Source organism: Podarcis raffonei, chromosome 10 (assembly GCF_027172205.1).
Source record: "Podarcis raffonei isolate rPodRaf1 chromosome 10, rPodRaf1.pri, whole genome shotgun sequence".
Lineage (NCBI taxonomy): Eukaryota > Metazoa > Chordata > Lepidosauria > Squamata > Lacertidae > Podarcis > Podarcis raffonei.
In genome coordinates this window covers 4,676,701-4,748,789 of record NC_070611.1, presented here as the reverse complement: position 1 = coordinate 4,748,789, position 72,089 = coordinate 4,676,701, and the positions used below count along the sequence as shown (strand labels likewise).

At 42.8% G+C, this 72,089-nt stretch overlaps 2 protein-coding genes across 2 annotated transcripts; both read right to left on the bottom strand.

Annotated features, from left to right (window-relative positions):
* Window positions 1-32,319: 32,319 nt before the first annotated feature.
* Window positions 32,320-59,373, bottom strand: LOC128422566 (cadherin-related family member 4-like). Its single transcript, XM_053406701.1, has 8 exons — window positions 59,234-59,373; window positions 47,589-47,730; window positions 46,523-46,776; window positions 39,719-39,849; window positions 38,196-38,288; window positions 36,710-36,779; window positions 35,241-35,277; window positions 32,320-32,668 (listed from the first exon to the last, which is right to left on the bottom strand). Exons 1-8 carry the CDS (start codon window positions 59,357-59,359, stop codon window positions 32,592-32,594), a joined length of 930 nt encoding a protein of 309 aa, XP_053262676.1. The 5' UTR covers window positions 59,360-59,373; the 3' UTR covers window positions 32,320-32,591.
* A 1,037-nt stretch (window positions 59,374-60,410) lies between these two features.
* Window positions 60,411-70,735, bottom strand: LOC128422467 (cadherin-related family member 3-like). The gene is made up of 6 exons (XM_053406528.1): window positions 70,716-70,735; window positions 69,336-69,481; window positions 67,022-67,202; window positions 63,641-63,791; window positions 62,585-62,690; window positions 60,411-60,812 (listed from the first exon to the last, which is right to left on the bottom strand). The coding sequence occupies exons 1-6, from the start codon at window positions 70,733-70,735 to the stop codon at window positions 60,553-60,555; spliced, it is 864 nt and encodes a 287-aa protein (XP_053262503.1). The 3' UTR covers window positions 60,411-60,552.
* Between the last annotated feature and the right edge of the window lie 1,354 nt (window positions 70,736-72,089).

The window sequence follows — 72,089 nt, the reverse complement described above, 5'->3', positions numbered from 1 at the left end:
AGGGAACAAAACTGCAAAGTCCTCAAGACACACCAGTGCAATATGTGCATGTATGATTAAAAAACACTTCTGGAAGAATAAAAGAGCAGTGAAAGGGGGGTTCCAATTAAGTGCAGCTTTTAAAATAAAATAAAATAAAAAGCACTTCTGGTTATCAGGCATAAACCTCACTGGGCCTCAGTGCTCTGAAGTAGGCAACTAAGAGAGAACTCAGGGCCACCTTTAGTATTAGGCAGCATGAAGCAACCACTCCAGGTGGCAGATTCTGGGGGCAGTAGCAGCAGCAGCAGCACCTTGACTGTATTATTCTTTTGGGGGACAGAGTTGTGTGTCGTGGGGCCTGCAACGCCATAAGTACCTGCTGCTGTCAGATCCAGCAAAGGGCACTACCATATCACCAACATTAAAATAAGATCCAGCTGCCATTCTGGTCAGCTTCTGCACCATGACTGGGGCTCCTTTTTGTCCTTCACCACACATGGAGTCACAACCCAAAGTTGTTGTGACCTTCAGTGAGAAAGAAGCTATGTACATTACCATATGTTCCTTGTAGGAAAGGCACAAAGACAAACAATTATACATTATGACATGCTTCATGCCACCTGTTCAATACATTAGGCATACAAATTCATTAAAAACATTTCCAGCCCATGCAGACTTTTGCCTTCTATGGATTTTCCAGCTGATGACTTCTTGAGGACGGGGGAAACAAATGGAAATGCTCATCTAACTTTAACAGTCTTGAGATGTTTAGCAATTGCTGGCAAAGTGATTTCCAAAATTGAAGGATTGCTATGTATGTACAACACCCCTTCAGCTTATGCTTTCCAACCATGCGGCTACAAGCTCAATTACAACTACAGTAGTAAAACACTGAGGAGGAAAACAGTGTCAATTAGCTAAGGCTTGTAACCACCAGGTCATGCATAATGTAGTTTTTTGGATGCATCAGATGAGAACAAAACCATGCAAGTGCACCCACTTGTGGCAAATCTCATTAAACCGAAAGATGGCTGGAATGAAGTTGCCATTGCCTAGGAAGTCCAACATATTTATTAATTCCTCCCCCTGCGCATAAGCGATGCTGGCATCTCATGACCCTGTAATGACTTAAGTGAGTCTTGCGTTTCTATCACTTTTTAATTCTTATCCAGGAATGCTTCTGATATTGCTTTTGGGCTGTTACAAAGCATTTGCCATTTGTGACTGGGTGGATTAATTTGTCTTTGTGCTTCCTTTGTTGCAGCTCTCCTTTCTCATTTTGAGGTATATCCTGCACTTGGGGAAGTTAGGATCCTTGCCCCAGAAGCATAAGAACAGGAGTAATGCCTTCCTGAAGCAACCTAGAGACCAGAGGTGGATATAGGGCAGTGTGACTGGTTCCTTGGTGCTGAGCTGAAGGAGGAGAGGGCAGTGGTGAGCAGCCAGCCCTCCTGCTTGCCCCGGGCTCTCCTGCACTGACTGGACCCTCCCCCAGAAAATACCTTTTTTTGGGGACATTTTGGATTGCTGAGCAGCAGATGGCACAGAGCATGCACCCCAATTTGCTTGCACCAATCAGCTTGTTCTGCCATCATTGGAGAAGGAGGCTGCCAGATTTTGCCTTGCCTATATTACCTAAGTCTGCCCCTGTAGGCACCATCTAGTCCAGCATTCTACTGGGTTGCCAGCTACCTCTGAGCTAGGACAAGCAAGGCATGAAGATGGTGAGAAGGAAGCTGGTTTGTACGAAAAAGACCATTGAACCACCCAGCCTACACTAGGAGGAGACAAAATGGTGCTCTCCAGATGAGACTGGATGTCAGCTCCCACCAGCACCAGCTAGCATGGCCAATGGGCAGGGATGTTGGGGGTTGTGGCCTGACACATCAGAGAGCACATCAGAGAGCAACCATGTTGGTGACCCCTGGTCTCTGCTGACTGACAACAGCTGTCTGAGGTTCCAGAAAGGGATTTCTCTCAATGCTACCTAGACATTAATTGGTTTTATTACAATTGTTACAAGAGAAGGCCACCTCTTAGGGCTCTCCCTCCCAAGGTGGAATCCAACATATAAATTCACAATATAAAAATCAACAACAAATCTAAAACTATATTTTATTTTATTTTTAATTTTTTTTATTCAAAATTATAACAAGACATATTATCCAAAAACATATCATCCTTGCCCCCCCATTTTTCCTCCCTCCCCCCCACAAAACCCACCCCCCGACTTCCCTCAGTTCCAGTCTTTGGTTTCTCTAAGAATGCTGTTTTCTGCATGTTACAAAGTTGTATAGATCCTCAAACTATTTAGCTGATTATTATCAATAAAAAGTTTGTGAATGTTTATTCAAAACCAGCCAAGGAGTCCAGTTCGCTTTGTTGCATCTTCAGATACTTTGTAAAGGGTTCCCATTCATCCTTAAAGTCACAGTTATCCTTCTCCCGTAGCTTATATGTCAGTTTTGCCAGTTCTGCATAGTCCATCAATTTTTCTTGCCATGATTCTTTAGCTGGGGTTTCTTCAGTCTTCCATCCTTGTGCTACCAGAACTCTTGCAGCCATTGTCGCATACGTGAAGATGTTTTTCAACTATTTTGGCAGGTCTAAATCTAAAACTATAAACCACCGTAAGGATACAATTCATGGACAAGAATCAGCAACGGCACTGATCACAGTCAACCCAGTAAGAACATTAAAACCAAATAAATAACTATAAACTACCTCAGCACTGCATTTACACAGCCACCCAATAAAATCCTGATTTAGGAAGATGCCCTTGTAAACAAATGGGTCTTTAGGGTCCACTTAAAGGCCTGCAATGATGGGGTCAGGCATATTTCAAAGAAAATCACCCCTGCCCATAAGTTGTGATTTGACAAGGGAGGGAGGGAAGCCGCTGTTGGCACCAGGAATTGCTGCTGCTGCTTTACTGCACAAACACACACACAATTTAAATGACAAAAAAATAATAAATGTTAAATGTATATACAGGCATTCAGTATATTATCTACTTTGCCTATATACATAAACTTTGCAGTATGATGGTGCTGAAATATTAAGATTAATTAGGTAATTAATACCCTCCTGGTAGCTCTTCTTTTTCACCATTGTTCTTGCTCCCTGAAGCTTTTCTTTAGTGCTGGGGTTGGGAATTCACTGGACTACGGCTTCCATCATCCCTGAACATTGTCTATGCAGACTGGGGCTGATGGGAGTTGGAGTCAAACAATACCTGCATTGGAGCTGGGTAAATATATTGCAGTGCTGTGCAAAGTGAAATAGTCTGGTGCAGTGGTGGCCAAACTCGGCCCTGCAGATGTTTTGGGACTACAATTCCCATCATCCCTGACCACTGGTTCTGTTAGCTAGGGATGGTGGGAGTTGCAGTCTCAAAGCATCTGGAGTTTGGCCACCACTGGTCTGGTGAGACTGCTGGTTGAAGGGATAAAGAAAACTTAAGATTTATTATTCATGGCAAACAAAGCCATTCTGAATAAATGTTTTGCAAGATGGAGTCAAGAAGTTAACAACACCACATGCTAACTCATACTGACTCTGGCTCAGCTTGGAGAAGCAGCAGGAAGGAAGTAAAGCCTGAAATGGCATGATTGACTTTACCACCGAGCAGTTACTTATCAGTGAGGATGAAGAACAGGTTGCTTTTCTATCTGTAGCCCCCTACTGGCTCAGGTAAAGGTAAAGAGACCCCTGACCATTAGGTCCAGTTGTGACCGACTCTGGGGTTGCGGTGCTCATCTCACTTTATTGGCTGAGGGAGCCGGCGTACAGCTTCCGGATCATGTGACCAGCATGACTAAGCCACTTTTGGCGAACCAGAGCAGCGCACGGAAAAGCTGTTTACCTTCCTGCTGGAGTACCTATTTAGCTACTTGTGCTTTGACGTGCTTTCGAACTGCTAGGAGCAAAAGGATCTCACCCCGTCGTAGGGATCCGAACCACTGACCTTCTGATCGGCAAGTCCTAGGCTCTGTGGTTTAACCCACAGTGCCACCCGCGTCCCACCAGTTTAGGTAGCTTATTGCAAACATTGCTGCTGTACTCCCAACTATCTGGAGGGCCACGGGTTCCCTACCCCAGCTTTAGTCCTTTGCTTCCCGCATGACCTGCCTAAGATTACAAGCTTAGCGCATTCACTCAAAATGCATGCCTTCCTTGAATTTTTGTCCAATCAGAACTAGTTTCTCAGAGCTGCAGGTAGCTAGTATTGAATTGTGGGGAAGGGGGATCTACAAGGTGGTTTGGACAATCCATTTCGGATGAATCAAGCTGTGTCAACTAATTTGAATGTTCTTGATGAGAAACATTCAAGCTGGCAGTTTAAAAAGATTCTGGCAGACCATTTCAAAAGGTCTTTGGGCGAGCAAAAAACTCTTTTCATGCAGCAGTAACAGGAATCTATCATCTTGGAACTGTGTAAGGTATTTCCCCTGAGGAAAGGAGTCTAAATTATCTACAGAGAGGGAGTGTTTCACTTTCAAAAATTATAGCCAAATGGGAAAGTTGACCAAGTTCAAGTAAAACATGGGAGAGGGTCTTGTTTCATCATGTTATCTTGCTTTGTAAAGGTAATGAAAGTTTGCTTGAAATATTTCGCATGCCTAATAGTTAACATGAAACAGAAAGACTGTCAGTTTTTGCTCTTTAAAAAACAACAACCTGCTTTGAAGAACAAGTTTCAAGCATTGGATTCCACCTTACAGGGTTCTCATCATCGGTTTGTGGTGTCACCAAAATCATTTAAAAAGTTTTCACTTTGAAAGCACAGGTGCCATTACTCTAACAAAATGGCTGTTAACTAAGGAACGGATGGACCCACCTGTTTCTGTTCCATATCAGTTGTGCATGCATTCAAATACGGCCTGTTCCATCCCATTTTGTAGATTTACAAGAGCAGTACACACATGGGTTTTTCTAGTGTACAAAATAAGTGTTAACGGGTTGGGGTGTATGGGGTGTTAGGGGGGCACGTTATGCTCCTTCTGGGGTAGTTTGTCCTTTTCTGGTTCCATCCTGCACTCAATTCTCATCTGTGACTCCTAGAAGCTGGGTGAATCTGTTAATTTCAGCTTCTTTCAATTTCACATTTTGCCAATCCTGTTTCCTGATCATCTTTTGGGTCCTAAAGCATACCCAATCCTTCTCTGGCTTTTCCCTCCTCCTGAGTAGTAAAATCCTCTAGCTATCAAGTCAACACATTTCTTTGGCTCTGGACGTCTTGCCAGGCTTAGCCCCACCTCCAGAGGAGCGTCTGGTGGATTCTCAATGTGGGGTAATCAGAGGTGCCATACAAGGTGTGTTTGGGGCTGGATACTTTGTGCTGTTTGACTATGACAGAGGGCTTCTCAGGGTCCACAGTAGCAATGGAGATCTCTGTGGAGTCCTACAGATGAGGTTCCCCTGGAGTTATGGTTGGGTTTGACTCTTGCATAGACTGAGGAGCAAAGTCCAGAGTCAGAAGTTTTATAAGACCGAACAGAATCCTCTTGGTCCTTTATGTCCCATGATCCCTACTGAACTGGTAGCTGCAGTACCACCTTCTCACCATCTGCAGAGGTGGCACTGAAGCATCACAGAGAGAAGGCCATGTGTTCTTCCTTCCCACAAGCTGTTCAATAAGCATCCCTCAGCTAGGCTCACCAGCTTAAGACCTGCTGCTACCCAAAAGGGGGCTTAACATATCTTTCTATTTTTCATCATTTGTATTTTAATTATCAGGATTTGCTGAACATATAAGCATGACTTTCTAATCAGCTATGTCTCCCCTCTTTGCCTCTATTTGTCATACATAGGTACTTCATTTCGCTACTCACTGAGCTCATTTCTTAGCCCCTACTTGTATACTAAGGCTTAACTTGAACTTTAGAACCTTAGGAGTATTTATTAGCTTTAAGAAGCCATATGTTTTATAACCCCTTCTTGTTAGGTCATACTTTTCCCCCTTAGTACAGATTCTGAGCTGGCCCTCAGGTTTAAGATTCCTTACAGCTATCAGATTGCACCCAGAGTGGAAAAAGCCATGCAATTATTGGGTGTTACTCATTAATGGGAATTCAAATGGCGACTGTTAACAGTCTATAACACCAGGAAGTAGGGTGTGTGTTTTTCCATGAGTCATAAAAAGAAAGAGTCTCAGTTACCACACGACTTTCCTTTCACTTCCAGTGTGACAGTTTATGTCTGGGTCAGTTTATTATTGCAAGGAGAATCTGCATACTAGCTGCAAAGTGCTTGACCAAGAGGATTTAGGAAAGGAGAGAAAAAATAAACACTTGCAATTAAAAGATTCAGACCCATTAAAGAAGTCATACTGCATTATGCATTTAAACAAACAAGCAAAAAAGGTTTAAAAGCACTTCAGGGCAAGATTGTGTCCAGTGAAGGCTCTTAGTTCCATTTAAAATGACAGAACACACATGGATTAGTCCAGCATATAAAATCAGTGTTAATGGGTTGACTACAGGGAACTTGTTCTTTAGCTATTTTAGCCTCCTAAAATGAATGACTTGTTGGGTGTCCTTGTCCTCCCCCCCCCCCGCCCCCCCCCAATGAATGAAAGCACCATTATAGGTTTCTCTAACGGTTTTCATCAAAAAGCATCACAAAGTGTGGCACATGTACCATGCTATGGAGCTCATTATTCCTACAGCATATTTACCAGATGCTTCACAAACTTTACCTAGGGATGCATGAATCTGTAGATTTTGGCTTCTCTCAGTTTCTCATTTGGTCCATTCTTCAGTTCTCCAAATTTTTACAGGTTGTTCATTTTAACTATATTTAAAATGATTCATGAAAAGTCATCAACCTTTTATGCATATTTTTGTATTTGCTTTTGCCTGATATACACATTTTCTGCAAATCAGTTTTCCTAATAAAGTGCAGTTTTGTATGTTATGTATTTTTATGTGTGCTTAACCCCCCTTGTGTTTGCATTTTTGTATACCTTACTTGGCTGGAGAACTGCACTGCAAAGTCCAGAGAACTGTGGGTTTTGAAAAATGGCTGTATTTTGGTTTGTGAAAGTGCAAACTTGGCAGGCTTGTCTTTAAAGGCAAACAAATTTCTCCCCCACACCTCTCCTTACCTCACAATCATGTGAAATAGAATAGAATAGAATAGAATAGACTTTATTTGCGTAGCCAACAGGCCATAGCATCAAAGGACAAACACCGACAAAAATGCATTACGAATATAGTTACCATAAAATCTTATGACCTATTAAAACCCAAGGTAGAAGCTGGATTATCATTCATCCATGACCCTCTGTCCCATCAGCGGCGGCCTTTTCTCTGGTAGATTGTTGCAGGTCGGTTAAGTGAATAGACCAGCCAAATTGAAAGATTATAAATATATATAATAAATATAAATATAACCTCGGAGGGATGGTCAGGACAGGGAGAAAGATAATAATAACCAGATGCAGATAAATTAATAATCTCAGTACTTAAAACTTGGCAGAGGTAATAAAATAATAATAATAAAACCTAATGATAATAATAATAAGATCCTAGGCGAGGAATCCTGGTGACGACACTGATGTCATTCAGATAGCAGCTCTCAGTCTCATTGCTCTCTCGATAAATTTGGCAACCTTCTCTGTTGTCGAGCTGTTCTGGTCGGCTAGGAGTGAGTAAAAGCTATGGTTTTCCCAGTAGTGATGTATGGAAGTGAGAGCTGGACCATAAAGAAGGCTGATTGCCGAAGAATTGATGCTTTTGAATTATGGTGCTGGAGGAGACTCTTGAGAGTCCCATGGACTGCAAGAAGATCAAACCTATCGATTCTGAAGGAAATCAGACCTGAGTGCTCACTGGAAGGACAGATCCTGAAGCTGAGGCTCCAATACTTTGGCCACCTCATGAGAAGAGAAGACTCCCTGGAAAAGACCCTGATGTTGGGAAAGATGGAGGGCACAAGGAGAAGGGGACGACAGAGGATGAGATGGTTGGATGGTGTTCTTGAAGCTACCAGCATGAATTTGATCAAACTGCAGGAGGCAGTGGAGGACAGAAGTGCCTGGCGTGCTCTGGTCCATGGGGTCACGAAGAGTCGGACACGACTAAACAACTAAACAACAACAAGGAGTGAGAACAATTTGGCTTCACAAGAGCGGCCCGGGATGGCAGATAGGAGCGGCGTGATGGTCTCGTCCCTGAGATCTTTATATAGGGAGCAAGACAAGAGAACGTGTGACACAGTCTGTACGTAACCAGCTCCACAGGGGCAGAGCCGGTTCTTGAATGAAATTTTTTGATATCTACCTTCTTCAAGAACAGCTGAGGGTAACATATTTAGTCTGGCCAGTGTAAAGGCCCGTCTGAGTTTTGGAATGGTTAAGGTAGCCCAAAAATTGATTAAGGTGCCCGAAAATCAAAGTGGGAGGGGGGCAGATAAGCGTACCAAGCACTAAATTTCTTAATATAGGCCAGATTATTCTGCTGCTCGATATCCTTCATGCGCTGGTCAATAAAGGTTTTTGCCTTGGGGAGACCCATTTTCAGGAGATGTTGTGCTTGGAGGCCACATGTAAGTAGTTTTTGATGCACTACTTTGGACCACCGACTTCTATGAGCATCTCGTGCTACTAGAGGTAGTAGTCCGGATGGGTTTAAATTTAAGCGAAGCCAATAGTTGAATGTTCTTATCCAGGTCCGGGTTTTGACCAGTCTCCAGCCGTAGGTGCGCATGGTGGAACGGCTAGAATCTGTCTTAAAAATTTAGACTGGACCGTTTCAAGTGCAGCAATGATTTCCCGTCCAGATTTGGGCCCCGTAGAGTAATTGCGCCAAGGGTTTTGCTTGAAAGACCTCCAGAGCTGCTGGGATATGTCTGCCCCCCTTCGTAAAATAAAAGCGAGACAGTATTTTGGCGCTTTGAGATGCTTTTTCCCTAGCATATTTATGATGGGCCTCCCATGCCCCTGTTGACTGGAAAACTACTCCGAGGTATTTGAAAATTTTGACCTGTTCTATTGGCTGATTGTCCATCTCCCATCTGTGATGTCTGTGTCTCCTAACGAAGACCATGACTTTGGTTTTTTTGGTGATTAACCACCAGTTGATCTCTCCTGCAGTAGGCTGAGAATTCTCTTAGTTTCCTTTTGAGGCCTACTTTAGCTCGTGATAAGAGAACCGCGTCGTCCGCATAGAGGAGCGCTGAAATTGATTTTTCGGCCAATTTGGGGGCATGAAACTCCGGGAATGTTAGGTATTTGACCATGTCATTTATATATAAGTTGAATAAGGCCGGGGCTAAAATACAGCACTGCTTGACTCCTTTGGTGGCTGGTATAGGGCCAATTAGTTGCCCATTTACTGAGGTTCTTACATATAACTTGGAGTCTTTATATAGGCTTTTTATCAAGAATAGTAATCTTTTGTCAATGTTGGTAGCATTGAGTTTAGCCCATAGTTTGACTCGTGAGATCGAGTCAAAGGCCGCCTTCAGGTCAATAAATGCTGCGTATAGAATCCCACGTGTTTTATTGACGTATTTGTCAATGAGGTGTGCTAATACGAAGCAATGGTCTATTGTTGTTCTGCCCTGTCTGAAGCCGGCTTGCTCCTCTGCCAGAACTGCCTCAGTTTCCATCCAGTCAATTAGTTTGATGTGGAGGTGTTTGGCATACAGTGTGCTGGGGATAGTAAGGAGGCGAATGGGTCTATAGCTCGCTAATCATGTGAAATAGGTAGCTGAAAATTCCATTTTAAAGACTGGACTTGCTCACATCATTTGATCATGGTGACTGGCAAGAATCAGCCAGTCATCACACAGACATAACATATCAGAGATAAAACTTTCACATGAAGTATGCCAGTTTTTTCACTTCTGACCCGCCCCCCCCCCCAAAAAAAACCTGCTTTGAGAAACAAGCTGCAATCATTAGAACCCACCATTTAGGGATCTCATCATCAATTTATGGTGCCACCAAAATCATTTTAAAGCAGTGGCAAAACTATGGAGATTTAGCTGGAAATTTTGCCCCCGATGAAGCATCCAGTGGGTGCCATTGAAACTCTGAGCTTCCCAGCCAACCTGGGATGAGCCTGGACTGCCCGGCCATGCTGCTCCGTAGCTCCAAAGCAATTTGCTCTTGACTTTCTCAGCTCCCTCATGTGCCTCCTTGGCTGCAGGTAGCTCCCTCTGTCCCTCCAGGGCTCTTTACCTGGGGCAGCTATTTCTATCCCTGCACCCCAGAATTGGCACTACTTCAGACTAGTGACATGAATGTGCTAGCCTACTTTCATGGTGGATTAGACCAGGGGTAGGCAACCTAAGGCCTGGGGTCGCATTCTGAATCCGGCCCACGGACGGACTGGGAATCAGCATGTTTTTACATGAGTAGAATGTGTCCTTTTATTTAAAATGCATCTCTGGGTTATTTGTGGGGCATAGGAATTCGTTCACCCCCCCCAAAAAAAATAGTCTGGCCCACCACATGGTCTGAGGGACGGTGAACCGGCCCACGACTGAAAAAGGTTGCTGACCCCTGGATTAGACTATTGATCACTGCTACAGTTGGTTTCATATTATCAGGAAAGGACTTAGGGATATGCTTAAATGGACTAGTGAATTGAGATCCTTTGGAGGAGAAGTCCTGATTTAACTGCTGCATAAATGAGGAAAGAACAAAATATGGTCTCCAAGAATCCGCAAAGTTAGCCACAATATGTAATCTGTTTAGGAAAACCTGTAAATGGGCCCTGGTAAATCCCTTCCAAAGTATAACCAAACTCTTCTGAGCGCAATGGAGAGTGGGAAAATGTGTCGGACTTTTTCAGCTTTGCCAAAGAAACATTTAGAACCACTTTAGAGTGTATTTACAAGCTAAGGCCAATAGCAAAACTTCCCCACTCTGCAGTGTATACAGACAGCATCATCTGGGCTGAGTTTATGTGTCCAGACAAGTGATGACAGATTGTTACAATTAAACACAAATGGTAGTTAGATGGAGGAGAAAGAAGAGAAAATAGTTGGCCAAATTCTGTAGAAGCAAGTAACTCCGCACGAGGGTGGTGGGTGTTGACACAATCACCCCTTGCTAGGATTCAGCTCTGCTTTCTATTGGTTTCCCTTTTCATATCCACATTCTTTCATATCCACCTCTTTGATTTGTAAGTGCTGAGGGCTGCATTTACTTCTCAGCAACCTTCTAGGGAACACAAACCAATAATGGGCAGGACCAGATGGGAACATGGGTAAAGCAGCACATGTGAATTCTACCTTTGTACAGTAGACTAGATTCAACACTCTCTCGGTCCTCCATCCAGGGAAGCAAGCAGCATTCGCAGAATTCAGGGACACTTTCCAACCAGGCAAAACCACTCAAAGAGGAGGCAACTGGAAAGGGGATGCAACCCAGGAGACTCTCAGGTGCCACAGAGAGAGGTTCCCCACATCTTTTAAAAACACACACACACCAAACGAATGCAAATCAGTCATCAATCCAGGACTATACACTGCACCAATTTCCTATTATTGTAAGCCAGGGGTTGGCAACCTAAGGCCCATATGCCACAAACGACCCACGGGGGTCGTTTAACCGGCCCCTGAACTGCCCCCGAACTGAGCTGCCCACTTGGCAAGTCCCCGCACGCTGCGCTAAACCAGCACAGCGCGGTGCGGGGACTCGCGTCTGCGGTGCCAGAAATCGCATCTGCGCAGACTACGGAAATCCAGCCCATGGAGGAATCTCCGCTGGAGTGACTCGGCCCAGGCGAGGAAACCTTGCTGACCCCTGTTGTAAGCTGTTGATCATATCAGAAAGACTGTGAATTTGAGGAAGTCTAGAAAGATAAAAGGCAGGAAAAGAAGATTTTTTTTTTTTCCAAGGGACTGATCAAAGAGAGAAGATGATGTTTAAGACCTCACTACTGTGGAATGAAAACTTACAGCTACAAACAGAATGAAATGTTGTTAAAACTGATGCTCAATCCACTGGGATTCAAATCAGAGGAAATCAATTGCTTTTTGTCAACTGCTATTCTCTTAACTATTGATTTCAGTCAGTTTTCCCATGTACCACACAACTGAGTGTGATTTCACCATTCAAATTAAATGACTTTAAGTGCACCTAAGGGTTGGGACTTAAATTTTTTTTGCATATTGAACCAGAACCCACAGAAATATTAGCATGCACGGCATAAATATTACACCTTTGTATACTGTTCAGGTATGAATGTACCTGCTTTTCATCAGAAACTCCATTATAAACCAAGGGCTATGTTCACAGTTGGCCAACCTTCTTCTGCCCCATGCTCTCCTATGCACATGCAAATGCACAGAAAGAGGCAGGCAGACCCTTCTCTCTGGTTGGATCATTACCCTCTCTCACCCCTGCCTACTCTATTTATTTGTTTTGCTGCCACTGGAAGAATCAATAGGGTCTTGCAGTGGGTGGTGGTGGTTTCAGGGGTATAATAATAATAATAATAATAATAATAATAATAATAATAATAATAATAATATTTATATCCCTCCCTCCCCAGCCAAAGCCGGGTTCAGAGCAGCTAACAACAGTAAAAATAGCACAGTTTACATAAAATCACAGTCAATTAATTGAAATACATTCTAAAATCAATTCAGAATCAAATTAATGGCAACCATTGGGGTAGAGTTCTATGAGGATTACAGAAGGAGGGGGTCAGACTGTGCCTTGGACAGAAGCATGGTGGAACAGCTCTGTCTTGCAGGCCCTGCAGAAAGATGTCAAGTCCTGCAGGGCCCTAGTCTCTTGTGACAGAATGTTCCACCAGATCAGGGCCATGGCTCTGGTTGAGGCCAGCCTAACCACCCTGTGGCCTGGGACCTTCAGGATGTTTTTGTTTGAAGACTGCAAGGTCCTCTGTGGGACATACCAGGAGAGGTGGTCCCGTAGGTACAAGGGTCCTAGGCCGCATAGGGCTTTAAAGGTTAAAACCAGCACCTTAAACCTGATCCTGTACTCCACCGGGAGCCAGTGCAGCTGGTAAAGCACCAGGTGAATGTGGTATATAAAGCCACTCTTGTTGCAAACAGTCATTCCACTTTTTCCACTGCATTGTTTCTCATATAATTAGCACACCATTGCTCTCCCTCTCATCTGGATGGCCCAGATGAACTTCATGGCTGAATCCAGATCACATTGGTATGGAGCTAGGCTAGAGGGAAAGTGCCTGAAGCAGTAGATTATGAGGAGGGGAGGTGTGGGATTATTCAGATCAGCTCACTTGTGCGCTCCTTTTGATATTAAAACCAATCCCCGCTTTATATCTGAACTAGACAAATTGTGTCTAGTTTTACCCTTAGCTATACTTTCAGAATTGGTCATGCTGGGAAATGATCTCAGTTATTCAAGGGCCCACTTGGACAGAGTGCTGAAGACAGATCTCATTTCCTCCACCAACAGCTGCCAGTTGACTTACTCTAAACATTCTGACCTGGAAACACTGTGGGCAACAAACCATAGAGACAGCAAGTGCAGATCTCACACAAATCATGATCAAAGTGGAGGACTACATAATTTCTGGTTCTTGTTTACGCTACATGGTGAATGCAGCATGCAAGATATTACGCTTCCTTGCCTGAAAATGCAATATTGGTAGAAGAGCAGTAACCCATCTTAAAGCTGACAGGATCTTTTCCCACAGAGGATCACAGGGGTTAAACTGCAACACACATGACTTTGTAGTGGGAAATGATGCTGGCCTTTCTACTGTGAAGAACATGACCTTTAAAGGTGTTTCAACATATTTGAAATAAAGAAATAATACTAAAAAGCAATATAATGGCATTTAAATAAACAATAAAATAAACTGTAATCCATTTTAATTTACACAAATTTTAATATAAATTAAATAATATGCTATGGGTAGCATTCAGCTAATAGACACATTGAAATGAATAGATATGACTTAGCTGCATTGATTTCAGTATATGAAATCAGTTGAATACCGCCCTAAAATTCCCTTGCCAAGTCACTAAATATGGAAATCATATTCAGCAAAGGCTTCTGAGATTTCCCTGAGCATTGCCCTCCCTCTTTCAAGGATATGCTTCCAGCCATAAGAAATAGAAGCATGTTGAGTTCAAAACTGTGTCCCTGAGCAGCTAAGTTCTGCACCTCCTGTGACTCCATCTGTGCTTCTATAAAGTCATGGTATACTGGACACATTGTGCTGCCTAAAGATGCAATACAATAAAGTAGCCTTCATATGATTCCTTGTGGAAGATAGCTACTGGAATAGCATTCATGCTGGCTTGCAATAGTTCCACAACAGGACAACTCCATAGAATTAAGGCCTTCTGTTTAGGCCCTTTTCCAAGGAAACTTTTTTTTACACTTCTATTCATATAAAGCGGCAATTCCACACATTTTTTTTTCCTTTCCCAATCCTTCCCAGGCCCTCTTCCAAATGATTTCTTCCACCCAACCCTTCCCACTTCTATAATCAATGCAAAAAAAGTTTCTTTGACTCAACAGGCTTAATCAATTCCTGAAATGAATTTCAAATAGGCAGGAAGGATCATAGTTCAGCAATGCATTATGAACACTGAGCATTGTAGTCTGACACTGTCTCCCTTGCTTCTCCACTTGAAGGGCCCAGTGGCAAGCTAACCATCTATTTATAAAGAAGAATGCTTTGATATATTTGAACAGCTCAAGTTTTAACACAGTTTTGGCCCATATTCCCCATTAATATGAAATATACTTAGAAAATCTATCCTGACATTTTTATGAATGGAGCCCTTTGTTGAGTTTCAGCTCTGAGACATTATTTATGGATTTTGCTTAACGTTTCTGGGAAGCTGATTGAGCCAGGTATCATTTATTTTTTTATATTTTTTTAAAAAAGCATTCCTTGTGACCAGCAAGATTCCTGGAATGTGACAGTTTATAAATTACTTTCAGCTTTGTAGAACAAATGACATCTTAATTGGAAACAACACTTTTTATCCCAATATATTGTGCCGGAATCCTATACATGTCTACTCATAAGTAATTGGATCTAAGTGCTTTAGGATTTAGGATTTCAGCTTCAGTCTCTCTAAGTTTTCTGTTTAAATGTTAGACAATGGAAAATGGCCACGTTGTGCCATTGAAAATACTAGATTATTCCCCTAACCCCAAGAAAGAGATACGCTGCCCCAAGAGAGGTTTAACAGCAGTGATCAGAAGATTTCATCTGTTTCTCTTTAACCCCACTACATATCTGAAGTCATAACCAAACTGAAAGGGATATGAAGTAGGAAGCAATCTAAGCCTCACACTCCATGCATACTGCTATGATCGGGAGGCCTATTGTTCTATTGTTTTTCAATTCTCCCTCCCATTGTGTGTGTGATTTTAATTTAAAGGCTTCACTAAAAGGGCATTGGGGTCACCTAGATCCCCCCCATTAAAGTGAATTAGGGGGTGCAACGACAATGAACCCTGCACATTCAACTGTAATTTAATTCCACAAGAAGTACTTTCTGTGAGTGAAGGAAGTCAAAATACGGATGTGTTAATGATTGTTGCTGTAATTTTTAAAAATGCCTTGAGGTGTTTTTCTAGGGGGGGGATTGTGGGTAAATATCAAGGTATATAAGACCCCCTAGGAATGAACATTAATAATGCTGATTCCAACAGGCAGCCCTTCAAAGATGGGAGAGACAAAACTCATAAACTGATGAGAGAATCCTCTTAGGCTGCGTCCGAACTTTTTGGATATTTAATGCAAAGCGGAAATGGTAGCACTGTGGGCTCTTTCCTGGTCTTGGACCCCTAGCAAACACCCATCCTTTCTACCTTCTGACTGTCATGATTACATATCCCAGATACCATTTCTGCATAGTTGTAACCTGTGCTACAAAAATATACCATTATAAAACTTCTTATTTAAAAATGAAAGATTAAATGGAGCTTTTGTCAAGTACACCTCATCCAAATTACATTTCTTAAAACTTTAATTAAGGTCAGATTGGTTAAATTTGATTACAGTCAGATTGGCAAAATGCTTTTTTAAAAGGAAGTTTAGAAGGCTTAAGATCTTGCATGTCATTAAATATAGTTGTCAAGACAGTAGCCACCAAATGGTCTTGTCCTAATCTTGAAAAGTAGTCCACAGGGCAGCACCATGGAGAGTTCCAAGTGAGCCGTTCACTCCCATTAATCCTAAAACTGAATTGAAGCACTGTATGCTTCCAGGGCCAGATCTCCCTTTTCAGGCTTAGCCCTTCCTCAAGTGATGGAAATCTAAAGGGACAGGACTCTGCCTTGGAGTCTATAACCCTTTGAACTCTTGGACAAGTCTCTCAAACACTTGTTGCCTGTGCTGACAAATGGCAACAGTTCCTTGGAAAGTGCAGGCTCTGAGGGCATGGACTTCTGAGGGTTCCAGTTCAAGAGTTCCTGGGTCAAGGGTACATGATCCAAAAGGCTCGGGTTCTGGTTCATACCTGGTCATGGCGCTGGGGTCTGGGTTGGTTTTCAGAATCTCTGGCTCTTGTGAGGCTGGTGTCTCTGCCCATTTGAGACAAATCCCGAATTTTTGCTCAGGGTGGTGACACAAATAAAGGAAAATGTGGAATTCATACACATGGGTTTCTCTACACTTTTCTGAATCTAGCCCATTGTTCTCACCAGCTGAGCATATGATATGTACTATTGCTGATGTTCCCACTGGTGTTATGGATGCTCAACTCAAGCTGCTGGGTTGGCAGGCAGAAAGTGAATGCAAGGCACCCATCTGAACACTCAGTTTGTGTTGCAGCTAGAGATAATGATGATGTCAGTTTCAGTTCTCTTGGTTTCTAATTTTCCAATCTTAGGTTCTGTTCTCCACAATTCAACTTCAGTTTGCAATTTTTTTAAAAAGGCGCCGTGAAAATTAATCAGCATTTTGGTGCAAATATATCTTAATATAAACATTTATGCATGCAATTTTGCCTAACATATGCACTTTTGCAAAGCAATTTCCTGTAATGTAATGCATTTGTGTATGTCATTATCACTAATACATGCATTTAAATGCACACTTTATTGTAGCAGATGCTTTTTGTGCACATTACTTCATTGGAGAAATGCACTGCAGAATTCAGAGAAGTGTGAATTTTGACGGATGGCTGTATTTCACTTCACATTGCTGCAGAAAATATAAATTTGATAAAATTGCCTTTAAATGTGAACTGGATCAAATTTCTCCACCACCCCTACTTACAGCTTGGAATATGTGTTTGGAAGCCAGCTTATTGGGGCATGGTGAGGTTGCCCGTCTGCAGTGCTGGAATAAACATTAGCTCAGTTGGCGTGAGATTCTTAATCTCAGGGTTGTGGGTTCAAGGTCCACATTGGGCAAAAGATTCCTGCATTGCAGAGGGTTGGACTAGATGACCATTGGGATCCCTTCCAGCTCTATAATTATATTATTCTAATACTCCCTGGGGTTGGAGAAAGATACTGAGTCAGGAAACATAAATGGCCATTAGTCCAGCAAACCAGCTTGGGCAACTCTTGACTATGGACTATGAAACTGACATTTTGGAGGAAATTAAATACATCCCTGTTCACCAAGGCTGAAATATATTGTTCCTGGCAACACTGAACTTATTAGTTACAATATAAAAATAATAATAATATTTTTTGTTTGTTTGTATGTATGTATGTATGTATGTGTGTGTGTGTGTGTGTGTGTGTGTTTTATAAAAAAAAATGTATAGTTTGGCTTGTTTATTGTTTTCCAGCCTGCACTTCCTTGGGAAGACTGGTGGGATATAACACTAACAAATAAATAAATACTTCTTGGAATAAGCTGTGTTTAATTTTTTTAGGGTGAATTTAGTTGGGTGTGCATGAAAGGGGCTCAGAGTCAATCTGAAATGTCGGAGGGGGAGACACTCAGAATATCAAATTTGCTGCAATAAGATAACCTCGCTGTACAGCCTTGCGAAAATATTTTTTCTAATTCTGGCATTTACCCTTCAATCAGTCTATCTCTGCACATATTTTTATTTAATTATCCCCAGCTGGAAGATTGGCTGTTGCTCCTTGCCTTTCCCCTGCCTCTGCCATTCTCCCCCCGACAAAGACTTTCCTCATACAGTTTGTTATTTCAGTTTAAAATGGCAAGACGTTTATCTTACAGTTAAGCACTTAGGGCCCATGTTCTGTTGACTTCCCTCCCCATGTGAGTTGCTCCATGGCTGTGATGTACAGGAACCTCCTAGGACTGGTCTCAGAGAACAGTAAGTGCTGAGGTTCAAGCCAGTCCTGTGGGGCTTTTGTTTTCTAGAAGTAAAGGTAAAGGACCCTTGGATGTTTAAGTCCAGTCAAAGGCAACTATGGGGTTTCAGCGCTCATCTTGCTTCAGGCTGAGGGAGCCAGGAAAGCACCACCTTCCGGGCCGTTCAAATCCGCATGATGGTGGTGAGCTCCCATCGCTCTGCCCCAACTTACCTTACCTGTGACGGGAAGGTAAATGGCATTTCCATGCACTCTGGTTTCCATCACGGTGTCCCATTGCACCAGAAGCAGTTTAGTTAGTTATGCTGGCCACATGACATGGAAAGCTTCTGTGGACAAACGCCGGCTCCCTCAGCCTGAAAGTGAGATGAGCACCGCATCCCCATAGTTTCGTTTGACTGGACTTAACCGCCCAGGGGTCCTTTACCTTTATCTTTTTTACCTACGCTTGTGAAACATGGACCAAGACCATAAACACCATCTCCAACTCCTCGAAAGATTCCATCAATGTTGTCTCCGAAAAATTCTACATATCACCTGGAAAGACAGGAGAACGAATGTCAGTGTACTGGAAGAAGCACAGATCATGAGTGTTGAAGCAATGATTCTTCAACATCAACCTCGTTGGACTGGTCATGTTGTTCAGATGCCTGATTATCGTCTTCCAAAGCAGCTACTCTATTCCAAACTTAAAAATGGAAAGCGTAATGCTGGTGGTCAACAAAAGAGGTTTAAAGACTCTCTCAAGGCAAATCTTTAAAAATGTAGTATAAACACAGACAATTGGGAAACACTGGCCTGCAAGCACTCCAACTGGAGAACAGCCATTACCAAAGATGTCATGGGCTTCGAAGACACTCGAACTCAGGACAAAAGGGATAAACATGCTAAGAGGAAGGCATGCTTGGCAAACCCTCACCATGATCAACTCCTGCCCGGAAACCTATGTCGCCACTGTAGAAGGATGTGTGGATCCAGAATTGGCCTCCACAGTCACTTACAGACTCACAATATAAATGGACAACCCCCAATACACAATTCAACTACCACACACAAATTATTGTAGCTTTTCTACAACTAGGAATGAAAATAAGGATGCTTGTACATTCTTTTTTCTGTTAAAGCTCCCCAAACAAAGGTGTAAATTGCCTTGGGAGGTGAGATTGTCTCTTATCAAACTTATTTCTAAACCTATTGAAAGGCTCAGAGGTCAACATCACTCATCCAGAGAACAGAAAAGACTTTCAACTTTAATGTAGAACAACATTGCTGTTAAAAAATAATGGGGTGAACCCAAAGGGTGCATGCATTTCTGGAACTAAGAGGTTCAGGAAGAAAAATAATTTGATGCTGTTAGCATCAAAGAAGCAGAGAAACAAAAATGTAACTAAATCATTCAGCAATCTGAATTTCATTGCCACAATGGGAGCATATAAAGATTCTTTAATGATTCCCATTACCTTTTCTCTTCCCAATATACTACTGTTATTTCTCTAGGAATTATAGTAGCTGCTCAGATCTGACAGTACTAATAGATCTCAAGATAGAAAGCCTGTTTGCCTATGAGATTTGGGAGCCAAGCTCTGAAAGAAGTTTGGCAGTACTTTTCCGATTGACACAGTCTGGGGCTGGTTACAGCACACGTACCGAAAAACAGCATTTAGCCGACAGCTACCACATTCTCCACTGAGTGCAACAATAAGGGAGCCAACTTGAACACTGTGACTGCAACCCGCGAAAACCAATACAGAGATTTCTTTCTCTGTGTGCTTCCACCCCCTGCAACACATGTGGCATGGATGAGATCACCTGCTGCTCGGGAGTGGGAGGTCTCTGCAGGAAACACAAGTCCAGTTGCCTTGTTTGTTTTCCCAGAGAAAGTCATCCTTTGGAATTACAACAAAGCCAGCACAGCGTGGCTTTTACAGCATGCGCCGCACGACACAATAAAAATGCCTGGGAATGTGATCTGCGGGAATAGGCTTGGAGCAGCTTGCGAAAAGCAGTTCAGAGCAGCTAGGCCAAGGGTTGCATTAACAACCATGAAATGCCAACTTGGGAGGAAGAAAGTTGGAATGCATGCAAGAATGTTTATTCCCACGTTGTCATATCTTGGCAATGAAGAGCGGCGAGGGTCATTTCGTATCTCCTTTGCCCATCTGGCATTTTAGCACACTGCTGTGTGGCTTGGAACCTCAGTCACCAGCAATCGCTTCATATGTTTGGTAGATTCTGTTAAATACTTCTCGGATGCTCAAGCCCAACCTATACACTCTGGGAGAAGTGTAGTGGAGCCCCTGCTCCAAACCACATCTCCTTGTGAGAGAAAATGTATGATACGTGACATCACCACAGTCATCATTTTCCCATCCCATGGCGAGCGGCAGGCAATGAAGCTGTGTGGGAGATGTGATGGAGTCTTTTCACACATCTTCTTCCGGTAGCTGAGGTGGAAGTGATTTATAACAGAATTGTCAAGTCCTGGCTTGTTTTTCATGCATGTTTTTAGATGCAGGTACACGAAACGGAAGATTTCCTAAGGACAATGTACAGTATTCTAGAATCATAGAATCGTAGAACTGTAGAGTTGGAAGGGACCCCAAGGATCATCTAGTCCAACCCCCTGCAATGCAGGAATCTCAGCTAAAGCAAGTAGTTTGGCGTTTGCCAACCTGGTGCCCTCCATCAGCTCCAATCAGCCCCAGCCCAAAATATCTGGGTAAAAGCAGGTTGGGTGAAAGCACAAGGGATTTGGGACTTGCTTTCATTGCTGGTCAGCTAAGGAGTGCTGACTGCAGACCTCATTTGTCAGGGTGCTATGAGGAGCATGCCTTAAGGCTCCCAATTGCTTCTTTGCAGCCATGTTGTTTGGATGCCTGATTATTGTCTTCCAAAGCAACTACTCTATTCCCAAATCAAGAATGGAAAGCGAAATACCAGTGGACAACAAAGGAGGTTTAAAGATGACCTCAAATCTAAAAAGATGTAACATAAGCACTGATAAAAGGGAAACACTGGCCTGTGAGTGCTCCAGTTGGTGAACAGCCTCTGCCAAAGGTGTCATGGACTTTGAAGAAGCACAAACTCAGCACGAAAGGGAGAAATGTGCTAAGAGGAAGGCACGTTTGACAAACCCTCACCATGATCAACTCCCGCCCGGAAATCTATGTCCCCACTGTGGAAGGATGTGTGGATCCAGAATTGGCCTCCACAGTCACTTATGGACTCACTGTTAAGATTGTGCTCATGGAAGACAATCTTACTCGGCTATGAGTGATCACCAAAGAAGAAGAACCCCTATGTGTATGTGCAAAAGAAGAACCAGGATGCAGTCATGCATACGCTGACATCAAGATTGGAATTTTTTTAATGCATGTATGAGCAAAGGTAATGTGGAAAGGGGAAAAGATGAAAAAACTGAAAGCTGCATTACAGTGGTGCCCCGCAAGACGAGTGCCTCGCAAGACGGAAAACCCGCTAGACGAAAGGGTTTTCCGTTTTGGAGGTGCTTCGCAAAACGAATTTCCTATGGGCTTGCTTCGCAAGACGAAAATGTCTTGCGAGTTCCTGCGGGGTTTTTTTCCTCCCCCCCCTTTTCCCAAGCCGCTAAGCCGCTTATCACCTGATCCGCTAAGCCGATAAGCCGCTTAACAGCTGATCCGCTAAGCCGCTAAGCCGCTTATCAGCTAAGCCGCTAAGCCGCTTATCAGCTGATCCGCTATGCCGCTAAGCCGCTTATCAGCTGATCCGCTAAGCCCGCTAAGCCGCTAATAGCGCTAATCCGCTAAGCCGCTAATGGGCCTGTTTCGCAAGACGAAAAACTGCAAGACGAAGAGACTCGCGGAACGGATTCTTTTTGTCTTGCGAGGCACCACTGTACAACACTCAGAAATAAATACATAAATGTGTAAATACATAGATGAAGATAAACAGCAGCAGAACACTAGAGAATTTGAATGAATCACTTCCACTGAGAACAAGACAAAGTATATCAGTATTCCCAACTCTGGAGAGAATAACTGGGCAATGAGGACAGAAAGTAAAGGTCCAACTGCCCTTCTAGCCAGTCTCCTGCTACGAATGTATTTAAACAGTATTTTCTTCCTGATATTGGTTTTAAACAATGCCCTCTTTAAAAAAAACAAACTTTTTTTCTTCCTGGTGGAGTATAAGGTCAGGTTTAAGGTGCTGCTTTTGTCCTTTAAAGCCCTATGCAGCCTAGGACCCTCGTACTTATGGGACCACCTCTCCTGGTATGTCCCACAGAGGACCCTAAGGTCCATGAATAATAATAGCTTAAAGGTCCCGGGCCCTAAGGAAGCCAGACTATCCTCCACCAGGGCCAGGGCTTTTTCAGTGATGGCTCCGACCTGGTGGAATGCTCTGTCCCACGAGACCAGGGCCCTGCAGGACTTGATCTCCTTCTGCAGGGCCTGTAAGACAGAGCTATTCCGCCTGGCCTTCAGTTTGAATTAGCCTGATCCTCTATTCCCTTTTCCCTTTTCTATGAAGGAACCCTTTCTAGGACCCCACATTTAAATTCTTATTCACACACCTCCTTGCTGGCCCTAGTAGGACCAACTTGGCCAGTTAGCCCTGGTGATCATTCGATGTCTACTGACTGGGTTGTGTCCCCCCCCCAAAAAAAAATGACCCCTGAATTTTTTAATTTTATTGATATTGATGCTGCATTTTATGTTGTATTCTATGCTGTTTTATGCTGTCTTTAAGTTGCATTTTAATCAATGTTTTATATTTCCTGTTAGCTGCCCTGAGCCCGGTTTTTAAACCGGGAAGGGCGGAGTATAAATAAAAATGTACTATCATCATCATCATCATCATCTTGCATTTCTTTGGTCAACATTTGTGGGGGGTTTTCTTCTCAGTTGGACAAGACTTCCATCCATGCACAAGAGACTCGGGGAACCCCCAAGGTCAAAGAAGCACAAGAAGTCTTTAGAAAAGCACAAAGTGAAAGGGAGACCCTCCAAACAGCCAGCGGAGGGGAAAGGGGTGATGGACTTTGCTGAATAGCAGCACTTCACACTGGAATATTATGTTGTACTTGTTTTAATAGTTACAGTCCACTCTAATCCGAAACCTATCATTTCTCTTTTTAACATTTTAAATATTTCAAAACTGGCTTTACAAATTCACCACATCTGTTTTCCATCTGAGAAGAATCCATTATCCAAAGCACAGTAGTCTGATTTTTATGATGGTTTGTGGAAACTCTTAGCTAAGCTAATTTACTTTTCTATTTCATTTTCTACATTCCTATCCAACCATCTTCCAGTCCCCCCCATCTCTTAATATTGGTCCCCCACCCTCATCTGCTGTCCATTTACATCAGCAAATCTCACAGTTCAGAAAGATAATTGCATTTTTATCTGAAAGTCTTTGTCAGTCAAATATTTAAAAGTATTTTAAGATTACATGGGCACTATACCATTCTTTCGCATTTAGGAATAGAACAAGAATAGGAATAGAAATAATAGAAATAGAAATAATAGAAATAGAAACAGAAATAGAAAGAAATAGAATTAGAAATAACTACTGTTAACTCACAGTTCTGTGATGTTTACTATATTATTGCTGTCTGCAGTAAACTGCACTACAGTAGAAAAAAATGAGAGGGGGCAGAACTCTTTTTGTTAAAAAGTTACAAGATTTTAGTAGGTAGACATGGAACATGCCTTGCTTGGAAATTAAGCAGTATGTCTGTCCTGAAACTTTGAGCACTGCAAACAGCACAGGAAGTGGGATCATGCATAACCACCTTGATGTCATCATGAGCACAAATAATCATGGATGAACAATACAAAGAGAGTCTGGAAGGGCCCTCTGCGCTCATGAAGAGCTCCTGCAAATGCCAACATTTGTGGGAAGAACGTACAGTATGTGGGAGGAATATTGCCCTGATGCCATCATAAGCAGAAACCCTCAGGCATGCACATTGAAAAGGACATCTGGAGAGGCCCTAGCTTCTGCTGGTGAAAAATTGAAACCTCTCAAGTTATTTTAAGGGGGAGGAGGAAGAGGGGAGAAATGAACAATCTGAAGCTTGTGAATTCTTCTACACAATAAGCAAGAGAAGTTGTCTCTTGCAATATTATTGTAACCTTATATATTTGTCTCCTGGAATTTTACCCTCCACAGCACTTCTCACTTTTTCAAAAAGGGAAATAGTAAACTCAGTAAGCGAGTGTTATTCTGGTAAGAGCTTGGCTTCTTCGGATGGGTTACTAGAGGGTGAATATACTGCAGATTTTCTATCTTTAGCATATACGGGACAAAGCAGGGACTGAATTTCTATCCAGGATAAACCAATAGTAGTTTTTCAATGTGCTACAGATTTTAATTCCATCTATCATTTACAATTCGAGGAACATGAAACCAGGAAAGCTTTAACATATATATTCCCGTGTAATTGCTAGGTTAATGAGATGTAATGCTGAATTTGAATGGTAATGGCATATCTGCTGATGTGTTTGTTCTTCCTTTTTATTGGCTGGTCATTCCACATTAGATTATTGCATCACTGCAGGAGGACCCTGGCAAAGTTCTCCATGCTTGGGATTTGTTTAAAACTTGCCTCAAAGGAGATGTGAGTTTTACAAGCCTTTAAATTATGTTCCAGCTCAGATGCAAATCTGACAAGAAATTTGGCCTTGCCTCCTTATGGATCCTCTCTGATACCCCAAACACCCCTCTTTTCCAGAAAGCTTTCTATTGTGGGTAGCGGACTTTATCCAATGAGAGGGGAAAGGGCATTCTGTGCCATCCTCCCGTCCCCCATTGCTGCCCTGCTGTGCTCTGATGCGCAACCTGGTAGCCCATGAGAGTTGTATTATAGTGGCATCATTGCAGCTTTCAGTAAGAGAGCCAATAAGCCTGCAATATCCAGTGCCCTGTCCCTGCAGTCAAAGAAGACGGCAGAAAAGCAGTTCATTGGTGGGCAAAATTACATGTGACATTAATCACATGGTTTGTCCTTGAGGCATTTGTCTTGTAAGAATAAGCTGTGGGGGGGGGGTGGATGAAGTGGGAATGAAGACCCCCCCTCTCTGATCCCAATCTAGATCATTTGTTTTAGTTAATTTATATATTTCCATAATTCATAATTACAGAGCTGCTATCAATACAAGACAGTTTCAGATTTTAGAGCAAAGAATTTTTGTCATGGACAGCCGTCAGCTCAAAATGACCCTGAGGCTGAGCACCTGGTCCTTTAGGCGCACAGTTACCCTATGGAGAACCAGGAAGTCCCCCACATTTGCCCTCCCCCAGAAACAGTCCTTTTGTTTTGTCAGGATTCAACCTCAATCTGTTGGCCTCCATCCATGATCCTTAAATATATTTGGCATCAAATCTGGAATTAAGTTGGATAATTCTTCAACATCTCCAAAATCAGTCAGCTCTGCTTAATTTTCAAGTAGGTAAGCAAAAAAATTTTAAAAAGTGAGACAACAGTCACATCTGAACTTTGTGATGGGAAAACAGAAGCTCTCAGTCAAAATAGCACAAATCGCCTCTGAATTCACAAACTCTTTTGTGAATAGTAATGCTTATCCTATTCCTATGTAGACACAAGGAGAGAGGAACCTGTTGAATTAGAACTGCCACAATCTCTGGCTGTAATTGGTGAGAACTGCATTCCAGATGTTGCTATCTGCTAGAGAGAGAGAAAGGGAGATCCAGTATTCACTTAGGTTCCCAGAAAATTAATCAGCAAGCCTGAGCAATTGCTGTTAAGATATTAAGATGTTAAGATCAATATTTTAAATGTACTGAGAAAAAGCACCAGCTCAGCATTTTCACAATCAACTCATACCACATACTCAGTTGGTGTCACTCACAGGTCTGGCTACTTTTAGAATTGTTATTCTTTCAAATGCCAGAGGTCAGATTGAATTCTGGAAGCATGGGGACTTGGTCATTGACAGGCATTTCTCCCAGAAAGCTAGAAATGCAAGGCAGGGCAAAGACAGGTTGAATCCCCTTGAGGATCATACCATAGCAACTGCAGCTCAGAAGCACTGGGAGAGGTCAGTCAGAATCACACAACCTCTTCAGACATACTGTTGTCCAATCCTCTTTGCTTCTCTGCCTCATTTTACTTGTGCTCGGTGCAATACACAGGCCAGAGGCTGCCTCAAGCCACAAATTTTCAATGCGAGCAGCATCTAGTTCTAAGAGGTTTTATGTGCCGTTTTTATGGAAACCACCATTTGCATTCCATAGAAAAATCCTAGAAAAAACATATATGGAATAGAAGCTAAAGTGTGTGTACATACATGCTAATGTGATGAAATATTCAGCATTACTTTAATGAAAAATAAAATGTCTCAATCCTGAATATCATGAAATAATGAAGGAAGCTGGTTAATGTTCTACAAAAGTGGCTTATTATGGCATCTCCTGAAAGAGAGAAATACTGCGAACATGTTATTAATATGGTCAATTATGTATTGTTGATACACGGATCACATCCAACCTTTGTGGGATTTGTGGGGATTTATGTGGCTTAAGCAACTGCACATTCTTTTTGATAACTGTAATAAAATTCAGGCACTGCATGAAACTCACGTTTGGTTTACTGGGGTTTCATATGATGGTTTGATAGATTCACTGCCTAAAGAAAACAGCATGCTCATTACTTTGCTTATATAAAACAAAGGTATTTGAATAACAGCAGGACTTTGTCTTCTAAATATTATCTTTATAAAGAGGAGTTTTAAAAAGGCCCTAAGAAATGCACACATCATTTCCACCCAAAATTCCACGGCTGGAAAAGTTGTTTTTGGAAGCGTCCTTACAACTCCCCAGTAAAACCTATGGGAGTTGCATACTTCTGTTTGAAAACAGAATGTGGCTGCTTCACTATCAGTTGTACAAAATGATCAAGGACAGATAGAATTTGCTCAAAATATGCACAGTAATGTAGGTCGGTGGGGGGACGGGACTTAACCACGCTGACCTCTCTCCATACCTGATATCCAAGAAAAACCTCCCCCTGCCTCCAATTGCAAAATAGCTCATTCTTGGTAACGTAAGAGAATTACAGTAGATACTTAAAATAAAACCAGAATTCCTTCCAAAAGGAATAATAACCATGCATTTCAATTGTGTGTTCATAGAAACGGATCCAAAACAAGCTAGCAAACCTCTTAGCAGGGAGCAGTTTGAACTAGAGTTCACCACAAAACCTAGTTTCAGTATTGCGACTCCGGCTTGGAGATGCAGAACAGTAGTAAGGGCAGTAGGTAAGCCCATAAAAGTTACCAAAATACCAAAAAAAGAGCTCCAATACCCTTATTGCTTACATTTAGATTATTACTACAATTATTATTACAGTTATTGTTTCCATTAATTCAGTGGCATAGCATGGGCAGGGCCAGGGGGAACGTTGCCCTGGGCACATGCTTATTTTATTTTTTGAGGGCACATTTTGCTTCTCGTGCTGCCCTTGCCAGCCCTGCTCTGCTTTGTGAGTCTGATCCCATATCTCAGGCTCGTGAAGCCGCGTGGGGCTGGCAGGGCGCCAGGAGGAGGCAAAAGCTGATTGCAAGGGGGCCTGCCTGCCTTGCTGTGTCCTTTTCACATTGCCCTCCCAGCCCACACTGGCAGAGCAATGGCCATGTGCCCTTTGATCCCAGCCTCACAAAGCCAGTCCATGACAATAAATAAACCGAGGGAGCTACTGCCAGCGTAAATCATGTGGAATGAAATCCGCTGGGAACAGTCCAATACCACATTCCTTGTTTTGCTAGAGTGGACATGCAAGGGGATGTTTGGTCCAGCAAGTTGAACCTTCCTGTTCCTCCTGGCCTGGAGCATCCATCCTTGCATGTGACTAGTGGGTGGGCGTGACCTTGCCAGATCTGGTAAAAGGCCAAGGCAGGCTGCCACACGCTCTCTTTTCTTCCTGTGAACTGCTGGACTGCTAGCCAGCAGTCACTAGGTAAATCTCCCTTATGGGGTAAACCTGTTTGTATATGTTTGAAACTTCAAGCCTAAAGCCTGTCTTCAGGGATCACATTGTGTTTGTTACTTTTGAATAAGACTGTGGCGTCTTTATTCTTTCAGGAGGGATTCAAGGGGTCTTACCAGGAAAATATTAGAACACATTTCAATCTGGACAAGCCAGATTGAATTGCGTACAGTTGTACCTCAGGTTAAGTACTCTATTTGTTCCGGAGGTCCGTTCTTAACCTGAAACTGTTCTTAACCTGAGTTACCACTTTAGCTAATGGGACCTCCCGCTGCCGTGCAATTTCTGTTCTCATCCTGAAGCAAAGTTCTTAACCCAAGATACTATTTCTGGGTTAGCGGAGTCTGTAACCTGAAGCATATGTAACCCGAGGTACCACTGTATTGTCTTAAGAAACTCAAACGAGTTTTTAACTAGTTTTCTGCTGTGTAAAGGGGAATGCACTCTGCTAAGTAAAGGAACTTGCTAGCGCAAGTTAGGAAGGATATTAATAAACAATATATCCTCTCCTGCCACCCTGAAGATTCCCACAAATCAGGGGTGAGGAGTCTCAGGCCATGGGGCCAAATGAGGCCCTCCAGGCCCCTCTGTCTGGACCAAAGGACTCTCCCCAGGGGGTGTCCTCCTCCACAGCACCCCCACCTCCTCCTCTGCATCCTCTTTGGGTGTTTCTGCCTATTTGGAATTTTGCCTCTTGCTTGGCCACTTGCTTTTCCTGTTATTTGAATGTCACCGTTGCTTGTCCTAATATTTCAGAGCAAGTGAGAGACAAAAGAAAGATAAAGATTTTGGAGTGTTTGGCTCCCAGTAGAACACCCACTGTCATTCATCAAAATCATGCTGGTAAAATAATAATCTTTTGACAGGAATTTTCAAACTCATGAAATTAGAATTGGGGGCCAAGAACATCAGATAAATGTACAAACAGATGCTTGCTATTTCTGAGGTATTAATATCATGCATTTCTTCATTTTCAAAAAAGAGAATTCACTCAAAGACAAACAGTATCAAACACTATTTCTTGGAAATATCACATCCTTTCTTTCTTAAGATTCAGCAACATGATAAATGATGTGTTGGATTAACCGAAGGTATGAAAATATATCCATAGCCAATGCAGATAGAGACAATTAACTATGCCAAGAAGCACACAGAAAAACTTTCATTGACCTTGAGTAACAGCAACATCTGTAGATATGCATCTCTCAGATATTTGCAGACACCCACTGGGTAAGATGTGGTGCCATACCTTCCGTCTAGCACAGGGTGGTATACTGGAAGCAATGGGGAAGGGAGGTCTGGTTGTGGTCTATAAGCCACCAGCTGGCTTGATTAATTGAGAGCATGAAAGATATGAAATTGGGAAGAGAAACATAATTGTTTTAATGCGGCTTTTTACCAAACGAGTTGGGTGGTTTGAAGGCACATGATGCTCCACCTTGCTGAAGCTAAGCGGGTCAGTGTCTGGTTCAGAGATCATCTACAAAACCCCAGGGTAAGGTGCCTTGAGTGCTGTGATGTGCTAAATAAATCTCAACCTAGCAGAAGCCCCAGGGGCCACAATGTAATTTCCACAATGTCCATTCCATCTCAGTTTGATGAACATCCTTCAAAAGACACTGGGGAAGGAGAGAAACAAGCCATTGAAAGAGGATCTACTTCCTGATCTCTGTCTGTAGCAACGCAGAACTAGCCTTCAGTCTTTTAAGTGTCTTTGCTCATCTCCTCCATTTTGCACAATCCCACTTTTTTATCTCTGTTCTTGGCCAAGTGCTAATAAATGCATTTAAAATGACAAAATAGCATTTTCCTTAAATCTCTGATATGTTGAGACACCCCACACCCCAATCCCAACCTTCTATCACATTTCAAAGAAGCAGTCGGCCTTTCCAAACAGAGAGGGGGTATTAAAACATTGTCATCCTGAACCCAAGTAGGGCTCAAATTCCTGGCCCCACACAAATCTGTTGGACTTGTATCTCTGACATCAGGGAAGCCAGGTTTTTCCACATGTGCCTTTAACTACAAGCTCTGGGAACTTCGCTTTTTCCATTATTTTCACCAGATGAATTAAGTCATCATGTCCAATTCCATTAGTCACACTGTAGAATAACAACACACACACACATAACCAAATGAACAGCTGTGGACAAACATATTAATGGATGAGGGCAGGAATTTAAAACCTTAGGGTACTTTTGTGAGATTTTTTTTTGGGTGGGGGGCTGTATGCCTGAGTCCTTTCTGATTCCTGGATCCAATGGATGATTCAATTGTTGGAACAGGCCAGGCCAGCTTCTTGGCAATGGCCCTAAGTATAATAAAGGAAGCTGCTCTGTGCCAGAGGGCAAATGGGTGCCCCCCTCTCTCACCCGGCTGGTGGTGAGAAGACAAAGGTCAGAGGCGTGAGAGAGAGCTAGCCTAGAGGCAGAAGCCTGAGAGGGGCTGTGCCTAGGGGAGAAGCAAGGCCTGCTGGGGTGTTGATGCTGTGATGCCTCCATCATGCCTCCATCATAGGCTCAGGTTGCATAGCTGTGTAAATAAGCCATAAAGAGGCTGCAGTCTCCGCTGTCCCTCTTTCCAAGGAAACCAAACCCTGGGTAAGTGCCCAAAAGATTGGAGTGGCTGCAACAATACTGGCTGTACCCTATTCCTGTGACGGTCATTTATTTTAATTGTCCTGGAACCTGCTGGTTAAGGGCAAGTCATAAATTATGTTGTTGTTGTGAATTATTGTTCACGATTTCTTTCTTTTAGTATGAACCAATTGAAAACTGACCTGCTGAATCCTGCATTTGGGCCTTATTCATTTCTCCTTTCTGAAACATTTCCCAGGCAGTTGGGAAAAGTTTCCTACCATAATACATCATAGGAATGTGCAGGGGAAATGACAGGTAGGTCTTTTTCAATTAATTCGATAGATTGAAAAGCTGCAAATAAACAGAATGACATCTTTATAAAATATACAACCGGGTTGTGTTATGACATCGCCAGAAAGAAAAAGGCACCAGATCAGATAATAGAAAAAAGGCCAGAGCTTACCCCCTTAATCAGGCTTGTTCTTTTGCAGACCAGAATGTAAACAAGTCATGGAAGTGTGTGTTAGTGATATATGTTTATTATCATATCCTCTCAACCCAAGAACTATTTTGCATCTATAATAATGGATGGCTTGGTTGATTGCTTAAAAACAAAATCCCAACTGCACTCAAGTGTGCAAACATCACTCAACAATATTAAAAAGTTGTGCCCAGTTGATTTATCTTATTGTTTGTCTAAGCATTGTGACCTTTGGTCCATGGGCAGCATGTCATTAAAGGCAAAGCTCTGATTTCACTGGTGAGTAAATTATTATGGCATTTTAAATATATGCTCCATTGGTCTCTATTTACCAGGACTGTCCCTGCTTTCTGGTACTTGCCCCTAGTAAATCACCATACGTCTAGTGTCCCAATTTTTGCTTGGGAGAGCCTTTTTTGAAAGTATGTTAGTGAGAGTGACTGAAGTTACCATTCTCTTCTGTTTTCAGCCATCTCCTGAATCTTCTAGAAGTTAAATATCAGGGGGGTTAAACATATCCCCGCCTCCAACAAGACCCCTTTGGCATGATGATACTTATTTCCTAGCATCACTCCCATTGGGCCACTCTGTGGCAAATAAAAGATGGCGGCAGGCTGGTCTGCCATTGCAAACAGCCTTTGAACACGCCACCACCTGCTTCCCCAAAATTCCCAGTATTGACCATAATGCCCCCACCTCCTGGCTGGTGAAGGGCTATGCCCTGGTGGTGGTGATTGGGATGAGCAGTGAAAAAGGTGGGATATAAATGGCAATAAATAAATGGAAAAGGGGAGCTACAACAACACAGGCTTGTTCCCAGTTCACCTGCATCCTATTAGGATGCAGGGGGATGAACAGCTGTGTTAAATGTTATGAAAATTAGTGATTTAATTTTTAGAGGTTTGGAGAAATAAAGAAGAAAAGCAAATAATAATAATAATAATAATAATAATAATAATAATAATAATAATGCCCCCCAATCCTATCAAAAGCACCAATGTTATTCTGGCCTTGGCAATTTATTGAACAAATCAAGGGAAAAAACACTTCCAAAAAATCAAGGAAATAAATGAATTTGTATTTGGCAACAAAGCACAAGTATAACAACCACATAAGCCAGGTAAATAATTCTATGGAAACATTCAAAATGAGAACATTACTTTCAATGCCCAAATTCCATGACTTCATTATTGACTATTAGATGGTCAGATAGTTTGATCAATAACTTCCCACTTCCAGGTGAATTGTTTGAAAGCCATTTTGTCCATACATATGGGGCTGTCAGACAGAAGAGATGTGAAAAGTGTTGGTATTAGCAGGAAGTAACCGTTACATAGTAGAGGTCTCCTGGTTTAGCCACTGCACTTCACCCGTTTTACTGTTAAAGAGGTACTGCAGTCCTGTTGCTAGAGAAGGGAAAAATGGCTTGGTCTTAGTATTATTTTTACCCGTTGAAAAAGTAAATAGCACTTTTTCAGCACATCCAAGTGTTCCAAGTATGTCCTATACATTATCTTCTTGTAACCTTTATAACACTATTGCAAAGCAAAGCAGTTTTCCCATACAGTCATACCGTGGAAGTCAAACGGACTCTGTTCCGGAAGTCCGTTCGACTTCCAAAGCGTTTGGAAACCAAAGTGTGGCTTCTGATTGGCTGCAGGAAACTCCTGCAGCCAACTGGAAGCTGCAGCAGCCCCGTCAGATGTTCAGCTTCCAAAAATAGTTTGTGAATCGAAACAGTCACTTCTGGGTTTTGATCATTTGGGAGCCGATTTGTTCAGGAGCCAAGGCATTTGAGATCCAAGTTATGACTGTACTGCATCACCTGTGATTCAGAATGCACTTTCCTTTTCGCAGAATTATAGAATTGGAAAGTTGGAAGACATGCTGAGAGTCCATGACAAATGGCCATCCAACCTATGCTTAAAAACCTCCAGGGAAGGAGAGTCCAGCAGCTTCCAAGGGAGTCTGTTCCACTGCCAAACATCTCTTGCTGTTAGAAGGATCTTCCTTCCCCATTCTTTGGAACTGTTACAACCTTGTAGACAGGGACTATAGCTGAATATAGTGGAATTATCGTGGAATCTAGCACAAGGTTAGCACTTATTTCCATATTATTTCCAAACATTTTTCTTTTCTGGAAGGAAATAAGATGAAAAAGAGCACCAAACATGCAACATATTCCACTATAGTTCCAGAAGTGGCTTCTACATTGCATGAATGCAGAATTTAACAATTAGGGGAAAGTCATGGAAATTGAATAATCTGCTGTGCATGGATGCAGCCCAAATCGTATGAGAAGTGTTGGAAAAAGATGGGCATGATTAGCCTGGAGAAGAAGAGATCAAAGAGAGACATAAGGACCATCACACAGAAGATGGAGCAGACTTGTTCATTGTAGGTCCAGGGGCAGGAGGAGAACAACTGCGTAAGAACCTTCACGGATGCAAATGCTGGCCAGGCTTTAGAAGAACCTTTTTAACAGTGAGAACTCTTCAAAAAACGGGAACAGTCTGTACACTGGGTGATTCATGGTACACTAGCGACACCATGTGGACAGGCTTAAAAGCTCTACTGTTTGGATTTGAGCAGTTTTCTCTCATTCTTATGGCTTCTCTCAATCAATATTCCGTTTTGTGCTTCCCATCACAAGAGCTGGAACCTTGATAGACCGATTGCTTTGGGAAACTGTTAAATTTATTAAACAAAATGAATGTACATAGAATCTGAATTCCAAAATACACAGTGGAACGAAACCTTTATTGGAAGGAAGTGTTCAGAGTTTCCCAAAATGCCAAGTTAACAATATTACTTAACCAACATGAAGCTGATTCGATTTACAGATAAAGGTAAAGGGGCCCCTGACCATTAGGTCCAGTCGTGACCAACTCTGGGGTTAAGTCACGGACGACTCTGGGGTTGCGGCGCTCATCTCGCTTTATTGGCCGAGGGAGCCGGCGTACAGCTTCCGGGTCATGTGGCCAGCATGACTAAGCCGCTTCTGGCGAACCAGAGCAGCGCACAGAAACACTGTTCACCTTCCCGCTGGAGTAGTACCTATTTCTCTACTTGCGCTTTGACATGCTTTCGAACTGCTAGGTTAGCAGGAGCAGGGACCAAGCAACGGGAGCTCACCCCGTTGCGGGGATTCGAACCGCCGACCTTCTGATCGGCAAGTCCTAGGCTCTGTGGTTTAACCCACAGCATCACCTGCATCCCCAGTTTACAGATACCAGGAAACAAAACCCCTGGTGTTGGAATCAGTAGTTCAGGAACCCCTGAAGCAGCCTTAAAACAATTGGTTAGTTTGTTTCTTTAAAATTGCCAATAATGTGCACTTTTGTGAAGGAATAGGTGAGTGAGGAAATCTGAATTCTCTCCTAGGGAAAAACTGATGTGTCAGAATTTTAGTGTTCAACTTTGTAGAGTCAACGTTGTAGACTCTCCGTCATCACCTCCATAATTAGGCAGATATTTTGTGGGCACCAGCTGAAGATGCATTTCTTCCTTTGGGCTTTGGGGATCAATATGTTTTTGAAGTTGAAAAACTGAGGATTTCTGCCTGCTGGGTTTTACTACTTTGCTTTTAGATATATAGTTTTAAATATTTTAATCAGGGTTTTTTGGAGAGTCGCTGAATTTAACAGGTTGTCAACCTGCCAGGGCTCTTTTGGGAGGAAAGACAATATATTAACACAGGAGATCATTGCCATCAGTACCACCACCATAGGGAGGGACAGATCCAGAAGAGGCTTGCTGGGGGGGGGGCAGAGCTGCCATGCTAGCCTCTGGCATGTGGGTCAGTGTTGCTTACTAGGGGAGGGACGGCATGGTGCAAACACACCAATAGGCACACTTGATAGTTTCCCTCATGCGACCTTTGAGAGCTTAAGCCAAATTGATCTCAAGGTGCATATTCTGTGAGATTCAACAAAAGTAAACTTGCAAGTGTACTTTAAAACCCATATTGATATTTACCTGGATCCATTGCACAACCGTCATAAATGATAGAGGGCTGAAAGGCAACATAAATCACTGTCATTAGCACACCTGTACTCTCAATGCTTCTGGTCACCATTGTCTTGAACTAACAGAAGGTATTTTTGTTTATTTTATAGATTTATATGCTGCTTTGCAGCTTGGGGCCATGAAAGCAGTCTACAACAATAGAATTATTATTTTCTAAACAAATTCTAAAAGCACTAAAAGCATTTATATGACATTCTAAAAACAATGAAACAATTCCTACAGGTGTACAATTAATATTCCATAAAATGACTGATTCACACTTCAGGGAAAGCTTTCTTAAACAAAAGCATTTTAGGTAGTGACTTAAACATCAAAATCCTAGCTACCTGTCTAACTTCAGCTGGTAATTGACTCCAGAGGGCTGGAGCTGCAAGACTAAAAGGCTGGTTTCTAGCACAAACTAAACCCCTGTTCTGACCACTATACCTTCACAATCTTTTCCACAGATATAGGCACACCTCAGCCAGTGCGGCACAGTGGTTAGAACAGGGGTGGGAACCCTTTTTTATTTTGAGGGCCAGAGCCCCTTCTGGGCATCCTTGGGGGGGGGCGGATGCCAGTGGTGGGTGGGACAAGAGGCAAAAGTGGGCAGGGCAATAAATGTGAATGCTCATAGACTCATAGAATGGTAGAGTTGGAAGGAACCACGAGGGTCAACTAGTCCATTGCATGAATCTTTTGCCCAACAGGGGGCTTGAACCCACAATCCTGAGATGAAGAGTCTCCTTCTCTACTGACTGAGCTATCCCAGCTGAACAAGAGACTTCAAAACTGCCAGAACTCTCTCCGGGACCTTGAAAAAAACCAGACCTTTCTCTACACTCAGACATCCCTTTCTACCCTTTGCCCAGACAAGCAGGAAGCATTGCCAGAGTTCAAGGGCACATTCCAGCCAGGCAAAGGAACAGAAGGGGGGTGCAATGCAAGGCTGGCAAAGGGCTTCAGGAGGGCGTGTTGCTTGAGGAGAGTCTGAAGAGCCAGACAGAATTGCCTGGAGGGCCACATTTGGCCTCTGAGACCCCCAATCTCTGGCTTAGAGTATCAGGCCAGGGTGGCAGAGACCCTGGTTCAGATTCCCAGTCAGTCATGCAGCACACTGGGTGACCAGTTGCTATCTGCCAGCATGACCTACTTCACAGGGCTGTTGTGAGGATAAAATGGGGGCAGACCATATACACTGACTCAAGCTCCTTAGAAGGAGGATGGGAAATAAATGTAAAGAAAGAAAGAAAGGTCCTTGCCCAGTCCAATGAAAAAGGGGTGAGAGAGGTTCTCTCTCTTGAAACGCAGCTACGTTCATGGCTGGCAGACAAAACGTGCAGCCTAAAACTTCTTCCCACACCCACATGGGATTTTGATTGGCAGCACAATGAGCAGGGGTGTTTCCACTTGCAAATAGCAAGTGCAACTCCACTTACTTCGGAGCTCACAGACAGTTTTCTGAATGTCGCATCTGATTGCAGTAGATTCACAGTTGGATTCATTTTGCTGGTAGAGAGAAACAGGAAAAGCAGCATTAGACAAGTGTTTCCCGCAGGGTGTGCAGGGGAGCGACTTGCGAAGGAGGATCAGGCCAGCTGCTAAGAAGCAGATCTGCTCCTGTGCGGTGCCAGATGCTGCTCCTTTGTGACTCTCTTTGAAATACCTCCTAAATCCCTGTCTTGCACAAGTGGGATCCACTGGGATCTTTCAAAGTGTATGAGCAAAGTGAGTATTGGCCTCACCAGGCCACCAGCATAGCACTGGTCTCCTGGCCACCTCCCCCTCCCTCCTCTTCTGCTGCTGACAGGAGGCCAGATGTGTAGCATCCCCTCTCTCTGCCTGTCACTCCTGAGTGCAGCATCTGTGCTGCCATTTATGCACCATCATTTGGCATTATTCCAGAATGTGGAGAGTTATGGCACAAGTTTCACAGAATCTTAGATGATAATATTCATATCTGAGTGGATGCCATCATCTTCTGTGTTCTAAAACAATAATAATCTATTGTCATAAGGCTCAGAAGAACTCATGATTGTGGATGCAGTACTGCCTGTAACATCAGAAATCCCTTCACAGGAATATTGTCCCTGTAGGTGTTCTACCAGGGATGTGGTTGGCGCTGTGGGTTAAACCACAGAGCCTAGGACTTGCCGATCAGAAGGTCGTGGTTCGAATCCCTGCGATGGGGTGAGCTTGGTCCCTGCTCCTGCCAACCTAGCAGTTCGAAAGCACGTCAAAGTGCAAGTAGGTACCGCTCTGGCGGGAAGGTAAACAGCGTTTCCGTGTGCTGCTCTGGTTCACCAGAAGCAGCTTATTAATCCTTGCCACATGACCCGGAAGCTGTGCGCCAGCTCCCTCAGCCAATAAAGCGAGATGAGCACCGCAACCCCAGAGTCAGTCACAACTTGACCTAATGGTCAGGGGTCCCTTTACCTTTACCTTAGGTGTTCTACCAGGAGGCCTTACAAACAGCAGGGAAGAGAAGGCAAGCAAAATGCAAGGGAGATAGTGAAAGATACAGGAAATTGAATGCAGATTTCCAAAGAATAGCAAGGAGAGACAAGAGGGCCTTCTTCAACAAGCAATGCAAAGAAATAGAGGAAAACAATAGAATGGGAAAAACCAGAGATCTGTTCAAGAAAATTGGAGATATGAAAGGAACATTTCGTGAGGTGGCAAGAATACACAGACAACCAACATAAAGAGGTACAAAGCAGCCTTGAATTCATGCCTCTTAAAACATATGCTGCAAGAGATAAATGAAAATCTTGGAGGTTTCTGACAACTCTCTGTGACTCCAAACCACATGGAAGAAATGAGTGTCATTTATATTTTCTGGCAATATTCCTAAAGTGGCTACACAATTTGTGCTAAAGTAGCCCAATGAGACACAATGCACACGAGACAGAAAAGGACCCTTACCCTGGAGAACTGGCATGTTTTTCAGCGTTCAGGACTGGAGGTTGGTTTTGGTCGATACAGCACTGTGGAAAGAATCTTCCACATTTGGGAACACTGTTGAGGGTAAAAATGCTATCTACATTAGAATCACGGGGTGTGTATTGGGGAGCAACACATGGAGAGGTGGAAGTTTATTGGAAAGGGCTGGCACAAAATGTATTGTCCGTAATCTTTTGAGGTTGGGGCAAGGGAGATTGTGGGCAGAAGAACCTCCTCTCCTAGCCGTCTTGTCCTGGCCAGGGAAAATGGTGTGCAGGAGGCAGCAGCAGCAGAAATATGCACTCCAGGCGCAGGTTGCGCATTCAGCCCCCTCCCCAATCCCAGGGATATATGGGGGAAAGATGAGGGCTTTGGATCCAGATCCTGCAATCTGCACCCCCTTTTGGGTCACTCTCATCAGTGGAGTAGTAAGGTTAGGAGACATTTCCACAATGGGAAGGTTTGTGAGGCCAGACCTTCTTCTCTACCTATGGGCTTCACTCTCCGCAGGAACGGAGGGAGATTCACTCTATTCCATAGCTGCTGAGATTTGTGGGAATGTTCAGGGATGCAGGAGAGGATATATTGTCTGATTATATCCTTATCCAACTATTGTTAACAAGTTCCACAATTTCAGCCGAGTAACATTCCCCTTAATTTTAAGCTTTGCAACGGATGCGTTTGCTCAGGCTCGCTAAAGCCTCTATAATAACTGTTCTGGTATTTTCCCCTTATTCCCACATTGTAAAAGACGACACAGTCTTTTACAAAAGTATAAAAAAGAGTTTACTCACATTCTATTCACAATCAGATCCCAGAAGGCAGACTTAGTTTAATGAAGTAACATACACTTGGAATCTATCTCTTAAGAAGGCAGTTCCTTTGTCCTCTCTTGGCTGGAAGCCAAGAGGGCATCTTTGGCTTAGTAGATGTTGTTTCTTTGACGCATGTGGTGAAAGAGAGAGAGATGGCTGCCCTGCCCTGTGCTTTCTTCATTACCTGCACAGGTGAGGCCACACCCACCTCCAGTCACACGCAGAGGAAGTCTGTCCCAGCCCAGAAGGAAACAGGAAATTTACCTGCTCCTCCCCATGTGTAAACATGTTCACGCTAGGAATGTTGTACTTGACTGCTCTGACTGCATCCCACAAGATTCCCTTCCACAGACCAGAAGCCTGCTTCCTTAGCTCCTAAGAGATCTGAACAAGGGCATGCAGGAACATCCATGTTACCTGCCACCTACAGAATTCTTGATACATACATTTGTGTTGCTGTAGTATATTAAATGTGGTGCTTATTTGTATCAAACACAATTCCCTCTTGATGAATAGCAAACCACTTTAAAAACTCCTCTAAGTCTCAGGACTGGTGTCTCATGAGACATGGGGGGAAATGGGAAACTTCTATTGCAGTGGGTGGAATATCTATCAACAGACTAGTCTAGGTGTACATTTTCATATTCATTGTCTCCTCTGAGCTGTCCCCCAAACTGAAGGAGTCCTTACTCTTTGAAGCAACCCCACACTGCCATATACAAGCACATCACTAGGAGGGCTCCTGCTATAGTTAGGACAACAGGAAACCAGTTTTCGGGATGCCAGTAATATAAAGTCTGAATCAGCACTGAGGTGGTAGCCTAGAAATAAACCAACAACAATAGTCATTTGCAAAACAGAAATGGATATCCATTAGATTTTTCAAAATGCAATATAATCTGGAAAAGAAAATTCAAATTCAAAGTTAATTCCAATTAAACGTGAATATGATTGGGTCCAGAAGTGAAGCATCGTGGTTCATAGAACACCCTGAATAAAAGGCATGTGACATGCTTTTAAAGCTTTTTCATAAGCAAAAATGCTCTAAAGAAATCTCAGATTCAATTAGCCCGGTGTGCTAGTGGAAGCCATTGCATGACCTCTAGCTAGCAAAGCAGATGAATGTGCTAATGGAATGATTGTATTAGCACAAGCATAGGCAAACTCAGCCCTCCAGATGTTTTGGGACTACAATTCCCATCATCCCTGACCAATGGTCCTGTTAGCTAGGAATGATGGGAGTTGTAGTCCCAAAACAGCTGGAGGGCCAAGTTTGCCTATGCCTGTATTAGCACACTGCTGAATCCCACCACCCTCAGTCTCCATAATGCTGAAAACTATGAAAAACTTGTAGTATGGGTGGGGAACCTGTGTCCCTGAAACTATGGCTAGATTCCAACTCCCAAATGGAGGACTGAGTCTAACAAAATCTGTGGAGGTCACAGGTTCCCCATCTCTGATCTACATGGTAATGGCGGGAAAGGGCCAAAGATTTCTGGGTGGTTCACAATATAAAAAACAAAAACACAAAAACACAAAATGCACAATAAAACAAGAACTGAACAAACAAATAACCCTCCTCCCACAAACACATTTAAAAGGCCGCAGAATGTTAATCCGACAAAGGTCCGGTTACAGAGAAACGTAACCAGAGAAACTTGGGCAGTGCATTCCACAAACAGGGAGCCACTGCAGGAAAGGCCCTCTCTCATGTTGCCACCCTCAGAAGATGATCTCCGGGTCTGAATAGGTTCATATGGGGAGAGAGATGGTCCTTGAGGTATTCAAAGCTTTATAGGTCAAAATCAGTGCTTTGAATTGGGCCTGAAACATAATCGTTTGCCAGTGCAGTCAGGCCAGATTGAAATATGGCCCTCAGCTTGAAAAAGTCCCGTCCCCCCCGGATTATACCCTCTTTTTCCAATTTTACACCCCCTCACTTGCTGTTAGGGTTTTTTTTAAAAAATAAATGTTTATTAAAGTTTTACAAAACAAAAAATTCATCATTTCACATAGATCCTTCCATTAATTAAAACCCACAGAAAAATCAGAAAACAAAAATATATAACAAAAAAAGAAAAATAGAAAAAAGAAAAATCCACTTTAAAAAGTTACAAAATTCCTTATCCCTCTGTCCTGACCTCCTCACATCTCCCTTTTTTGTGTTCCTCTTTATTCCAATCTGATTCAGCAAATTCAAACGCTTCTTCAAACCATGCTTACAAATTATGTTTTTCTAATTATTATGTCCCAAGTTTTCGTTATCTTAGCCCATTCCTCATCTTATATACTAGGACATAATTTTATTCTGTTCATAACCCCCTTCTCCTTTTTGAGAATCTACTTTTCATTCACATTTAACCAAATCCCACATGCCCTGTTACCTTCACTTCCCACATCATGTTAACACTCAAACATTTGCTGTTAGGGTTTTTTTTAATGTGGGAAATCCTAACCACAGTTTCCCCACATCCTGTCTTCCTCCATCCTAAACTCACATTAAAAAGGAAGTTTGGAAAAGGCTTAGAAATTAGATTAATTTGTACTAATGACAGACCTATATTTTGTCCAGTAGGTGGCAGTGTTCCTATGTTAAAAGAACAATTCTGTATTGTAGAACATGAAACACTTATTGGAGGGGAAATAAGTGAAAACTTAAGTTTCCAAATACTCTTGAGAAGTTGCAAAATAAAAGCAGAATATTGTCGTGGGTGTTTTATTTTTCTTTTAAATTTGTGGGCGGTGCAGCATTCTTAGTACCAGAAAAGAAAAGAAAAAACCTAGCTAACAGAAAATAGAAGACATTAATTTCAGATTTTAGAAGAGAGAGAAAATGCACTAATTATATAACATTAAATACAAAAAAAAGCATTCCCAGAAAACACCAGCAACTGGTGAGCCCCCTGAAAAATGTGTTCCTGGCTGTTAAGTCGAGATTGTGGCAAATTCTACACATTGTGTAGACATTAAATAGACATTGGGTCTACTTAATTATTGTAAAATTATGTTATATAAGTATTTTTATGAACGTGCGACTTATATATTTTTATAAATAATTATTTTGCATGAAGACCATCTGGACTAAGTATATATGGGCAATACTGAGGGCTTCATGCCCTGCTCTTGGCTGAGTCGTGAGATATGGAGCCCTCTCGCCTTCCCTCAAGCAGCAAACAGTGTGCCTTGGATCTAGATGTGTATCAGCCTGGGGTCACAGAGGGTCCAAGTTCTGCCACTATTTCTGCAACAGGGTCTCAGCTGAGTCCCTGTCTACAGCATCCTAGAGCTGCCCCATCAGCATGAATGGGGAGTTTTAAGCCTCTGGGAAGAAGTATACTCATCTCCTGTACTGCAGCTCTAGGATCAGCTAATCAGAGTAAAAGGAGGTGAATCAGCCACTGAGCCTGGGCTCCTGGGGTCACTCTGAAGAAAAGCACCAAAGAGGATTTGCCCTGGATGCCCTTAAGCACCAAAAACACAACATGATTTCGTTTCAAGAGAATGGTGTGCAAGTTCTGCTACAAAGGAACTTCAAGGAAAGCACAACATGAGTGACCCTGAAAGAAGACACTGGCGCTGTCCAAATCATTTGCACATGTGTGCACACAGAAAATAGGAGATCAGATCGGCACTGATGGTTGCAAGGCAACCCTAATTATTAATATTGCTTAAATGTAAGATTATTGTATAATCTTAGAAGGGGGGGGGTTATGAGGGGGCCTGGCTGTGACCCTGCACTTCTGAATTTGTCACTCTGCTACTGTTCCCAATTATCTCCAGAGCAGGGTTAGGTGAGCAAGATAATTCTAGAGAAGATCTGGCTAGCTCCACATCCTTATGTCAGTTCCCACCCGCCACCATTAATCTTCTCAGCTCTCTTTGAAGAGAGACTACTTCTGAGGATCCCTGCCAGAAAACTGCAGCAAACCTAAGAGGCTGTTTCACTGTGTCTGCTGTGAGTCACTCGGGTCTCTCTCCAACTGTGTCTTTCTAGAAAAAGAGGAGCTGGAACCCGTGACGAACGCCTCCCTCATTCTCTCTTAGGATGGCAATGGCGCCCACCTGAGAGGAACTGAGTTCCAAAGAGTTCCAGCTCTAAAAAAGCCCTGGTTCTCTTTTGACCACCCTCTCTTCCTCCTGAACATTCTCTCTCTCATCTTCATAGTAACCAGCCCCTCCCTCTGGTTGGACTCTGTCTCAACTGCCCCCTCCACCACATATGAGATTCACTGTTCAGCCTCTTTAGCACGACAACATGGCTTTGTTGAGGGGCGCGCCCCCATACTAATCATTATTTCAGATGAAGACGGCATGGACCTGGGACATGCTTCGAAATTCAAGCCAGTGAAGTACCACTTCCCTTTCATTTTTTAAGTATATTTTAAGATACAGTTCATTAAAGATATCAGCCTTTCCCTTCTTCATTGACTCCCCTTCCCCAGAGATACCAGACAGATGAGCATGTGCAGATCGTCCTGTGTGATAAAACAGGCTGTCACCAGCCTACGATACAGATATTTTGGGGCTATTGAAGTAAACTGGCTGCTATTGGTCAAGGCACTGAACAAACAAAGGATCTGAATACAGTTTGCATGAGTGTCCGATACTTATCTCAACATTATGTCACCATATGATGAAACTAAAGGATTTAGACAGTTAACATCTGCTGTGTCTGTTTTGCCAGTGGACTCGGATGTAAAAGTTCCCTATGAGTGTGGCCAGTTAATTTGATTTCCTGGCTTAACATCTTAATGATTCAGCTGGCTATCTCGTTTTAGACTTACATTATTTATATGTATAGGCACAGGATATGCGTATCCATGAACGTGGCTTTCTGCCCCAGGGAAAAGATGCGAAATAGAAGATTCTGAGGGGGGCCTCACACCAAGCAATAGAGCTTAGCTATCAGACCAGATGCTGGGAATAACACACAAGGGATTGACCATCATAATCGACATGGGATTGCTACAGCAAGCCCATAACCATTTGGGGGGGATATCCCCCAACAGAAAACCAGTAGGTCCCATGAGGAAGGTCCCCCCCCTATCATGGCCACAACTGGCAGAAGACCCAGCAGACCAGCCCTGCCATGCACACCATACCACACACAGACCACACCACCTCTTCTTCCCACCAAACTGGAGTGGGGCAAAGCACGTGGTCTCACCATTGTTGAATGAGAGCAGCTCATCAGCTCTCACATGCGCAATGCTGTCTAACATAAAACTGCAGCTTGGGCATTGCATGTTGGGTAGTTTTATGATGGGCAGCCACCGTTCATGGAAGCTGACAATTCTCTCCCATTACAAAACACAGGCACTGTGTGCCTTCACACCCACAGTGCTGACATTTCCATCCTGGCCCCAGATGCCGGATGAGCCAGAAAAGGACTGAGGAAGAGACACACAGCATGGAGCAGAGAATCAGGTCCTTTCTGTAACGTAAGCAGGCCTTAATAATATTTATTTTTCAAAAAAAAATCTGCACTAGTTTTTAACTTGAAAACTTCAAAGTAGATTTACTTGCCTTTAATAAAAATAGGTTGGTTTCCACCAAAAGAGCAAAACTTCCATTGTGTTATTGAGCATATATATAACAGAGTTGTGCAAATTTCAAAAGCAAATGAAACCTCTTAGCAATAGAGGAGTCACAATCCAGATTATCGTTAAAGTAGTGTTTTGAATTTTCAAAAAATACTACTGAAAACTTTTAAAAATAACCTTATATCATTATTTAATCATGAACATCTACTTTAGTGACACAGAGGAATAAAGAAAAAGCTAAACAAGATATAAATTCAGTGGAGAGTCTTGTTCATTTTGTTTTATTCCATCTGTTACAGTAGCTGCACTTGTGTTTGGGTGATAAACTAGGGAAATTTTGTGTGTGGCATGATATTGGGAGAGAAAACCATGGGTGGGGATAACTTAATGGTATAGAAGAAATTAGCATATTGACAGTTAATTTAACAGGAATTTTACCTGAGTAATGAATCTTTGAGAAACTGATCCAGGGCTGATCTTCCTATTTTGATAATAATAATCATTGTAAACCTATTGTAAACCTATAAAATGTCTCCAACTGCCCAACACTTTACCTGTAACAGTGACCACCAAAATGCCATTGGGAATCTTAAAAGCAACAGAGCATGAGGGAAAGCGCATTCTCTTGCTGGTCCTCAGCAATTGCTAATCCAGAGAGAGAGAGGAGGGGGAAGAGAAGGTGTCCTGGATTGAGGAATGAACTCTGAGAAACAGAGAAGGCTGCGGACGGCTCTGTGTGTTCTCATCTCAGGATGTTATGTACTGGACCCATTTCCCCTTTGTAAAAGGGGTAAATGTCTTCTAAACTTCAAAAAACAAACAGAAAGCAAGCCCATATCGCCCATGCTACCCCTAGCATGTATTAGCTCTAAACCTCCCTCAAGCTTACCAGTGCCTCATTCGTGAGCATAGATGATGCTCTTTTGGCTATACAGGGAATGGCACTCACAGCCCGAACATCAGAAATAGAGCAAATAGGGTAGCAAGATTGTCACAAGAGCGCCTGGACTAAAATTGTCTATCAAAAACTTCACTTGTGGTTTATCACCACAACAGCTACTCACTCTGGGTTTTAGTAAAGCAAACAGCCTGATTTGTCAGCCCCTAAATGATATTGAGCGTCAGAACAACTTGGCCACAATAAGGAAATTTTGCCCATGGCATGGCTATTTTCCACCCTCCCATTTTGACTCTCTGGCACCTTATCTGCATAACCTAGCAATTCTAAAACATAGGCGCACTTTTTCTCTTGTAAGATTGAATGTACTGCCTTCAGTTGTACTCAAGGATGATTCCAACAGATTTCACACGAAAAACGCTTATGTCTCTGTGGAGATGGCAGTCCCGAATCAGTGGCGCATGCCCTTCTGGCTTGCCCTCTTTATAAAGACTTGAGGAATGAGATTATCACCCCTCTTTTATTGTCCATTCTGGGTCGCCCAGCCACTGCCACAGTGTCCCTTCTCTTGGCAGATCAAGATGAGCAGGTGACAGCAAAGATTGCAAGGTTTTTAGCTGGGGCAATCAGAATAAGATCCACCATTTGACTACTGATTCAAAACCCTAAAATGTATTTTATATAATTGACTTTTTATTTCTAGTCTTTGTATATCATATTGTTGTTTTATTGCTATGTTTTATTCATTCAGAGCAAATAGTGAGGCACTCTACCTGAGGCAGAAGATTTTGGGGGAACCATTTAAGCAGTAGCTATCCGGCGGGTGTTCCAAGGCTGTGACGATGCTGACACAGTATAAACACACCAGCAGAGCCAGTCCAGTTCTCTCTCTCCTGCGCATTTGCACCACAATGACCTGGCTGCCACCCCATCCCTTCCCCCTCTCTGTAAGTCACAGAGATACCAGAAACATTTTGAACTGTGCTCTCCTCTATCAACACCCTCAGATGTCTCTTGACGTCCTGAAAAAAAGAAGCATGCTTGGAAACTTACGGCAGTTGTGGTTGTTTTTGTGGTGGTTGAAGGCCTGGTTGTTCTCCAGGGAACCACATGCAATATTACAGTCGCTGTTGTGGACAAGCGGTGAGCTAAACTGCCATGCAGTTCATCAGCCACTTCTATCAGCAGCTGAAATGTGGTGGGATCCTGAATTCCTTGAAACACATCATACTGGAAGTTCTGTGTCGTCATCAAAGAAGGTAAGCCAGAGCCTAATCTCTCAAGTTTGAACCGAGAATGGGTATTGCCTAGAAAGAATGGCGTTTGAAGTACCATAAAAATAAAAATGGCATCCTATTACAATTCATATCTAGCTCTCCAGCTTTCAGAATCTTGCACTTCAGGTGAATATGGCATCTCTTAATAAATGTCTGAATTGTGATGGGATGATGCAAAAAGCCTCTTAGGCACTGCTACAAGAGAACAGCAGCTTTTCTTCCCTTAAAGAAACGAAGGAAGCAAAAGAGATTGCAGCTTAGAGCGGGTTCCCCTCCCAACGCCAGGCCACTGTTCAGAGAACAGAGGTGTCTCCCTCAAAGCACAGAAGGTGTATATTCATATATAGATTAGTTGGTTAGAACATGGTACTGATAATGCCAAGGTTGCAGGTTCGATTCCCCATATGGGATGGCTGCATATTCCTGCAGTGCAGGACCTCAGGGACCTTTCCAACTTATGATTCTATGATTTAAGGCCAGATGTGCGGAGGCTGAGGCCCTTCAGCCCCACCCAGCATGACCAACAGTTTGGGATGATGGGACTTGTAGTCCAGGACCATCTAGAGGGTTCCCTATCCTTGATTTCAACAAAACACTCTTGGTGTGTGCTCTTTAGCAACTGACCTACTCCGAGTTGACATATTTCTATGGTCAGAACAATCTCTGGCTGGCTAATATTGTTATAAGGTGTGTGTTTTTTAGGTCCTAATTTCTGGGCAGCTCCCAAATGGCTCACATTTGAAGGGGAATGCACTTGAAGGTGTTTCCCCAATTCTATTCACACAAAAAGAATGAAAACTAATGAATGGTCATTACAAAAACTAAGCTATATATAGTCTTACCTCCCACAATAGTGTAGCTGAGCTGATGAGGGGAAGAATCTTTGTCTGAGCAATTTAACTGCAAGATGGGTGTTTTAATAGTAGAGTATATAGGTTTGCTATAATAGGGTGGCCTACAGATCGGAGGTTCATCGTTCACATTCTGCAAAAGAAGAAAATAGCAGGTCGCTTGAAAACCCTCTGACAAAAAGTTAGGAACAAGAACATTCTAGCAGAAAGAGCCGCAAGCTCCCAGCATTTTCCTACAATCATTACACAGCAACTTCACAAGTCAGTTTCTGCAGACACTGACACATTAAGCCTGGTGGTGGCAGAAGCACTTTTCTGATTATTCAGATTATTCCTAGCCTTCTTCAGAAAGTTGTAATGTACATATGCACAAAGAATAAAAGTTTGTGTCTTGGGCAACAGGTTTACAGAGTCAATAAACACACAATTATTCAAACTGAACATGCATTACTACATCAAAAATCTATTGGAAAGCCGATTTGAAGTTCCCTTGTCACACCTCAGAGCAACCTCTGTTGTTGAAAGCCTTCTCTCAAAAAACCATGTGACTCTCCTTTCCAAGGTCCTAGGTATACTGTAAGCCAGGCGTGTAATAAAAACATGGTGGCCTGCAAAGCAGCACAAGCAGAAGGCAATTTGGAGTGGGGAAGCTGTGGAGAAGTCCCAGTCACCCCCTCGCCACACAGCTTTGCAACAAAGAAACAGCGTATCAAGCTTTTAAGAGATATATTGCCATGCAAGTGTGGTTAGACCTGAATGCTACTGCAGGACATCAGCAGTAGCAAGAGAAGATGGGCACAGAGGTTTATGGTCTATGCTATGTGCCTTTAAGTGCTGCTGAGGCATTGCTTTTTTGTAATTAGCTGCAAGTGGGATTGAAGTGGAGGTTCTGCATCTTTATTTATTTAAAGCATTTTGACCCTGGTCTTCGGACACAAATGGCTCTCACAGTCCCTGCCCTCTAAAAGGCATGACACAAAAGGAAGGAGGATAGCAAACTCAGGCACTACACCTGTTGAACAGCAGCTGAAGAATTAGTGATGAATAGACTCTTAACAGTCCCTGACTGTTTCTGTGGGGGGGGGGGGCGTGGCGTTAATCACTAGTTTCCTTGCATTGTTCCCCCCCCATTGCTATATCCAAATTTATTCATTTAAATGTTATATTGAGCCCTCCCTTAAAGAGGGCACGTAGTGCGGTGAGCCCTGGAAAACCGACACCCTGTGTTGTGGGTGGGTACTATTGGTCAGCCACAACACCCGATTGGTAGGTCCCTTGAAGCTGGGTGCAATCTGGCCAACGGGACACAGTCCAAATGGTTTGAGGGACCTATTTATACCCATGCATGTGACCCAGAGCTTCCTCTTTTGGTGCGTGCATTAGGAACACCCGCCCACCTCTCCCTACTTTTAGGTCTTTGTGCTTGACCTTGCTATTCCGTCGTGTGTCATCTGTCATTGGGACAGGGGCATGGCAGGAATTTTCCCCACTTGGCTGATTGGCTGCTGCCATTTGGGTTTCGCCTGCCACGTAGCAAATCGTCACAACTTGTAAGGTTGCGGATTGTAAGGCTCTGGTTCAGGTGATAGGGATGGGAGAACACTCTTGCCATCCCTATGTGAAGGGTATTCTGTTAAAGGAATCCAGGGACTCGATGGTTTGGTCAACCCCTGAGAGGGGGTTGTGCCTGTGCCTGAGTCCAGAGGGACATTTGGGTGGCAGAGTTAGCCTGTTCCTGGCTTTCCGCTACCCAGGTGTTCATCCTTGGCTGACCTATGCTGGAACCCTGGGTCAGCGCTACCTGAATGGCAGGGAGCTAGTTGAACCAGAGCCTATGCAACCAGTCACTTTCTGTAATCAATAAAGTTGTGGCGTAAATTCTGCCAAAAACCAAAACCAAAATTTGAGTCAAGTGTAAATTTATTTGGGAGGAAGTTTCTGGGTCTGAACATGCAAATAGTTTCTATCCCACATGGGGTCCCCAGTGATGACTGTTTTGCTATTTAAAATGAGAAGAAAGGGAAAAAGAGGACCAGTGATCCTCTGCTAGCATGGAGAAAGTACACACAGCTTTGAGAAGTGCAAGTTTACCAGTTGCCTATGGAATTTCTTGCTTTACTCTTCTAAAGTGAGACAGCCAACACAACACTGGCTCTGTTTTCTGACGGAAAAACCATGCAATGCTTTATGGATATAGCATTTTATGCCGCCACTCAGGGCTCAGCTGCAAATCTTATCAATCAGCATGAAGAAAACATGGCTTCTTTTATTGTCTGCTCTCAATTAAAGGAAAATCAATCAATCAGACAGGCTTTGCTCAACATTACATTACAAAGAGAAATGGCCCAGACTGTTTATCTTACTAAATGCTCCATTAAATTATTTGATAAGGTATGTAAAGCTTCTGTACACTTCCCCCGAGAGTTATTTTCTTGGGTACAAAATAAGATACCACCAATCCATATTTATTAAGTGGATTGACACAGCTCATAGAAAAGCAGGTGAACCATGAAGCCCTATTAGCTGCAGCAAACATGGTTTATTAGTGAACAAGACACAGAACTGAATGTATGACACACAAAAGGGCAGGGCTTTAGCGACCTCTTCATCATGTAGTGCCCTAGAGAAAAGGCCCCAAATCCAGAACATGGTAGCAGAATTGGGGCCTGGGCCCTCTGGGCTTCCATTTCAGAACGGACATAATGAAATCACCCAGATCTAAAAGAGATCCAATATGTTTGGAGGATTGCTACCCCCTGACATGAGCTGATAATGTCACTAACATGCGTCAAGACCTGCAGCCTTAAGAACAGACTGAAAAGCAGGGATGAGGATATGAGCTGGTCTCCTTTGCTTAGGTTATCACCTGCTCTCAGCATCATGGAAAATGTGGCTCCTGTTTAAAACACTTGCTTAAATCATATGTTTACCAAGGTTTCCTGGACCTTTTTCATGTTTTGTACACTGCTCAGATGAGGTTGTTGAATTTTTATTGGCTTTATGCAAGTTGATTAAAGATTTTTTTAATGATAATAAGCATAATTCAAGGGTTTAGCACAGGGATGGAAAAGTAAATATGTATCTTTCTGTCCTCTGTTCCACTCCGTCTTGCTCCATTACACGATACAGGAGGATGGAGATTTCCCAATTGCTTAGGGCTCTCCCTGCAATTCCTGACAGGCCTCTAACTTGTATTTATAGTTAATTTGAGCCTTGGTGCCTGAATTACAAACTGGAAGCATAATTTTAAACCCACACATTTGTACCTGATCATTTCATTCATGTTTTGTTGATAGAAGTTTTATTGCTAAGCCTCCATTCATCAAAAGAAGTCTGATATCCATTTACATAGCTTCTATAAGGAAGGCCAGAGTCTCAGAAGGTCTTTGCTCCCACTCAAAGCATTTTAATAATACTCTCTGATTTTCAAGCCTCCCACGATACGATATAAGACTTTTTGCAGTGTCATTAGCTTGGAGCTAAATTTACATCAAAGCACTATTGCTAAATGCCCACACTGGAAGGCTCCACCTGAAATGTTGCTTCTATTACTGCCTTTATCTACATTGCCGTTATTTGTATTTTCATATTCACTTATGTCTGCATCTTCTTGGAAAAGCGGTGTTGCCCAAATGGAAATTAATTGTGGAGGAGCCTAATAGTTTGTATTGTGTTTGCAATTTCAAGCCTTCATTTCAGGAACAAAAGCGGATGATTTAGGAAGTGGGGTTTTTGGAAAGTTTTAGGAATCACATGTTTGTTGCGGAAGGTGGAAGTTGGCAAGAGGCTTTGGAGAGCTGGCTGGGAGAAAGTGTGAACAAGAGGACATGGCAAGGAGACCCACCACAGCAGGAACCACCAACACCGCTCTCCAGGTGTTCTCAACTGTACTTCTGCTGTAGTGGGAAATCATAATTCTCCATAGTCAATAGCGGTTTGCAAAGTGATGGGAACCACTGTTGGTGATCCATATGGAGACAATTTGGGACTTCTAGATTCCACAACGCAGCCCTCGAGTTTAAGGAACTCATTATCACCCCCGTGTCCAAAAAACGTGAGATGTGTCCCTCTGCATCACTCAGTTCTCAGAGGTCACTCAGAGGTCACATGGGACATGACACAATGAGAATGAGGCTGCACCACGAAAGGTACATTGTCTCCAATCTAGATAGCTTATATTTAACTCTTTTCTGCTGTTCTATAATGTAATCATGATTACTTGAGTGAAAGTAGTTATTTGCCGATTGACTTTACTAGAAGTGTTTCAGAGCATTCATTTGCAACGCTGAAACATCTGCAGCAGCATTACAGAGCTATAGCATTGCCATATATGTTGACATCACCGGAGAATAATATCCAGTGGTCGATATAGCCAGTGCTTTTTCTGGGGGGGGGGTGCAGGGGTACACATACCCCTAAACCTTTTGTGAATCTTTGTACTTTTGTCCATTTACTGTACTTATTTTCCCCGATTTGAACTATAAAATGATGGTTTTTCTTGAGTCAAAATAAGAGTACACCTGAGCATTTTTTAAGGAAAAAAGCACTGGATAAAGCCAAGGGCACCCTCACCATAGGTAACTCTCATTCCTCCATCTACATTACAGGCGCAATTCCCAAAAGGTGTCCGCAGTAACAATCAGGAAGCTCACATTTGGCTATCTCTGTGCAGATCTAAATTGGCTTAACTTCTAGCAACTCCACTGCAGTCCAGGAGTCTCAGACTATTTATAGAATACAATTCTATAAATTGGACATGCTTTGAAGGCTGATCTACAGAGAAAGATCAAGATAAGATTTTTGCATCTGAGAGGCATCTTCATTGTGCAAGTGAGCAGGATGATATCATTTTTCTTCTCAAAGATTATTGTTTTCCTTCTTAAAATCTAATCTGCATTTTTCTTTTTAGAAAACAATTCCTCTTCCTATTGCATTTAACTACGTTTAGTGAAGAAGGCAAAGGTGTTGTTATCATGACGTAATCCCAAACATGAGAGTTCCTGGATTTCTTCTATAATTACACGGTTTCCAACCTATAAATGCCTTTGTGTTGATTAATGGCATCTGTTTACACAGATAATTAAATAATTTATGTGGCCTGCACCTTATCTTTAAGCAGAACAACACTTTAAGCATCATTTTAATTGTTCTTTGAGGGTTGTGTGATACATGTGGTTACAATTAATGGAAATACAAAGATAAATGATAGCTACTGTAGCTTTTTCTGAGAGGTCTCTCTTAACTTGATAAGGCTATCAATGACTACAAGCCATCATGGCTCCAGTATTGGAGGCAGTGTGCAGCTGTATGCCAGTTGCCACAAGCAATTTCCCCTAAGATTTTGTATGCTATTTTCACTAATGTGTGCATTTTATTCACACTTTCCCCTAATATACACATTTTTGTACATATGGATTGGAGAACTGCATCACAAAATATGGAGAACTGCGAATTTCGAAGGATTATCATGTTTCAGTTTCCATATTGGTTTGAGAGGTGTGCCAATTACTCATTAAAATGCAAACAAAATCAAAATTCTCTCCCATCCCTATTTGGGCATGAGGTAGGTTTACTCTGGGCAGGAAAAAAATGCAATAATCATCAGCCTTCTAAAATCTGAAAGAAAGCCACATTTACAAGGGTGAGTCATTGCAGAGACAGATTAGGAGTGTGCATGTTTTGGATTTTTACTAGCAGGGCTTTGTTATTTAAAGCCATGTTTGGGTATCTGAAAATATTAAAACATAATCTCCAATGGCCACATAATGATAAGTGAATATAAGAAACCTTATTAGGGCCATGGACATTACCCATTGCACTAAGAATCCCATTGATGTGGTCTGTTTCATACTTAACGGCTTCTGCTAGAACATAACAAACGGATCTATGCCTGGAGATTTTCTTCCCCCAGCCATTCGACCCCACAAATACGTCCAACCTGTGCCTGAGGCGCTAAGAACATCAATCCCACAGAGACCCTGAGTCAGCATGAGGAACGACGGGTGAGTCAGATTCAAAGTCTCACTAGGAATACATCAGGCAATAAACAGTGTTTGTGGGTAACCTGCAAAAACCATTGTGTGACCCCACCAGTGCTGTTAGGATTACTCCTTCACTGATTAACTATAAACTCGATAGGCTCAAGGAAAACACAACAGCATTAGGAAAACATGGCTGAGGTTGGAGCCTCTAACATTTGGAAGAACTATTGGGCTGGACTTTATGTGCCCTAATACTAAGTTGGCCTCCTAAACAAGACTATATACTTCAACCTATTATAAGAAAGAAAAGAAAAGAAATTTCTGGTGGCATTCAGCTGAGGGTGCATTCAGATATAGGGACTATTGGGTTAGTTTTCCTGGTTGCGTGTTGAGGCCACCCCAATAACTCAAACATCACACATAATTTTTGTTTAAGGTTTTTTTGGCATAATTTGGGCCACAACTTTATTTAAATACATAACTGTGAGTGGTTGCTTAGGCATTGGTTCCGACTATCTGTCCTCCTGTCCAGGGACAGAACTGACTTCCGGATTCCAGTGGAAGCCAGTCAGGGAAAACAATATTGGGGGGAAATAAAGCTGGGCACCAGACCCTCACCTCTCCCCGCATGCTCCCAGAGGCTTGCGCAGCTCAAGCCCAATGCCAGGGACTTAGACGAAAGCATGGCAAGCCCCCGGATTCCTTTAATGGAATTCCCTTGCAACACCAGCATTGGAGGGGTAGGCACTTACCCCTCCACCAGCCAATTTTTTAACCAATGCCTAACCGCCACCTTACAAGTTGTGATGATTTGCTACGCAGTAGGCAAAAACCAAATGGCTCCAGCCAATCAGCCAAATGGACAAAATTCCTACCAGGCCCCTGCCCCAAAAGCAGGTGACCCCATGACAGGCATAGCAAGGTCAAGTGCAAAATCCCCAGTTCAGGGAGGGTGGGCAGGTGATCCGGTGCACGCAGCAAAAGAGAAAGCCCAAAGCTGTGTGCCCAATATTTAAAACCTTTGAGCCCAACCCACAAATTGGTAACATCAAAATCTCCCCAGAAACACAAGTACCCCATCACAGCCTGTGGCCATCCAAACAGATCTGCCAAGCAGCAGTGGGGTGGCCTGCTAGACCCCACCTCAACACATGCTCTCTATTAAGGAGAGCAACACATGCTCTCTATATAAGGCTAGAGCTTCCTTTTGGGTTTCTAATGTTCTTTTTGCATTGCATTATCTCTTGCATTATTGCATTGTATCTTTTTGATCAATATACTGCCATGCCATGCTTTTATTCACACCAGTGGGCATAGGATGGCACATCAGCAGACCTCATTTGACATGTTGCCAGCCTTTATGTGCATGTGTTTTTCTGTTCCCCCAGGTGGGAAAGAACTGTCTGATGGAATACCACCCCAAATTTTGCAACACGGCATGATCCATGAAAGCAGTGGGAACGTTATACCCCAAAACTCCCATGGTTTGCTGAGTTCGCAAGGTTGTAAACAGATTTTTGCCTAAGATCCAAGACAAAGCGAAGCCTTTCAGAAATACCGGTAATGTCCGGGAAAATCCAGACATATGGCAATCCTAACCATGCAACAGACATCAAAATCAGCAATAAGATTCAGTGCATGGATCCACAACTCATACCATACGTTTGTTCATAGTCAGTGATTTCATTGAAATTGCGCCTGGTTTACGTATGAATAAGTGGATTTGATTGCAATACTATGACTTTGAAATTGTTGACAATTTTTTTGATGTCCAGATTTTAAAGATGGGAACAACGTGATGGTGAAGGAGGTTTGACTTTGTGCATCTGCATATTTTTCTGCCAGTGAGTACAAGTGTGCAAGAGAGAGGGAAGAGATCTTTGTTATAAAAGGTAGAATTCAAGCTTCATTCAAGTGACTGCAGTGACCCCAGCTAGCATCAGTTACTGTTCTCAGTTTTAGCCCTTAAATGTACATATGAAATGCAGCAGAGATAACTGTCTCAGGGGGCTGTTACAACCCACATGAAGTCATGCACTTTATATGAAATTCCTGTCATGTAAGATGTATTTGGATCAAGTTCACTAAGAAACATCTCTTTGTTTTAAGAAAAATGAATCTATTACTTGAAACTAAAGACTAAGAGAATGAGTACTGGAGTAGAAAATTGACACTGGAACACACTGTGGCATAATTAAGGATCCCATTTTATTGTAGGGAATTATTGATATATAAATGTATTTCTGTGCCACATTATAAAATATCAAGACAACGTTCACTATGAAATATAAAACACTATTTTAAGTTTTTTTAAAAAAAATAAAGAGGATCATTAAAGTGACTGGTTAATCAGGAATTAAATGGCTGAAAAGCCTGTCTTTGGGTGGATCTACACTCAGGAAAAAAACGCTATAAATAAGTCAGAAATTAAATCATTATAATAAAAGAAAAAATCGCTATGACAATCACATAGAAAATGTTTTTGCTGTCTGACACCATCTAGTGTTGTATGATTATAATGCATTCAAAACACTGTGTGTGTTTTTTACTAATGTAGCTGAGTCCTTTAAGAGATGCCTGAAATCCGCAAGCGAAAATGTCTGCTGATTCTTTGCTGGAAGAGTGTTCCCCAGCATGTAATCAGTGACTCTAAATGTCCAACTCATTTTTCTGTTCTCACCTAATTGCATATAATAATCCTTAAGGAATATAATGAAGAATGAACAAGCAAATAAATGAAAAGAGGAGCTGAAGTTATTTGGTACAGGGTGTTGCTTCAATTTGTCCTGTAATCAATTAAATCTAATTTGTGGCTTGTGTCTCTGCATAATACTTGGTTATAACTTTTAGGCAAAAGGCTACTTCAACTGTCAGTTTAGTGTGAGCTGGGCCCCATATCCTACTCTGTCACTGATTTATATTGAGCCATTAACTTCAAATAAGGCGAAAGCTGACTTTAAGCAGACTGATCGTGTGAGCTTAAAAGCAAATCCTTTAACAATGCCATAATTTCCCCTAATGAATATTCCTTGTCTCTAAAATGCTGCTTTCTGTTAAAGGAACAAAGCACACACACCCCAAAGCCTCTGCTGGGTCACTGATGTAGTTTGACACAATAAATTGCCAGTCCCCAATTCCCATATTGTATAATGCAAAAGGAGACATGGTTATTGTCTGTTAAATAAACATTGTAGAATAAATACCCTGCCATATTGCTCACTCGAGCTACAATGTCATCACTGTGTTGGATTCAACATAAGTACAGTAATGCATTTTCTTAATAGTAGCTTTCTTTGGGACATGCAGAAATGGCTGCTGTTTTCTGTTATCGGGAGAAATGGCATCAGGCATGCAAGATAGGCCTTTTAAGGGCTAACAGTCACAATAATTAAACAGAAACATTGCATCCAGAGGTGATATATCTCTATGTATGAGATGCTGAGAACCAATTAAGAGAGGGGTAGCCATTGCTCTCGTACTGTGAGTTTCCTAGAGGCTATTTATTTACTATATTTTTAAGTCGCCCTTCAGCAATGCTGTCAGAATGGCTTATAATAAAATAAGAAAACCCACAATTTGAAAACAATCATCATTAAAACTGGGGGATAACCAGCACCATATAACCAACATGCTTACATCTAATTGATGCATGAAGGGGTTAATAGAGTAAGCTGTCTTCTTCCCATCACCTTGGAACTAGGTCATCAAGCCTTTGCTCTCTGTCTACCTGATGAACTCACAGGGCTGTCTTAAGCATATGCTGCGCCAGGGTGCAAAGATCTGCCCAGCGCCCCCCCTAGCTTGCCCAGCCCCAGGCGCGCAGGAGGGAGGAGCCGGCCGGCTGCCTCAGCGTCTCACTGGCTCAGTCACCCCTGAACTCGCGGCACAGAGCCACCCGCAGCAGAAGATCCCACCATGGCACTCCGACCGATGGGTGGGCTCTTCCCCGGACTCAACTCTCAGGCCCTGGACTCTTGGCCTGGTTCCCTTGAAACCCCGGCGCCCGGGTGCCCTGCTCCCCTAGCGCCTATGGGTAAGACGGCCCTGTGAACTCAGCATGGGAAGAGGTTTCAGCTCAAACCTAGCCGTGTGGCTCTCACAAGTCATACTTGTGTCCCTATATCTATCATTTAGGAACTTTCCACATTTTGTAACCAACTAAGTTTTATCGCAGATGCAACTTTTCAGACTGACATACGGGGAAGCAGATGAACCAGACCTCTGAAGCATTTGTAAGTAAACCATTTTTAACCTACCAAACGTGATATTTTTCTACACTAGGGGAAGTGGGAAACTTTGGAAGGAATTTGGAAGGGTATATATTAACGGTCTAACAGCCTGTATTGCTGCACTTTACCCTGCTGCATATTTTGTGATTTTAAATCTCTGCTGGGGTCCCTCACCAAAGACTACTTGCCACAAACCTCGATCTTAGCATCCAGGGAATTCTCCTTTTTATGTTATTTTTTCCCTAAACTCTATTTTAAAACCCACAATAAAGCAAGACACAGCAGAGAAATTAAAGAAGAAAAATCATTAGACACTTAACCTACTAACATAACCTGTAGCAGTGTTAGAGCTTTAATGTCCTAGTACCTAAGGAGGCTTCAGAGAGGCCTCAGGGAGCTTTTGGAAATTTGTTTGATAGGGGGCAGCCTGGTAAATAATGATTCTCTTACCTGGTGATGATGAGTCTCTCAAATGGAGAAACGGAGGGTGTAAGAAAAGAGTATACTCTGTGGAGGCCAGGTCTCTCTTTCTCAGGGAGCCCAGGATCCAGGGCATAGCTGTCAACTTACAGATTTGAAAATAAGGGACCAGCAGCCTTGAAAATAAGGGACCAGCAGCCAAAATAAGGGACCTGCAGCCTCACCTGTTCCAGGCACTCCAGTCTTCCTGTCCTCCTGCAGTCTGGTCAAACTCATGCTGGTAGCTTCGAGAACACTGTCCAACCAACTTTGTAACCAGAGGTTCAATTGAATATAATCTAAATCACATGCACCACAAGGCCTATGCAGCCTCAACTTAAGATTGGTCCCCGGCCTGGCTTTGCACTGCAAAGTTTGCAGCAGCACGTGCAACAAAATGGCGTCCAGCATTCAAAACCCCCCTCCGCTTGCATTAACTAGCCACACACAAGGCATGCAAGCTCCACCCCCCAGTCGTTCTTAGACTTCTTATTGGGTGAGCAACACAGCCAAGCAACACAGTTGGAGCCTCCCTCCTCCCTGGCCGGCAGGGAGGGAGGGAGAGGAGCTGCTTCCTTTGAAATTTAAGGGACATCATTTAAGGGACATTTAAGGGACATCCATCAATAAGGGACAGCAGCGGGGCATGGCGCTGGAATAAGGGACTGTCCCTTCAAATAAGGGACACTTGACAGCTATGATCCAGGGTTGCTGGATCATGACCATCACAAGCCTGCTGGCTGCGTAGGGGTGGGGAGGTGGTGGGAGTTAGTTGAACATCATCTGAAGGTCTTTGCTATCCCTGGTAGAATCCACTATTCTCAGTCAATAATCTCTTTATTCTAGTTTCTGCTAGTTTCTGCTAGTTTACAAATAAGCCATGCTCAATATATTATTGTAACTGCTTTACAACAGATACATATAGAATCAAATGCTCCAAACTTCCCCAAACAAACCCTTTACTTACCAGAATGTAGACTGTGACCATAGCAATGCTGGATCTCTGCCGGATGGGGTCTGGTTCAATATCATTGTCCAGGTCAATAGCTTTCACCCAGAGAAAATACTGAGACTCACTTTCTCTATCAAGCATGTTCAAAACTTTTATAATACCTGGCATGGACACACACACCATTAAATCATTTTTTAAAAATACATTTCTATTTTTTTGAGTAGAAAAATACATTAATCAACCTTAGTGTACCAATAACGAGATCCTTTAAAACTTTGTTTTGTGAGAACAAAAGAGATGATGCTTGAAAGCTGATTGAACAGCATCCTCAAATCTCAGTGGATTTTGCATCAGCTCACATATTGAAGATTCAAAGTCTTGTACTAATGCAAATTTCCATGAAGGACTTTTTTATGAGGGGTGAGGGGGCTGGCAGGGCAAAGAGCAGAAGGGCAGCCTTTGACACATTTTAGGCAAGGGTATGGCAGGATTCAGCATCTTACTAAAGCAATAGGATGGCAAATCTCATTGACTGTGGTCAGAGAGGAGGAATCTGTGGCTCTTCAGCTCCCATCAGCCCATGGTCAACAATCAAGGGGTGTGGGAGTTGTAGTGCAACCACATCTGGAAAGCCACAGGTTCCGCGTCTCTTAACTAGGTAGTGCCAGAAAATCCTGGATCAGATAAAATGGTGTTACAGCATGATAAACATTACGGAACAGCACACATGACAGATTTATTTTCACCCTGCCTTTTCCCCTGACAGGGCTCAAGGTCGCTTAATGATGAAAACAAGAATCACTATAACGAAGAAAAAAAATCATTAAAATATGAAACATCAATAGAATCAAAACTATTTAATATATAAAATCTGTTTAAAACATACAAAGAATTCCAATAAAAATAGCATGGCACCAGCCCCACATAGAGCACATTGCAGTAATCCAAACATGATGTAACTGAACTGTGTGTCACTTGGCCAAATTGGGCATCTCAAGGAATGGATGCAGCTGGTGCACTAGCTTTAACTATGCAAATGGCCTCCTTGCCACAGCAGAGACCTGGGCATCCAGGCTCAGGGCTGAGTCCAGGAGCAAAGGCTGAATCCCTATTCCCTGTTATGGCTTCTGACTGACCCAGACTGACCTCTGTCTTGTCTGGATTAAGTTTCAATTTGTTCACCCTTTCTGGTCCATTACTGATGGCAGACACCAGTTTAGAACCAAGACCACTTTAGTAAGGTCCAGGACTGAATCTTGCCTAAAACCATGTTCTCTTCTTAACTCCAGTAAAATGCTGGATGAAAGCTAAGGCAAATTTTCTTCCTGTGGCATTCATTCTTCTTGAGCAGAGAAGCCTTTAAAAGAATTGGCAATACCTGTATCTGGCTCTATATAAAACTTAGGAGGATGTCCTGCACCATCGCCAACAAGTGTGTACTTCAAATTATTGAATGGCCAGTCTTCGTCTGTAAAGGCGACTCTTCCAACCACAGTGCCAATGCTGCTGTTTTCAAGCACGCGGAATATATTTGTGCCAGTATGAGGATCTATTTCATTAGTACGGGTTACTTTCACAATAACCCTAATTGTGCCTGTAAGGGGGTTTAAAAAAAGAAGATGAGCAATAAACAAGTTTCAAAGAATGTTGCTGGAGAACTTTGCCTCATAGATTGTCTGCAGTGTATTGCTAGAGGATTATGATCTGACTGCCATGAAGGTGCCTAGGCTTGGACAGAAAAGGGCTACTGGAATCAGAAGGATTAAAATTCAGCAGCCAGGTGTGTCAGCTAGGTCTTGCCTACCTAATGGGCCAGAGTGGCTGCTGAATGCTTCCCCAAATCAGCTGGATTTTCCTTGAGGGCTTCAAAAGGGGTAGGTGGTATACCTCCCTTCTCTTTTCCCATCTCGGTCCCTCTGCCCAGTCAACAGGAGAACAATAGAAGTTGCAGTTTTGCTCTGGACATCTAATCCTGCCAAGGCCTGTTAGTGGCCCTGGCTGGCATCTTTATAAAAAACACAACATGAAAAGCCTTCAGTGGTGATTGCCCTGCTTAGTAGTTAGGGGGCTTATTTATACACTCTTTGCACTTGTCGTCCTAGCTGTAAGCTGTCCCCTTCCTTTTATGTCCCTAGAACACAAACCCTTCTGTTTGTTAGAGCTGCTGCAAATGAAGAATCCCTGATCTGGACCTTGTGCAAAATAGAAATGAATTTGCTCTCCACCACAAGAATGAGTTTCAAAGTTTCACTGCAAAACAGCCTTAACATATTTACAAATAAACATCACAAAATACAAAATAACACATTGCTCTTAAACAAGCAAGTAATGTGGTCCACTCTTCTTTTTAGTCCTTCATGCAAACCACAAAGCCTCAGTAGGTGGTCCTTCTATGAAATTCCCAAAGTGACTGAGATTCCCATCCCTCTTGGATGTTCCCTGTGTGGGGGGAAGAGTACAGGGGTTCCTCCGATTGTGCTAATTTGGGGAGGGGCATAAAGGCTTGCCATTGAGAGTGGAGAGGTGACTGAATTAGAACAAACATTTAATCATCTATGTTCCCATCACCAGCAAGGGTAGTGGTAGAAACAAAAATATTTGTTTTCATACTGATAGAACAATGAGAATTACACTCTGATTGAGACTGCATTTTTCTGATAACAAAAGTGCCAAGAGCTTTCGGTGGGGTATCGTATTTTTTATATTCCCTTTTCAGCTAGTATTGCTGCAACACTGAGGTTTTAGGGTGTGCCTGGCATACAGCGATGAAATTGGATCCTATGGTGTTAGAGAAGAGAGCAAGACTTGGATTCATGGGAGGGAAAGAATATGGAAGGAAGACAGATCTAGTTGATGGAAGATGGTTTAGATGCCTACAAGCTTCCCCCCTTCTCAGTCCTACTCCAAAAATTCTGATCCCAGAGAAAGCCCTGTTTTCAATCCACAAAACCTTCAACTGCTCTTTTATAAATGCCAGATCGGTGCTTCAAAAACAACTATTATTACGGGATTTTACTGAATGAGCCAGAATTCAAATGTGGGTGGCAAGAGCTATGCATCTTGTGGGGGGTTGACAGGTAGAGGGAATCTTTTATTTCAGTTTTTAATCACAGTGAATTGTTTCCCCAGGGCACTCCAATCACAGGGATTTGGGAGAAGGATTGAAAACATTTCCTTTTCATGTGGCTTTATGCCTTTCTATGTCAATGGAGATATTTCTATTGTATCCCCCCAAACTCATGGTGGGTAAGCAGAAGCCTGTCCAGCCCCAGATTTCTGGGGTAAGAGGGTCTTTGCTGAGAAGGTGATCTTCCTTCACATGAATCTAGATACATCTAGGTCTTCCACGTGCTCAGGACAACTTACGTGTTTGTGGTGGCTCCCCACCATCAGAAACTTGGATCATCAGTATATGCTTGAACTGCATTGTGGCAAACAGATCAGAATCACAGTTTAGGTGCTGAGGACCAACCTATAGGGAAAATTTATATTTATATTACTGGGAAGGAATTGCATATATCAGTTGTACAGAGCTTTTGCTATTGGGCGAACTGAGCCCAAGCTAACAAAATGAATTTCAATAGAGAGAAATGCAAAGTTCTAAATTTAGGCAGCTGTACAAATATAAAATGTGGAACCCCTGGCTTGCCAGTAGTACGTGTGAAAAAGATCTAAGGGTCTTAGTAGACCACAAGCTTAACATGAATCAAGGGTGTGATGCAGCAGCAAAAAAAGTTAATGCTATTCTAGGCTGCAGGGGGTTGGACTTGATGGTCCCTTCCAACTCTACAGTTCTATGATCTAGTACAGCACTCATTAAAATTGCTACAACAGGCAGAAAAAAACCATTAATTGGTACACCAAGAACTACAGCAATTTTTAAGTGGTGCATGAGAAAAACCAGCTTAAGAACAACGAGACTAGAATAAATACAAGTTGGGATATTGTGGTTTTCCTGCTTTGTCATTTGATGACTGCAGCAGCAAATGACGTCCACATGAGTGAAAAAGTCTTTACAGATCTAACACCATGGATGATAGCATCATGTCACCTCCAACCATTTACATTCCCCCCCAAGGAGATAGTTCACACATTCAATTTCCAAGTGTTATATAATAAAATGACAAGTGACCAAACTATGTAGATGCATAACTGGGTCAGATGTTTTGGTGTTGATTTTCAAGAGCTGTTCAGCGCGGAATTACTGTCACAAACCATACCACCGTGATCTCTTAGTTCTGCATAGTCAAGCACCTACCCTTCTGTATTAATATCTATGTCAACACAAATTGTCTTTCAATTAACAATTGTAATTAACAATCAGACTGGAGTTATATTTTAAAAATGTGCATAGTTAAAAGCCACAATCTAGTTGGCTAACACACACTTGTGCACAGTAAAGTGTTTTGTGATAGTACATACTTTGATTTCATTGCCAGCTAGCGTGAAATAATTATTGGAATAATCATCCAGTGTGAAGGTGAGAACATTGTTGGGAGGTGTTCCATCTCTATCTCCACACTCTAAGGTGTACAAGCGAGTCCCAATAGCAATTGTTTCAGGCACTTCAATGCTATAAATGAGAAAATCCATAGAGAACATGCATGTAACTCTAATTGACATACCCATGATAAAAACAGGACATCATGCACAGAGGCATAGGAAGGTCAGGTGGTACCCGGTGCGGAAAATTTCTTGTCACACACCAACATTATTTCATATTTTCTTACAAAGGAATGTGGATTCTGGGCCTCTGAAAACAAGTAGGCGACTATGGACAGATACTTAAATCTACAGGATGGATTGTGTTTTGGCTTGAGTTATTTTATTTATATTTATTGTTTATTTATTTCATAAAATTTATTTTTAAAAACCTGCAAAGTGGTTTACAAAAAAAACACACACAAAAACCACCACAGCAGTAAAATCATGAAAAATCGGCTGTGTGCAGGGGGCGGGGTGAAGGCAAGGCAAGGCCTAATCGACTTGGCCTCGTCTCATTTTCTTCGCATAGGCCGACTTTCCAGGACCCAGGAAGCCCAGCAGAGGGTGGGGCAGTAGGGTAGTTCATAAAAAACTTTTTTTAAAAAAAATGCCTGTTCAAAAGGTCTTATCTTACAAAACTAGGGGTTATATAGCTATATCTGAAATTTCATGCATATCAGTTAATATCTTGACCCTGCTCCACTGAATTGAAATCTCAGCCTTCACCACATAGGAAAACGGCCAAGTAAACAGCTATTTTCATGGAGGAGGGTCAATATATTAACTGATATGCATGAAATTTCATATATCTATATAATCCCTAGTGTAGTAAGATAAGACCTTCAGAGCAGACATTTTCAAAAAACAATAATTATGAACCACCCTAGTAGGGCAGTAATTGTTCCTTGATAATTTGTCACCCCCCCTCCATGATGGCACCTGGGGCGGACCGCCCCCCCGCCCCCTCTTTCCTACACCCCTGATCATGCTTTTTTTTTAAGTGAACATCCTACATTCAGAACTTTGGCTTCACTGAATACTCTTGGACTTGCTTTGATATTTGGGTTTTGCAGTGTCAACTAGTAGCCAATACTGCTTCCCCAAATGCCATGCTTGAAATTGGTTTGAAAGTGCCAGACAACACATTCAGATTGAAGAGGTTGAACATTTACATAAACCATTTTTTTTTCTGTGGCACCTTTTCTCCTTAGGCTGTTCCTGCTTCCTCCTGTAAAGTGTCAGGGATTTTAAACCCGGATCTCTGCTCTCCACACCACTCTGGAAGCATGCATGTAGGAGCTTTAACCTGATTCCTTGAGTACTACACTAGGGCAGATGGTTGAAGGTAGTACTTCAGTGTGCAATCTACCAGAGATCAGGTCACGTAATGGATCCAGAAAAACACATCTGGCCTTATAATTCTGTTGGCTCCGGCTAAGATCTTCATTCTGGGGAGGCACAGCTTGATCTGCTTATAGACTTCCTCCATTATTGATTCCTTAATGTACCACCCTACTTGCTTGCTTGTTTGCTTCCTTGATTTCCCATTGCGCCTTCTGGTCTGCCTCCTTGCTGAATCATTTGGCTGTTTCCCTCTACTTGTAAATCTCCCTTCTGGGTTAATCAACAAGGGTGATTACACTAACCGGTCCTCCATGGTGAACAGGATGTCACAACATTGCATGGCCAGGTCAGGCTGCATGCTGATGTTATGGGGGCAAGAAGGAACATTTGAGAGTAATCAAAATGAGCAAACATTTTAAACTTGGAATTTGCGGAGGGTGTCACATTTTTTTTCTGCACAGCTGAAAATGCACATGGAAAAAAAATGACCTCAGCCATCTTCGCAACACCCAGATAAGTCAGAACTGAACTCCTGTTTACTAGATATACTGTATTTTTCGCTCTATAACACGCACCTGACCATAACACGCACATCGTTTTTAGAGGAGGAAAACAAGGGAAAAAACATTCTGAATGAAACAGTGGATGTATCATTTTTGTGCTTCATGCTGTGGCCACAGACATGTGATCTGATGGTGAATTTGGGGTGACCCAATGCAAAAATCCTGAGAATTCCTGTGGATCCATGCTTTGTAACCACATTTTTGCACCATTGCAGCCCCAGGCAACAGTGGGTGCATGATTTTTTTGGTGCAGGCTGTAGCCATGGACATGCTATGTGATCTGATGGTGAATTTGGGGTGACCCAATGCAAAGATCCTGAGAATCCCTGTGGATCCATGCTTTGTAACCACATTTTTGCACCATTGCAGCCCCAGGCAACAGTGGGTGCGTGATTTTTTTGGTGCAGGCTGTAGCCATGGACATGCTATGTGATCTGATGGTGAATTTGGGGTGACCCAATGCAAAGATCCTGAGGATCCATGTGGATCCATGCTTTTTAACCACGTTTTTGCACCATTGCAGCCCCAGGCAACAGTGGGTGCGTGATTTTGGGGGGGCAGGCTGTGGCCATGGACATGCTATGTGATCTGATGGTGAATTTGGGGTGACCCAATGCAAAGATCCTGAGGATCCATGTGGATCTATGCTTTGTAACCACATTTTAAGTGGGGAGTGAAGGAAAAACAAAGAAGGTACATGAGAGGGGTGTGCAGAGAAGCAGCTGGCTAAGAATGCAGGAGAGGGATTTAACGGGAGGGAGGAAAGAAAGGCAAAAGTTTCACCCCACCCAAGCCAGCCATCTCTCTCTCTCTCTCTCTCTCTCTCTCTCTCTCTCTCTCTCCCTCCCTCCCTCCCTCCCTCTCTCCCTCCCCCTCTCTCTCTCCCTCTCCCCCAGCAGCACCGGAGCACAGAGAGGAATTAGAAGGAACGACACTCTGCTTTCCCCTCTGCTTGCCTGGGGGGGAGGGGCTTTCCCTGCTCTTTGTTCTGTTTCAGCAAACACAGCAACGAAACAGAGGCGGGTGGGCAGTAAGACCCTGAGGCAGAATGCAGGAAAGCAGCCGCTTCCTCTTTTCAGGTTTCCCTTCTCCGTGAAGCGCGATTTGATTTTTGCCTGATTTTTCGGCTCCAGGGACCACACATTCGCTCAATAACACGCACAGACATTTCCCCTTCCTTTTTAGGAGAAAAAATCTGCGTGTTATAGAGGGAAAAATACGGTAATAGGGTTGCCATATTTCAAACAGTGAAAATCCGTGTTGAGATTTTTTTGACAAAGTTGTTGAGCTTTTTATGGAAAAACGGCACTGCCAATATTTACAGGCATATGGCAACCCTTACAATTAAAATTGAGCACTTTTTTTTCTACTACTGAAAACGACGACTATAGAAAGTACTTCAGACACTTACATGTAAAGGTCTTGGGTGCAAAATGGAGGATTATCATTTACATCCTGCAGTGTGATAATCAGCAGAACAGTGGAAGAATGCAACCTATCATTGTCAAAAGCTCTGATTTCCAATGCCGTTTTATGGGGGAAAGTGAGGTCTTCATAGTCCAAACGATAGGTGGTTGTAATTTCACCAGTATCTAGGTACCAAAATATATATATATTGGGGGTAGGGGAGAGAATGCCTTGATTGACACTGCAAAACATTTTAAAGTAATGGAAACAGAAGCAAGATATAAGAGACCAGTTTAGAATGATACCTTGGCAAAGGTATAAGCTTCCTCTATAGGTGGGTAACTTTATTTTATAGGAATTGTGTTTATATCAGATTGGATTCAAGTCCCATTGATCTGCTTATTTGAGCTAGGCATGCTGATAGCATTACTACACTGCTATCAATTAGGTATAAATAGGCCTAAAAGATGAGCATGAGTCAAATATGCATAATTGACTTTCAGGTCACAAAGCGGTTTAGATTAAGTTTTAAATACATAAAAATATCAGTTTCAACATAATCATTAATTTTACATCAAAAGCAGCTAAACACATTGTAGCACAGCATACTAATCAATCAGTTGATTGTATTTTATAGTTTACATTAGTATTATATTATAAATAACATAGTTTATTATCATCTCCAAATAGTCTCTCAACATCTATTGAGAATGTCCTCTCACAGTATTAAATTAAATACTACAGACCTTTGATGTTTATATTCTTATCCCCTCTATTGTCCATCATCTAATCCTCCATGCTTAAAATTTCCAGAATTCATGATTAAGGGAACCAAATCTTTGCAGTGAGAAATTGACAATGAAATCATTTCCACTATACAGTCATACCTTGGGTTATTTCCGGGTTTTGGCAGTCGTACATGTGCAGAAGTGCTAAATCGCGCTTGGTGCATGCACAGAAGCGCCGAATCACAACCCACGCGTGCGCAGACATACTACTGCGGGTTGCAAATGCTGTAGGTTGCAAACGTGCATCCTGCACAGATCACGTTTGCAACCCGAGCGTCCACTGTATTTGAGTCTATGGGCAGGTGCATAGGAAGGTGAGTGTGGTCCACCCCGGGTGTCATCCTTGACGGGGGTGACATGATGGCACACCATGGGGGGGCGGCACTTACTGCGGGGCCTGGCCTGCAGCATGCCCGAGCCATGCGTCTCTCCTGGGAGTGATGCTCAGGGCCCCATGCTGTCTGAAATGGCAGCGTGGGGCTTGATTCTGCCAGGCGGACTCTGTGCGTGGATCGCTATGGCACAGCCCTGGGCAGATCGCCGTGCCACCCCCCGTGTGTGGATCGTCCCGCTCCCGCAGCTCCAAGTGCCGGAGCAGCTAGCTACGCTCCTGTCTGTGGGGAGAGGCTGAAAGTGAGTGCTGGAGCACAAACATTGTAGGGAAATGTCCCAGGTTAAATCTCTGACATCTCCAGTTCAAAGAATCAGGCATCCAGGTTGGGAGACACTTCTGCCCTAGACTCTGCAGAGCTGCTCCCGGTCAGAATGGAGAACATTGGGCAAGATGGGCCAATAATGTCACTTTTCTTAACATATAAGGCAGCCAGTTGGGCAGGATGGGCCAATATTCTCACTTTTAAAAATATATAAGGTAGCTTCCTATATTCTTCCAACCCTTCTTTCAGGACACTGGAGCCTTTTGTTGCAGACTTCAAAGTTAAATGAAACCGGCCATTTTTGGTGGCCGTCCAATGAGACATGATAAAACTCCTGGTTGTGTTGCTTGCTTGGAATGCAAGGTAGAGGGTGGGCCTAGCTGTTGGGATATTTCCGTTCCACCTTAAAAGGGAGCAGGATGTGTGTGTCACAGCCTGCGTATTTCCTGTCTCACAGGATGTTTCTGTTGTCTGTTCCTTTCGTTTTCTGCTGTTTTGCCTGAGCAGTCGGAGCAGACGGTCATGTCTTCCTTTGTTCTGACCAACGCTGAATAAACTGTAAATATGCTTTCCTGCTGTGCAACTTTTGCTGTGTGAATTCTGCTAACAGAGTGTGCACAAGCCTGAGGCTTCGTGCCGCTGATTGCTGATATTGCCTGACTACGGGAGGTCGATGGATCGTCCGGCACCGAGCTTGGGGGCTCAGATGGACTTTATCTCCCTGGCAGTATCCCAACACTAGCACCATGTATGGATGCTGGAGTCTATTTGGCTTAGTGTACCACAGGCTGAGTGGATGCATTCTGCTGTTCTTCATAACTTAGATTTGGAGGCATTTTTCCCAGTTGTGAAATGTTTGATGATCCTACCTTACCAGAATCAATAGCAAAACCTCTGTAACTGCGCACAAATTCATAGTAGACTCTGTCCCCTATATCTCTGTCCACTGCAACCAGTCTTGCCACTGATGTCCCAAAAGGCAGATCTTCCAAAATAGTAATATGAATTACAGATGAATTCCTGTGGGAAAAGGAAAGGCTGCTTCAAGCTTTGACCCAAATCATCAAGTTGGTTAAAATATGCATAATGTGTAGAGGTGGCCAATGACAGCAGCACTACTGCCGCTTAGCTCAATGGGGCGGGGACCGGGTGGCGGTGAAGTCAAGGCTGCTGAGGTCACCAATGGGAGTGCCAGATTGGTGGAAGTGATCCTGCTGGGACAAGCATGTGGCCCTGAGCTTGCCACTGCCTCACCTTACTGCAGCCCCATCAAGGTACACAGCAGTGGCACAGATGCTGGAAAGGCAGCCATGCCTCATTATGTACCACTAGCACATATAATGCAGAAACATGTACAATATACCATACTGTTTTTGAGGCATGCAGTAGAGTTGCACAGTCCATAGAAGCTTTCAAATGGGATGACCTTTGACCATCGTTTTCTCGTAGCCTAACCTTCCTCTTAGACTACCGACCTTAGCCTAGCCTAAAGTGACTGTTATGAGGATAAAAGGCAGGCTCATGTATTGTATGTCACTCCTTAGAGCACGAGTTGCCAGCGTGGTACTCATGGGTGCCCATAAACCCTGGTGCCCACAGGGTCCTCTTTCTCACCCCTCCCCTGCTGCAACTAGCATTGAAAGAAGCCTTCTCTTAGCCAGTGTGGTTTTTTCCAAGCTTGATTGCCATACAGAGGGTTTTTTTGGTGGGGGTGTTACAGCTGTGACTTCTCTACAGGACACCCCCCACACACACACACATTGGGTTTAAAAAGATTATCCCTTTGGTTCCCAGCTGAGACCTTCCTCACCACATTTGGCTCAAAAGAAGCCTTCCATGATAGCCAACAGAAGGGGTAATGGGGGGGGGGAGTCAACTGGAGAGCTGTGACCCCATCCAAAAAGAAAGAAATACCTCGCCCTCCATTGTAATCAGGCTTGAAAATGGCTTTGTGTTGGCTCCAAGCCATATTGGTGGGTAGGAAGGGGGCGTGGAGTGATCACTGTGCCCTGGGGGAGGGAAGGTTAACTCTTGCCTCCTCAGCTCCTCAGCCTAATTACTTGTGGGGAGAATGAGTGTGTGGTGTCCATGGTGCCTGCAGCGGTTCCTATTGTTCATAAATGGTCCCATGAGCCCAGAAAGTTTTCCAGTGCCTGCCTGGGCAGAATGAAAATGCAATGCAATGCAGAAAAAACTCAAGGGCCTCATTTGGCCCCTGTTCTGTTTGACCTTCAGGGCTCTTAGCAGGCCATACCTGCTCTCTCCCTTTGCCATCTCTACTCTGCAGCTTACCTGAGCATGTATTGCTGCCTGGATTGTGTCCTTGAACTGCAATGATGCTTCTTGCTTGCTGAGATGGAGAGGATGTGTTTGTGTGCAAAGCTGGAATGTAGCCTACTGAACCAAGGTATGTGCCATATCTATTGATCCACCCAATGCTTTTTTCTGGGGGTATGCAGGGGTACGCATACCCCTAAACATTTTGTGAATATAACAGGAAAAGAAACTAAAAAAATTAAATTTTTTAGTTTCTTCTCTAGCACAGTGAATCGTCAGTTATTTTGCTACCCCCAATGGTGGCCTCATTTCCTTTCCCAGTGTTTCCTGAGTCTCAGATGGAAGTGAGCATTTAATGTGTGAAGCAGTGTGGAATGTGGATGTGTGGTGTTTTACTGATGAAACCTCATGCCAATCTGGAAGTTACTGTGAGCTGTCAGCTGTGTAATATGAGGTAATGCATGTTCTTTGTACGTTGTCTTTATTTTCTTGAATCAAAATGAAAGTACCCCTAAACATTTTTAAAGGAAAAAAAGCACTGGATCCACCCACGTTTGCCTTTGGCTCTGCTCTCCATTGGTATGTAGTTCCAAAAGGTTTCTCACAAATCCCTGTTCTAGAACATACTGCAGTCTGCATAACACCTTTCATCAATCCATAACAAAGTCTGAAATCTGACCTTATTGTATTTTGGTCATGGCATGGACCATTAAGGAAGGCAGCCATCTAAACATACTTACCTGGGTATTATTAATCCAAGGTAACTGAAAACACACCATTCTGATATCAGAATCCCATATTTTCCCAATAAGAATACTGCATCAAAGAATACATTGTTAAAATAGTGGACGAAAGAATATTGCTTCTGAATGGTCCCTTAACATACGTTTGAGATGACAGTTAATCTATCTTGACATCTCTGTCTAGCTGCGAGCAAAATAAATTCTGTCTTTTTTCACTTTCAGAAGAGAGCTGATATCCAAGATGTCTCCCTTGACTCTTTTGTTTTGTTTCTAATGCATATTTTATTCATAACCCTCACTCACTTTCTTTTCCTTCAGTGACCCACCAGGATTGTAGATGTTCGGAGGGGGATATTGAGGGAACCGCACGTTTATTCAAAGGGGCTTTGATGTTCTGGAAGGGGGAAGTAACTCTGTTTTAAACAACTGTGACAATTCTTTTTAAAATACTGGTTATTTAATTATTTTAAAAGCAATCAGCATCCCTTTCCTACTCCAATTTTATCATTTAAGGAATACCACAGTAGTTCATATCTTTCAAAGTACCACCAGGAGTATTTCCCACATGATCAGGCACCAAACCCAACCAAGTCTACATCACAAATGGT

Bases quoted from the DNA above. Each gene is read 5' to 3' on its own strand.
- LOC128422566 (XM_053406701.1), bottom strand. From the start codon at position 59,359: ATGCTTGATAGAGAAAGTGAGTCTCAGTATTTTCTCTGGGTGAAAGCT. The intron at 46,777-47,588 runs GTAAGACTATAT...CATTCTTTCTAG, and splicing joins CAGCTACACTATTGTGGGAG to GCAATACCCATTCTCGGTTC. The intron at 39,850-46,522 runs GTAAGTTTCCAA...GTTTATTTCTAG, and splicing joins CAAAAACAACCACAACTGCC to GCTACCACCTCAGTGCTGAT.
- LOC128422467 (XM_053406528.1), bottom strand. From the start codon at position 70,735: ATGGCAAAGGGAGAGAGCAG. The intron at 67,203-69,335 runs GTAAGGTAGGAT...TTTGGTACCTAG, and splicing joins AGGTTTTGCTATTGATTCTG to ATACTGGTGAAATTACAACC. The intron at 63,792-67,021 runs GTAAGTGTCTGA...TCTCATTTATAG, and splicing joins TGCACCCAAGACCTTTACAT to CATTGAAGTGCCTGAAACAA.